Source organism: Anser brachyrhynchus (assembly GCF_964034855.1).
Source record: "Anser brachyrhynchus genome assembly, chromosome: 9".
Classification (NCBI taxonomy): domain Eukaryota; kingdom Metazoa; phylum Chordata; class Aves; order Anseriformes; family Anatidae; genus Anser; species Anser brachyrhynchus.
In genome coordinates this window covers 16,075,826-16,147,326 of record NC_137703.1, presented here as the reverse complement: position 1 = coordinate 16,147,326, position 71,501 = coordinate 16,075,826, and the positions used below count along the sequence as shown (strand labels likewise).

The 71,501-nt window shown below is 47.9% G+C and overlaps 1 protein-coding gene across 3 annotated transcripts; it reads right to left on the bottom strand.

Annotated features, from left to right (window-relative positions):
* Positions 1-45,860: 45,860 nt before the first annotated feature.
* On the bottom strand, positions 45,861-51,553 carry SOX14 (SRY-box transcription factor 14). Of its 3 annotated transcripts, none has more exons than XM_080605436.1 (2): positions 47,416-51,549; positions 45,861-46,864 (listed from the first exon to the last, which is right to left on the bottom strand). In XM_080605436.1, the coding sequence occupies exons 1-2, from the start codon at positions 47,685-47,687 to the stop codon at positions 46,558-46,560; spliced, it is 579 nt and encodes a 192-aa protein (XP_080461562.1). In that variant the 5' UTR covers positions 47,688-51,549; the 3' UTR covers positions 45,861-46,557. The 3 variants fall into 3 exon arrangements, with proteins under 3 accessions (XP_080461562.1, XP_080461563.1, XP_080461561.1); XM_080605437.1 differs by having other exon boundaries at positions 46,724-47,262; positions 47,416-51,553; XM_080605435.1 differs by having other exon boundaries at positions 46,724-51,551.
* Between the last annotated feature and the right edge of the window lie 19,948 nt (positions 51,554-71,501).

Here is a 71,501-nt window from a genome sequence, read left to right as displayed (position 1 = left end):
GACTGGGATGGGGTAGAACTGTATATACCAAATCTCTGAGCATACACAAGAAACAAAAGGTCTTTACTTGTTTTCTTTGTTAGCAATAACCGGGAATGATTCTTAAGATAAATTTAATTTAAAATTAATAAACAGAACAACCTCAGATGCAGGAGAAGCATCTTTTCCCATAACTTGATCAATTTATTTATGTAATTCTGATCTAATTGCTGGCACATGCTGCAAAAGTTAGGAAGTTTCCTGTCATCCTTTGAACAACCAGATTCACCATGAAGAAATACAGAATTTGATGTGTATGGTCTTTGACAGGACAAAGTTACAAGAAATAAATACTCTGGATTTCCTAGGAATTGTACTTTTATGTATACTTGAACAGTAATGTGAAGAGAAGACTATACCTCTTACGGCAGTAGAGGATGCCACTTAGGTGCAGTGGTTTGTTCTGGCTTTCTTGACACCTCCATGTTTGTTCTCTCACAGCAGATTGTCCTTCTAACAGAAAAAGAAACCAGGAAAGCAAAAGGAAGTTTTGCTATTAGGTACCAGAAGTCTGTGTTGCAGGAAATCATCACGTGCTTAGAGAATAGCTGGAGACCCCCTGAACCAGACTTGCCATTCACAGTGCAGGACCAGTTATGTACACCAGGTAACAATGAAGCACATAGGCAGACCCACAGGCATTGGGCAAGAAATGGGTCTATTTCCCATAAAAGCTACAAAAAGAAAAAAGAAAAAAAAAAGTGCATTTAAATGCATTTATTCCAAGAAAAATAACAACTTTTCAGCCTGTGGACTTTCATTAAAAACACAAACGTTTTCAGTACAGTGGAGTCCCTAGGTATCTGTAGTCTACCTTGTAAAAGCTCCCATTCCAAACACCCCGAGATGCCTTTCACTCTTTGGTGTGTGAATTCCTATTAAAAGTGACCCCATCTGCTGTCACTATCAATGCATAAATCTCTGGGCTGACAGCAATTAGCAGAAGACAAACGGTCAAAAAAAGGTAACACTCTCCTTGACCTAGAAATCATCAATTCAGGAAAGCATCTGAAAGCACCCTGGAACCTGTCAGCAGAGCTGGGAGGGGAACAAGTCTCCCGACTCATTTAAATGTTTTAGATGCAAAATGTTTGTCCTACGTGGACAGGTCAAAATGAAAACAAAAATAAGAACATGAAAGCTGACACAAACGGCACCTTCACACACAGCTGCTTTGTTTTCTCATACCAGAAACAAAACATTTAGAGTAAAGAAACCTGACTGAGTTTCTCATTTGCATCCACATACAAATGCAAACCCTGCTTCAAGGAGAAAAGTAGGTGTTTTAAACCGAAAAATACCATTTCAGCCATTGCAGAGAGATTACCATTGTCAGTAGCAGAGGTCAGAGCTAACCCCTTCCGTGGAAACCTTCACAATTAGGCTTTTCTGATCATGCAGAAGATTTCGGCACTAAGGAAGGCTTTGGGAAGGACCAGTCCCCATCAGCAGGGTGCCTGTCACAGCGCTTGGGATGCCTGCTCGCTTTGCAGCAGAGAGGAGGAAGTCTGGCAGAGCCCACGCCGTCTGGAACAGGCGTCTCCAGCCCTTTCTCAGGCTCAGCAAGCCAACCTTTGGCAAAGCCAGGGCACACTTTCCAAAACACATTTCCAGCATTTCTCTCCCTGCCCTTTGTCCCAGCCAGCCCTCATCCACAGACACCAGCACCTCAGCAGCGCTTTTCTTCCCAGCAGCCCAGAAGAGCCCGGTCCTGCTCACCCATGGAGAAGGCAACAGCACTGCAGAAGACCTCGTGCCCTGTGATGTGCCCCACAGTTTGCTGCCAGCTCCCTTGCTGTCATGCGGAGTCACCTTGGCCACATCCCCATGGCATCCCATCCATGAGCAGCAAGCCAGGGACTGTAACACGTGCATCCAACATGGATGTATGCCCAGCGTTGTGCGTCTGGACTGGGTGCGTGTCCAGCTTTGTGCATCCAAAAGGGATGCGTGTCCATCTTTGCTTTCCAGCAGCGGTAGGAGGCCCTCCACTGCATGGAAGCAAGCTGCCCTATGCCACTGCACGGCAGGATCATTCTGGGTGCTGCCTCACTCAGCTCTGGTCCATTTGTAATGGTCACCAAAAGTGCTGTATGACCTCTCAAGAGTCAAAGGTGCCATGTCTTTAGCACCCGACTTATACCTCCCACATCAGACTTCTTCAGAAAAAATTATTAAACCTCGGGAGTTCAGGGCAATGGCATCCTCTGAAAACAGACCGAAGTGCTAGGAGCAGAGATAGGCTAGGTTGTCATTAAATACCTCTCAGGGCTGGGTTTCAGGACAGCAGTGACCACTTTTTAGAGCAAATCTCCCTTTGCCACAAAAGAGGACCAGGAACCAGAATGTCTGGATGTATTTGGATTCACCAGCACCCACAGGTACAAGAAGACTGCCGACAGCTAGCCAAGACTCTCCTTCTTCCTAGCTCAGGATGGACTCAACCGTTTGCACCCAGTCCAGACCCTAGGACAACCCTCTGCACGGCTCCTCCAGCGTGATGTTTAGCCTTTTTATCAGATGGTGAGCCTGAGGAAGATGCCCAAATGGCTGTCCTTAATGAAAGCTTTTGTCTGGTTTCAGAAAGAGCTGGTAAATACATCTGTCTGCTGCTTCTCCTCCTTCCCATATGTGTTTCAGGGCCATTCTGTGTTGCCCACGCTGAGAGCAGACTGAGGATTCAGCTGGTTTTCCCTTCCTCATTTCTTCTTTCTAATAGGGCTCAGAAAAAAAAAGAACTACTGCATTAAGTGCATTTATGTTACACCTGCAGCATCTATAATATGTCGGCATGTTTGCAAAGGGAGAAAGACCTTGATTATTTGGGGACCTGCTGGACAACCCTTTGAGCCTTGTCTAAGCTATTGCTACCTTTATCCTCACTAGACGCTTTGGGACAAATCCAAAACACCAGAGCAGAGCTAGTCTGTGGTGGGAGGGATGAGCATATATAGCATTCATTACACACGAGGCCACCATGTAAAAGCACAAACAAGCAAGCAAACAAACACAAAAAAAAAAAAAAAAAAAAAACCAGCAAATAAGATTCAAGATTACAGGCAATGTTTCTTTTCCAGCTTTCAAATTTCAGAAAACAGATGGCATGCTTAAGGAAAATGTCCTTGGTATATCCTGTCTTGCTCCTTTCTCTTCATTTTTTAAAAATTAAATAAGGAACAATCCAAGGTGTGTTTGTTTTTGTTTTCTTTAAAGATGATATTAAAATGAACATATTTTCACAAAATGCTACCCCTTTGTATGTTTGAATACAGCTTTCATGCTCTGAAAAGCTCAGGAAGAGAAATTTAATTCTGCTCCTTCTGAAAAGATTCTCTGAGCAGAGCTATCTTCAAGCCTGGGACTGCAGGAAGCTGGATGTGAACTTGCTCTCTCTCCTGCTGGGAGTTTCTCAAGTTGATGACATGCTCCATGGGGCAAGATGAGGACAGGAAGATGAAGTTTTTCCCAGAGAGTGATGCTATTAATCGCTCTTTCTTCTCATTTGCTTCATGCAACCGAGCTTGATGCTTTGCAGTAAGTCCTGGCTGAGGCTGGAAACTTGGCTGAAATTTAAGAACAAAGAGGGAGACAGAGCTGGTAACCCTTATATGCAGTCACGTGCTTGCCATATGTCTCTTACATTTGGAGGGCAGTAGAATTGCACTGCTAAATATCAGCTAAATTAGCCATAATCTAGCCAACCCACCAAGTCAGCCAGCAAGATTTTGTGGTTATGGTACCACACCCAGTAATGTGCCTCCCTCCCCTATGTACTCAACCTGGTATCATTCTGCCCAGTGAGCATCTGTGATCCCACCAGTGAAAAGCTTCAGTGTGATGGACTTTGCTGGGATGTTCCCTGGCAGTGCTGCAGTGTCCCCTCTCTGCTCCAGACCAGTCTGCACCTGAATTTGCAATTCTGTTAACCCTGTCTCTAACAGAAATGTATTTAGAGCCCGTAACAAAACAGCATTTTTTTTCTGGTGCTAAGTCACCTCTGGTGTCCTCTTCCAGAAGGGTTTAATTGTCTTCCCTTGCTGCATTTGTCCCACTCCTGGTGGACTCTTGTAAGGGCTGAACCTTTCTCCCCTCCCTCCGGGCCAAGTAAAATCATTTGTTTCTCCAACAGCAAGTCCCAGATTTATCCCACTGCCTCACAAGAGGCTGGGCATTCGATTAAACATGTTTTAACCATAGATTGAGTAAATTAATCTGCAACTTGGCTGTCCTACATTACTGTGGCCTGACCAATTCTCTGCAATGCCCCGATACGTGAGATGCAAAATTTCCCCTGTCCATCTCAGCTGACAGCCAAAGCTCTGACGTTTCCCTCCCTTGTACACACACATGTATTCGCCGTGTCCCTGCTCAGGTAGCCCTGGGCCTTCCTAACTGATCCTAAAGGGACCCCACACACTTCATGCACCAGCCACATAGGGAAGCAGGTCTTCATCCTGCATGTATCAACATGAGCCTGAGATAATAAACGAAGGACTGGGAGAAGAGAGAAATCATCAGGGCTGTTAATTTGACACCGACTCTTTTGATCTCCTCTTTAGATCATAAGGAAAGGGTAAGTGTGCTTCCTTTTAATCTTCGCTCCCGCACTTTAAAGGCCTCAATAATGTTCCCACCAACCAGATCATTTTCATTTGCAACTCTAATTAATCTGTGAATAAATATGCTTCGGAGAGGTGGATTGATTTAAATGAGGGCTGTCTTTTCACCTTTAATCTATAATGCTGCATTTCTCTCTCTTGAGAAAATAGCTTCTAGCTTGCACTCTCTCCCTTTCTCCCCAGGTTCATGCAAGGCTCTTTCTCCTCTTTTTTATTATAAAATAATGGCTTCGGCAGGTGAATAAAAGGTTAGGCAAGTTTGACAAAAATGGGAAGCTATTCACCCTTGCTACCTTTAATCTACTGCATTCTCCTCCTAATGAGTGTAAATTACCCAAGCTATTTCACAGAGTCTTTATATGGTATAATACCAGCTGGCAGGCCATTCTCAGAAGGGCATTTTTATATTATTAGTATTAGTATTATCTTTAATCTTTTGTGGTGTGAAAACTGAGGACAACACAAGGATCCACACAAAGCAGCAGGGAGCCTAGCAGGACCCGCTGGGCTATGTGAAGGAATGGGTTCTCCATAGGAAGGATCTGGCAGCAAAGTGGCATTCTCGTAGGATGGAAAGCCACCAAAAAACCTATCCCTGAGTGCTGATTTGAAGGTGTTTAAGATTTTTCTTCTGGAAGTCTTCAATTCAAATCAGAAACAGCTGCAAGTTAGTTAGAAAGGGGCTACAGCATAAAGGAAAAGTGCAAGGTATCACACCTTGGGGTTAAATATTCTACAGCTCTCACACCCAGTGTGGAACAGAACCTGGAAAGCTACCAAGTGGGCAGGGACTTTGCCTGGTTTAGACCTGTGCTCATGATGGAACAAGAAAACAAGCAGTCACATCATCTTAGGGAATTGCCACCACTAACCCAAGATGCTGTAGTAGACTGGGAAAGCAGTACCAGCCCTTGCTAATTCAGTGTATGCATTAGTTCCCAGCACTTATGGAGAAACCCGGTAGTGGCCTGGGAATGTTGTCACTTTTCAGTTCAGAAGCAGTGAATTTTGAGGTGTGGTTATGCTTTTTGTTTTTTTCTCACATGCACTGGCTTGAAGCCAAAGAGCAGGTGAGTTGTGTGCCCTGCAGAGCTCATGCCTGGGCACACGGCATTGGAACCCATGCCTGCATTTGGAGTGATGCCCACTCAGATCCCTGGCACACGTGATGCAATGACATGCAAAAATCAGACAGCACAGATCCAGCCCTCAGCTCTGAGATGGGGTCCACCCCGGTGGAAGCCCACAGACCCGCTGACCACACCAGATCCAGTGAGTCCTGCGGTGAGCATCATACCCCATCCCTCACCAGCATGAGCTGCTATCACCCCGTGGTACCAACCGGTGTCACCGTCCCTGCCAGCCACCCTGCTGGGACTGGGATGTGCTTTGGGGAGGGAAGAAGGAGGATGGATGGAAAGAGATGGTGGCTGGACAGAAGAACAGAGCTGAGAAACTCCCCTCTCTCCAGTTTGGAAAGCAGTCTGAGAAAGAAGTTTACAAGAAGAATGGACAAATATAATAAATCAGTACAATCCTTCTGGAGCAGAAAATCTTGGCTTTCTTCTTGCTACAAGTAGCACCCAGGCCGCTCGCTAGCCCAGTCTATTGCTACACGCCTTCAGTCATTCCTCTCATCTCAGGTTGGCTCAGGTCCCCATTACTTCTGTTAGATTATACGTCTTCCATTTTTTAAAATTTGCTACTTGTGATTATTATTCTCCGGTATAAGAATGCCTCATATTCAGAGATTCATTTGTTTCACTCTTATTATGCACACTGTATATGTTCAAGGTCGCTAGTTAGTCTATTATTCAAGCGGGCACTTTTTTCCTTTTTAATTCCCCCCTCCCCAAAGAGGCTCAGTTCAAGGTCTCACATTCTCCGCTTTTTTCCCTAAGTTTTGCCATTTCTTTTTCTTATAAAAACATTTTTCCTTGCCTCACATTCTCCAGTAGCTTCCATTCAATTCAATCCCTGCTAATATATCTCCACAAGAAGCCCAGGGCAGACCCCAAGTCAGCTGCTTCTGCTGTTTTAAAAGAACCAAAGAAAGCTCTTTATTTTCTTAGACTCTCCAGCAATTTCTTGAGTTGCAAACTGTTATACAAAGCATTCTTAGAGGTGGCCAGGAGATTTCCATATCATTTGCAGCAGCACTAGCTAAATATCAGGCTGCTGCGTGGGGACTTGGGTGATAACCACCCCAGGAAATGAACACTTACACTCCTATCCACTAGACATGAATTTTAGCAGTGCTGCTGTTGTCTTGCTTGCAAGAAGAGGTAAAACAGCAAGGGATTGCCTAGCAGGCTAGTGTTTAATTTTGGATGAACAAAGGAAGCAAGGCTTTAGCCCACTACAAACCTACTTGTTTGTCAAGTGACAAGATCCTCAACAAACCTGCCTGTATTATCAGGCATCTCTCATTATCCAGATATATTTATGTACATTGTCTGTGCAGGAAGAACACCTACTGCTTTGAGCTCTCCAAGCAGGAGACTCGCGGCACCCACTCCTGAGCTTCCACGTGAGGTGCAGTCATGATTTCACAGCAGGCTTTAAGACACAGCCATACAGCCATCAACACATGGAAATTCAAGCTCAAGCCACTTGAAATCAGAGCCGCTAAGGCACAATGTAAGGTACAGGAGGAGTAAGCCACGTTTTTACATGAAGGTTAAAGCTGCTGCCTTTAGGGAAAGGGAGCTGTATTGGGGAGGAGATGCCTGCAGTGAGACAGATGTTGTCCTCAGTGCTGGACACATTAACCACATAGCCTGGTTGTGCATCACTGCAACATCAGGATCGGCTCCAAAGAGCAGCTGTCAGGAAATAACCTGAGTAAAACCTTGAGCTGAGCTCATGAGGCCCCTGAGAGCAATCCCAGACTGCAGGGTGGGAGCATGGGGAAGATGCACAGAGACACCCTATATTTGTAAGGATTTTATGGGCCTACCCTAGCTTAAGTTTCTTTGGGCTCATCTCTGCATAGTGGTTGTTAAACATGGTTGCAGCACTTGTATACCAGATAGTTGCATTTGATTTTCCGTCAGGTCAGCAGGAGCACGTTCCAAACACAGGTTACTTACCTGAAGCAGTGGAAGCAGCAGAAGAGGTTCCCTGTGCATTCCCATGCCTGCACATAGTTCTGCCTGATGTGGCTGCTGGCACAACACAGCTGATATTCGCATCTTTCACGCACCCAGATGCATTTTCACTTCCAATTGAGAGAGGAAAGAGTCCATCTTCCATCCTTTCCTCCACAATGTTTCCCAAGGCCTACATGCCCTCAGATGCTGTCACCACAAGGAACAGTGCTTTATTTTTAATCTGCTCTTCCTCCTCCTCTTTTCTGCTTTAAGAAAAAAATATTTTATTTTTTTGTTTGCCAGGCTCAGTCGCAGCACAAGGACATGGGGAAAGACATTCTTTCAATTCTTCGGGCATTGTGGCCGTCTGAAATGGGAAACAAGACAAAGGCAGAGAAGAAAAGCTTATTATGGGCAGCCTAGTTGGAAGAAAATGAATCACCCAAACAGATAGGTTTCAATGATCTCAGGCGAACTACACTCTTTATTCCATACACCCGCATCTAATTGTTCAAGAAAATGTTCATCTGCTTCATAATGACAGTCATAATGGAAGTTATGTGAAATAACTAAAAAAGTTTATTCAAGGGTCTGCTTCTGAAAGTACAGCTATAATGCACTTTCTTCTGGGGATTTAATAGAATTTCCTCTCACAGAAATTGGATGGATAACAAGTAATTTTTTTTAATTTGAAAACTATGTTAGATAGAAGGCTTTCCTGACATTAGATAGGACTTGTGGTGTATAGGAGCAGGACAGTCAGATGTTATTAAAAAAAAAGAGAGAACAGAGAGAGCCAGATGGGAAAAGACAACAGCAGTGTTTGCCCTGCTGCCACATCTCAGGGCCCCTCATCATCACCCCAGGTTATATGGCAGGATGAGGAAAACAACAGCCTCTGTTCATCTTTGGGGCCTAAAGCAGCAGAAACCTCTGCTGAGATCCCTTCCCAAGACACATCCCAAGACCAGTGCTCTCCTCCTTCAGTGGAAGGTGGTATGAGTGGAACTTATCTGCACCAGCTCTCGGGGCAGAAACAGTAGGAGAAATTCAGGCTGTGCACTGTTTAATGCACAAGCTTGAGCTGACACCTTAATAGAGACAAGCCCTGTAAGAATAAGAGAAATAATGCAATGCCTGCAAGGAGCAGAATGACCACACTCACCGGGCTTCCTAGAACATGCTCAAGACAAAACAAAACACTGAGAACAGCTACAATTTCCCTTAGGATGTTTAGAGCACTAGAAGGAGGCAACACTTTGAGTGTGTAGGATCAAGTTTATAGTCTGGTGAAAGCCTCCTCCAGGTCTCTTTGACAGCTCTCTGGTGCTGAGGGTGCAGAAGGCAAAACAGGCTCAGCCCAGCGCTGCAGCCCACACTTGGGCATCACAGAGCCCTACTTCTGGTGAAGCCCTTCAGGTTTAACTCATGATGGAAGGTGTCCTTAACTTAACTCAGAATCAAAATTCTCAATATCTCCTTCAGCTGGACAGCAAGAGGTTAGCAAGACACTGAGAAAACTTTTTCTTTTTTTAAACTTAAGAGTTTAAATCATTTTCCCCATGAAATATGATGAAGTACCTGGCATGTCTGTGTACTTCTTGTCAAACAAAACCATAATGCAACTTCCAAAGCAGAACATTTTGACATGAGCTTCAGCAGGAGGCAAGACGGTGAGATGCTGAAGGACCAGCCCTCTGTTTGACACCAACTCAGATTCTTCATCCTTGAGCTGGAGGGAAAAGGAAAGCTCCATTCAATTCAGCGGGATCCTGAAGGACATGACCAACTTAGAAACTCATGAGTCATTTGACCAAAGCCAGGGAGAAAGAAAACCCATGTGATTCAAGTTAGAAATGTGCTGAAGTACTTCACAGAGCTGAGGCCTGAGAAACAGACTGGTAGGTGCAGTTTCCCCTCTGAAGAAATCAGAAACCATTTTTATTTTCCTTTAAAGGAAATAAAGCATTTTTACTCCACATCTGTTCTCCCTAGAAGACTCACTGGGCTCGTCCTTGTCTTATTGTAATGCCAGGGCAGACAAGGGAGAGGACAGAGGAGCTGAAGCAATAGGAGACAGCAGAATTTAGGGGACTCTTTTAGAAGCCAGGGAGAACCAGGCACCAGTAACATCCCGCAGGTACAAGAGCTCACACAGCAGGGCTTCCCAGGCTAGCAGCACAGAGGGATAGGGATATGATCCACCTGCAACCCCAGGCCTCCCAGTATCTCAAAAAAAATGTGGCAGAACTCTCAGCGAGCCTCCCCCAGGCCCTATTTCAGCTTAGTCCTGCACAGGCACCTGGGGGGCTCAGCAACGATGCCTATGAGCTGTTCCCAGCTCTTGATGACAGGAGGCTGGTTCTTGCTGGAAGAGCACTTGAAAGGAATAGAAGGAAGCATTACACCTTTCATTTTATATACAGAAAGCATTGTATGTCAGGCCTTTTGTCTGAGAGCATGCCTCTGTTAGCTATTTTCACATGCAAGCCTTTTGAACAAGACAATAAAGTTTCTTGGAAAAGCTTCAGCTAGGAAGCTAGTTGAAATACATCTGACGTTTATGTTTAAAGTTATAATACTTCAAGATTTATGAAAGTGACAAGCTGAGGTTTCCCAGGGAGCTAATTGCTCAACTTCCAGTGGCATTTCAAAGAAAATTTCAGGAAATAGGCTCCTGATTACCAACACCATTTATAAACAAGCAAAACAAAAGCACTTCTTCCATCACCTATAACATAGCATCATCCAAAAAGGTGTCTTTTGTCTAATTACAGTCCTTTTGATTTAATTGTGCTGGCCAGTCTGCCTTTGGAGGAGTCCTTGAGAGAACCATCCACCAGTAGGAGCATGTTGGAGGCAGGACATCTGGAAGGTGTCCTCAGCAGTTCAGTGAAACCATCCCCTGAATGTGGACACTTCACAGAGATAACCCAAGGGCCAATGAGTCTCTTAAGCCAGTGGAAATTTAAGTTTAAAAAAAGGTTCATTCCCCTTTTATTTTACAGGCAGCAAAAATGAGGAAGCATTTCCACAGCCACTTTGTCTCAGCTTTGCTTTGGAAACCGTGCACACAAGGATGGATGTTCTGCTTATTTATTTTATATCTGCTTTTAAGCTTGGGTAGGTGAAAGGAAATAATTCTGCCATGTCCCAGGATTTTCCCTGTGCAAAACGGCAGACTCATCCCCCATCACCCAGTTCTTCAAAAAACTGCAAACGCACACAAGCGTAGAGAAAGGTGCAAAAGAGCTCAATGACACTATCAGCACTTAAGCAATCCCAGAAGAATTAAAAGGGCTTGAAGATGTGCTGCAAGCAATAGGATCTTGATGCTACACTGCCATCAATGAAGGCTTGAAATTGCTATCAGGACCTTCAGGTGCTGAGGGCTTTCTGTAAAATGGAGAAACAAGCCTAGAATTTGGGACAAGAAAGAGCTTTCTGTAATCTAAAGGCACTTGATAAGAAAATTACTGAGTGAATCCCACCATGCAATCACCATGAGAGTGCTGGGAAGAAGCTGCACTTTGAGTCACTCATGGCAGTCACCAGAAAAGAGCAAGGAAAGAACAATATCTATTTACCTTTGCTATTATGACACCAGAATCCAGGTGCCTGTAGCCAGCCCTGTGCAGCTGAAGAGGAACCCCAAGAGCTCCTCTGAGACACCCACCCCACTTGAGATACAACCCCACCTGCCCAGGGCTGCGAAAGAGGAGTGTGAAGCAGCCTATAACTCTGATATCTGACACCAGAGTACCTAAGCTGTTCACCCAAATGTCCGAGGATTACAGCAACTTCCACCCCCAAAAGTCTCAGGCCTACTTTTGCCACAGATTTATCTATTCATAAAAAGAAGCACACCCCAGCTCAAGCAACTTTTGCCACAGACTTTTCACCCCAATAAGACACTCTCCTCCTGAGGTGCTGACTGCCGGGCCTTCCCTGGAGAAGTTCACCGTGTAGGCCTGACCCTACACAAAGGGAGAGGAATAGAAAACTTGATGCTGGATTGCTAGAGAAAAGAAGTGGCCACTCCAGGGTTGCATAGAGAAACACATGCTACAGCAACCACGACACCCTCAGCCCCAGGAGGGAGAGCCCTGCTGAGACCCTATTTCAGCCCATCAGGCCATTGCTGAACTGCCCCACCTCTGCCGAGGAGGGCTGGCTGCACCCTGCAACCTTAATCAGTCCCTTTGCTCACTTCAAGTTTTTTTCCTCCTAAGATATAAATTCTGTGTGTTTTCCAAAGGGTCTTGAAGTGAAAATGTCAGGCTAGCAAGGTTCACGCAAGCATTTCAAGCCTGCAGTTGGTGCTGCTGACAGTTGTTGGATGAAGCCCCTTGCTGACATGGGACCTGGGTTTGACTTGTGTACACCCTCCAGCTGCCCGCACACCTCTGGGCCAGGGCCCTGCTGGCTGCATGGATCCCACACCACCACAGGTCCCAGGGGATCCCCATCCCCACGGCCACGTCAAAGCCCTTCGCTTCCCACCCCACGGCTGTACAAAGCCCCTCAAGGCCTTTGTTTTTCCCATCTCGTTTCACCAGAGCTGGTGTAGGTATTCAGGGATGGCTTTTCTCGAGGTGGCTCTCATTGTTCCTTCCCCCGCCTTCCCCCGGCCGGCCGAACGCATGGAAGGTCAGTTAGAAATGAAGCTGCTTTTATCTGCAATCTCCCACCAGCCCTAAGCTGGGTCCCCTTTTTCACACTGAGGCCCAACCAAGCATGAAGGAAAATAATTTTACCCAATCTCTCTGCTCTAACGCGCACCAACCCCCGCCCTCCTTTTCCACAACTCCCCACCAACGTAAAGGGGAAGGAATTAAAAAGAAAAAAAAAAAAAAAAAAAAAAAAGCCCTTTCCACAATGAAAGCACAACCAGATAGAAATCTTGGTTAGGCACCACTCTAAACGTGGCTGCAGCTTTCAGCTCATCCTCACTCCAATATCACCATCTCCACTGTTTAGCCTTCTGGTACAAAAATAATAATAATAAAAATAGTAACGTGCTGATTATTCGTGTTCAATATAATTGCAACAGGCAGAAGAAAGAGGACTGATTAACTTGCCTTGTGAATTATGCATTATTTTCCCTGTCTCCCTCCCCTTCCCCCCCCCACGCACCAGCTCCCAAGCACACTTGTCCAAAGCTTTATTATGTATATTTCTTGAATATTGTCACCTGTCCTCTCTTTTTTTGTGAGAGCTGCTGTCAGTAAGTATCGGTTAAGGCTTGGTATTTAATCTGCTATGAACACTTAGCTGAGGAGCCTGGGTTTGATTACCGTGGTCGGCGTGCGAGTGAGAACAGAAAACCCACCAAGCCAACGCAAAGTGCTACTGCATGTAATTCCCTGCTGCCAGCTGCAGGATTTACGGAGCCAGGCAAACTAACTTGCATAAATGAAACAAAGACACTCCAGGCACAACAAGAAAGCCGCTATTCATATTTTCAAACCATAAGTTGAACAGCAGTTTTGCCTCTCAGCTCAGCAAAACACTTAAGTGCATGCTTATGTTCAGTGTCCACTGGAGCATCCCTGTACTGAAGTTACAGTCCACAAGCCTGTTACCTCAAGGAGTGGTATTGTCCTCAAAATGTGGTGTAAGCAGGTGAGGAACGGCCCAGTGGTCATACATCAAGTGTTTGGGGTGCCTTTGTGGCAGGCAGATACAGAATTCAAACTAGTAAAATTCACATCTCTCCTCAGATATACCTTTTTGGTTTGGTGGCACTCCAGGCCAAGCTGCAAGAGGGGTCTGGAGAGCAAACGCCATCACCTGGAGCTGCATTGGGACACCAGAGGGTACACCAGTCCAAGTTGGCCAAGTCAGCAGATGCACTTCTGGAGAGCCTCTATCACCGATACAAAATGTGTATGACAGCACCAGGCCTTAAATCTGCTGGGGTGCCATCTCCTGCAACCTGGCGGCTGGAGATCCCAGTCAAGGAGGCTGATTCAGCCTCCAAGGAAACAATCAGTAGAAAAAAAATGTATGCTCTCGGTTTTAATCCCCAGTGCTACCCACAAAAGTATGTGACAGAGATTCCAGAGCCTGGTACACACACGCACACACACACACACCAAAATGGCACTCTGGGGACAGCAGTGCTTTTTGGATATGTCCTTGTCCCTCTTTTGGAGAGAATGAATGAACAAGGCAAGGAAACAGAGGAAGGCGTAGGTGAACCCCCCACTAGATCTTCCTAAGGAGATTTTAGAAAAGATCACTTGCTAAGGAGAGGATGGCTAGAAACTTTTAGGGTCTCAAAGCTGGTTAAAAGCTCAGATAAGGTCAGATTTTCAAAGGTTGTTGCAAAGCTGCTTTTGAAAAGCCCTCTGGTTTCTCCTGCTTCACCGGGCTTTTCCGCCCCTCTCAACAATCCCTCCCTGGGCTCCTGAAGGTGAAAGGAGCTGAGCCACAGACGCCAAAGGGGGAGGCAGCCGGGGAACTGCTTGGGGGATTTGTTCCTGATGTCGTGTGTAAGCAATGGTGCTGCAGCCCAGACAACTGGCATTTGGGGCCCCGGGCCCCGGGGATGCCACTGACCTTGTGGTGCCATCAGGTGCACATAAAGCCAGGAGCTCTTCTCAGGAGGAGAGTGTGGAAAGCTGAAAGACGATTATAATATTCCAGGGGGAAGTTTTTTGCTTAAAATGAAAATAAACGGAACTGAAGGATTACAAAACCAAACATGGAACATTACATGAAGCAATAATTGCCTCCTATTATTTCTCTGCACTCACCAAAACAGCTATTTAGACAAACAAAAGAGCAAAGAAAGGCAGAGACCAGTGCTGAAAGTTGTTTTATCTCTGCTAATCCCTGCTGCTTTGATAACTCTGTAATAGGATCATTTGGCATCTCCGAAGCGCGGTGTCTGAGGAAAATCATCTTTGCAGGCAGGTTTGGCTCAGGTGTCCGCTTTCACCTCTCGGTGATGTGGCGATCGGTGACTGCTCGGCTCTGGCCATGCAGTACTCAAAATAAACCCCCCCAAATTTTGCATGCATGGAGCCAAAGAATCTTGTGCTCCTTTAGCTGAGATTGCTCTCAGATATTGTTTTATTGTTGTTTTAATAGTCTTTCTTTTATGTTGTTGGCAGCTTAGTTAATTTGAATGCTATTCAGTCCGCTTTGGATGCCGTTATTCATATTTAAAGAGGCTTATTCCACACTGACGTTCAACTCACTTGGACTATGTTAGACGCTGCTCAGCTAATAGCATATGCCAAGCGCCAGAGCTGTGCTCCCCTGCCCCCAAAGGCTTGAAATAGCAGGAATTAGTGCTGGTCAAGCAGGCAGAAGGAACAGGAAATTTAGTATGGGTTAAATGTTGTCCTAGGAGTTGTTCTCAAGAATTGAGATGACACTTAAATTTGTCTTCCAGAAAGATGAATAAATAGCACAAACTCAATTTTCAATATAAAAATAATAATAATAATAATTATTATTATTATTATTTGATCTTTAGCATGGTTCTCATTTCCAAGAGTAGGGACCTAAATATTGGGGTTTATGCTAAGACTATAGGAAGTTCTGCTCAATGCAGTGGTTTGGTATTTCTGGTATTCCCAATGTCTTTTTCCCATTTTCCCTCTCCACATTATCTGGTTTCACACTCAAGACATACATATGGTCTGCTCTTAATATCTTGTAAAAAGTATGAAGTGTTTCCCATGTCCTTCCACCTGCAAAGCTGGGTGCAGCATGAGCCCTGCCATGCCTTTAAAGCAGAGCTGGTCAAATACCACAGACAGACAATTTCTCTCAGTGATGATGGGAGAGCTCATGAGGAAGCTTCTCTGGAGTAAGGGAATATTTTGGTGAGGAAAAACAACGGCCCTGAAGTCACGTCTGATAGAAGAAGGGTGCCCAGGCTGTACCAAGGGCTGGTAGGTGGCTCTGAACACGGTGATGTAGCAGCTTGAGTTGCCTTGTAGGTTCACGTCTCCTTGCACCAGATGGAGAACTACCTGAATGCTTTGTCTCCTTGCTCCCAGCAAGGGCCATGGTGCTGTCACTGGTGCCAATATCCCCCTCTCCTGCTCTTCACCACGTGGCACAAGCAAAAAAAAAAAAAATTAATCTCCTAGCAAAGAGATCTTTTGGATCAAAGGTGAAAACAGCAGAGACACAAAGGTGTCTGGTGGCAACTTCCCAGTTACAGAGGATGACAAATCAGGTGTGTGGTCCTGGTTTTGCTTAGGTGGCTATTCCAAGCAGAGAAAATCCTCAAGGTTATTCTCTGTCATTTTTGTGCTTCCCACCCCCACCCCCCACCCCCAATTAGTTTAGTTAATATGCAGTTCTGGAAACTGACTTTTTTTCCTGGAATTGACCGTCGTCATCCTGTTGTTTTGCTGTTGTAGCAGTAGTTGTTGTCTAATATTTCTCTTTAAAAGAAAAACATGACCTGCCTACACAGAGTTGGTGTAGATGGATACCTGGAGTCGGTTTGGTGGAACGTGGGGGGCTTGGGGATTTTTTTTAATGTTGGATTTAAGATCAATTTTAGCCATTATTTGCCATATCAAAGTTTATGAGCTGTGCACAGAAACTTAATTGCATCAGATTTTTCTGTCAGGAGCTATGCTTTTCTGTCAGATTTTATCTTACAACAAAGAATGGTTCATGCACTGCTGCTGGCACATAAGAATTCATGAGCAGCTGCTGGGGGATAACATTTTCTCCATAAGCTGCTGAACTTTTTACCTGCACAGAGCAGTGCTACCTCTGTGCTGCCACCAGAGATGGGTGGAAAACACCTGGAAATGAACCCACAAAAACTCCGTTGTGCAGAAGTATGATTCCTCTGCAACCCCACTGCTACTTCTCCAAACGCCACAAAAAGGAAGTGAAAATAAGCTTCTTAGTGCCTCATATATCACCAGTACTGCCATGGTGTTACCATTTCTGCAGATCTCCTGGTGCACTACCCCTTACATGGAGAAGACAACCTCCTGCCTTCCTCGCTTCTCCTCTGTACCTTCCTTTCCCCTTGGATGCTAGCAGCTGCTGCACTAAGCCTTCAATATTTATCCAGCCAAGGGAAAATACAGTGAATATTGCATGCAGAAAGCTGTGAGTTAGGGGGGCTGTGCAGAAGATGTGCTGAGTTAGGATGGGCTTCTCAGCAAAACACATTGTGTAAGACACAGTTACTGCTTCCTAAGAGCAGGAGGTGCCATGCCTTCATGCCAGGCACTGCTCTACATGTGTTGCAAACAGCACATCCCACCCCGAAGATCTTTTACTCTCATCTCCTGAGGCTGGAGGAGACCACTTCCAGGGCTCTGGTTTGTATTTACAGGGAGAGACAGGGCTGTTCCCAGGAGCGTATTCCCTTTGGATGGCTCAGAAGATATATACTGGTGAGTGTTCCTATTCATAACAATATGAACTGAAATGAAATATCAGCAACCCATCTTATTCAGCATATCTCTATTTCAGATCTGTATTTTGTAAAGAATATTGAAAGTATAATACAGAGCCTTCAGTAACCTGCTCTGCTTTATTACACAATCCGCACAAGTTTTCCATTTTTTATTGAATTGGTCACTCAGTCATACTAAACATGGCAGAAAAAGAACAGGAAATAAAATGAACCAATAAATAAAGGCAGGGGTTCCAAAGCTCTTCTTACTGAAAAGAAAGCCAGAGCGTTCTTCAGAGTTTATCCAGGAGTAAACCACCTTAGTTAGAATAAAATTGTGCAGTGGAACAGAAAATAAGATGTTACGGCAAATGAAATGTATTCTTCAGCAGCAAAAATTAAAGATGGCTTGGAAGATAGGATTGGCCTGTGCCCATCTCACCCAGCCCTTCCCTGGGAATGATGACAAGATAGAAATGCATGAGTGGTTAAACCCACCCATCAAGGGGCCAGGCAGGGCTGCATGGTCCCTTTGCTGCTCACCCATCTCTACTCACCCCAGAGCTTTTTAGTATGTTGCGAAAGTGAAGATGTTTAGTTTGCCGTGACATCTTATTTTCTGTTCTGCTGCACAGTGTTATTTTAACTAGAGCAGCCTGCTCTCAGATAAACCCAGAGGAACTTAATACCTGCAGAAAATCCTGCATTAAAAAGTGTGTGGGTGTGTGCATGCCAGGGAGACAGGAGAGGGCTGTGACTTGCTGTGGTTCTCTGTGATGTTGCCATGCTTAGGTCTCCCCTGTGTATGCAAGGAGGATTCATGTGCCCTTAATATGCAGTTTAGAGTGGCATGAATATGAGCATCCTTCCCAGCTGCATGTGCTTGGGTAGATATACACATCTCTCAATTAAACCGAGGCGGGCTGTAGGACTCTAAAGCAGTCTGGAAGGAGGGTTGCTTTGTGCAAATCTCCACACGATCTTTGTCTCGTGAGCAAACACAGCAAATATCCCTTTCCTCCCACCTGAGTGCAGTCACCATGGTGGGTCTGAGAAGGTGCTGCTCGATGCACCTTGCCGTGCTGCCTTTCTGAATGCAGCAGCCAGTGCAAAGGTCAGCTTCAGCAGGTGATGCAGGAGGCCCAGCAAACAGCATTCCATTTCCTTCATGCCCAGACCCTGATATCACATCATTGATGTGATATTAAAGGTCTTCAATATTTAGAGGTCAGGACACAGTCATAAATAAGTGCTCACCTTCACCTTTTCGAATCGGTTATTGTCACCAGCTCCGACAGCTTTTAGTGTGCATACAAATGTTGCATCACCTTTCAGATCTTGCTCTTTCCTCAGCCTTGGTAGCTCTCTGTGCAAAGGACTTCCTTGATTCAAGCATCCACTGTATGAAAACTTTTTCTTTTTAATGGTTGCTTGAAGTATACATTTTTCAGATTTCATTGATGCCTCTCTAGTTTTTGCATGACGTTTTTCTGATTCTCTGTTCATTAAGTGATAACTTTTCTGGGACAGTGGGACGACAGAAGCTGTCTACAGCATTTGGAAAAAAAAAAAGAAGTTTCAACGTGTGACTCTTGCAAAAATATCAAGCCCCACTTCACATCAGGAATGAAAAAGACACTAATACTCTCTGGTATTAACATCTCCAGTTTCTTGTGTAGGTAATACTCAGCCTCTAAGTCAGCCCCACAGCAGAAACCAGTGTCTCTCCCTCAGCTTCATCTCCCTGAGTTAATTGTGGATGAACTTGAAAGTGTGGCTGAACAGCCATATGAAGCAGCTTGGAGTCCTCCTCCATGGCCAGCTCTGGACCACGGAGATGTGAGTGTCAAAGCCCCAGGCTGGGGCAGAAGCCCACCATTCATCTCCTGCAGCTAGGGACCTCTCCAGTCCGTGGGCCATACCTCAGTCCATACAGACTGCATCAGGAACATTTCCCTCACTTGTACTCTCAAAGCCAAGTAGGTTTGAATTTTGGTTCTCTGCCCAGGAAAATACAATAGTAACATAGTGATAATGTTACACAGTTTAGAGCAGTCTTCCTCCACTTTCTTTTAAACAAATGATGACAAAGATACTTAAAAACACAAAGAGATAACTAAGGAATGATATAATGAGATTTGTCTCCAGCCCCAAGACAAGTTCTCTAGCCCCTGCACCTTCCCCCTTTCAGCAGCTAGGTTGCATCTATTCAATTGCCTGTAGATTAAAAGCTCCACTAAAACAAACAATTCACCCGAGCACCAGACTCTTGTCTGGGACAATGACATAACAAATAGTCCCCTCCAGGCACACTTTGAAGCCTTACTTTGGATCTTCCTCAAAGTCCGCAAGCCAGATGTAAAAATCTTTCTTAGGCAGTAATTCTTAGCTAACATAACATAAATTGGCTGGCATGTCACCTCCATCCCAGCCTATTCCCAGGCTCTACTTGTAGCAGACTGGCAGAAAATATTTTTTGTTTTTGTTTTAACAGTTTAATATTATTATTATTATTTTTATCTTTAGTTTGTTTTATTTTTTTGGCTGGGTCCAGATTGGAAAAGTTCTGTGTTCCTGCAGAAATGAAGCCTGCTTGCCCAAAATGTTGGTGAAACACTCCATTAGCAGAGACAAGTTTTCTTTCCTTTTGTTGGTAATACCATTTAGGTTTCACTTGATCCTGAGCTAGTGTTTGAAATGTAAATGTGAAACTTTTCATTCTGAAAAGACCAAAAAGAAACATTTAATCTTCCTGCATGTTTTCCCCTGACTTTTGTGGAAACACTGGTGAAAGTTTACGGGTATTTCTGGTCACCCAAATGACCAACAAGAGGTAACACTTTACCACCTGAGGCCATTTTAAAACAAAGTGCTTCATTCAGCCTCATCATCTGCACTTCTTCCTTGAGCAGCAGGGCAAACTGACTGACCAAAGGATGGTTCATTCTCTCCAAAACCCAGTGCCTAAGAATGTGGAGCTCTTGCTCACCTTCCATAGAGTATGGAAGGAGCCTAGAAAACCAGTGTTGTGCTTTACTTTTCAGTGGCATCCCTCTGTGGTGCAATTTACCTTGTAATACCAGGCTCCCTTTCCTTCTTCATCAGCCAACCCACAGGTGCTACAAATCCATCCCCATTCCTCTGAGCAATGCCATCCCACTGCTGAAAAGAGGGTGGATGTGGCTTCCAGCCTTGATGGAGAAGCAGAAAAGAACCCTGGAAATCAGGGATCCATGCTGAGGTGGTTGGGCTCTCTGAGAATAGATCTGCCTTCTGTGTATCCCATTCATGTCCTGATGGATTTCAGGAGATTCCTGCTGTCCTCTCTCTCACCATCCCAGGAGCTTTGGGATGGCTTGTGAATGCAAGGTGGCATATCCTACAGGCTCCATTTCACCTGCTGCCCTTGGGTCTCCCAGGCACCTCTTCTTCGCTCGGGTCTGTGCTTCATTGCAGAAGGAAGTTCTACCTTTGAGAACAACTCCTGGATGGCCTTTATGCTCCTCCAGCAGCAAATGCTGGTGTCTGAGACTCTTAACTTGTGGCACTGAGTGTCCCTCAAAAACTACAATTAATATTAATGGCAAATCAAACGCCGTCAATGAGAATCAGTCTGGTGTGACAGGCTCAATTTCCAGCCTATAGCGTCTTCCCATTCAGCACGTTAATACTGAGCCGACCTTTCCAACCACCGCCGTGAGACCTGGATGAATAATGGAAGAGGCCGAGGGTTACCCAGGTGTCCCCACCGGCCATCTTGAGGAAGGTCTGGCCATGGGTGGCCGAGGCCATGTCCCCTGGGCTCCCTGTTGCTCTGAAGGAGAGCACAGGGGGAAGCTCGAGCCAGCACAGCCCTTCCCAGCTCTGACACTGGGAGCAGCCTCCACCCCGGGTCCCTGCTCACCTGCAAATCTACTCAACACCTCTCCACACGGGGTATTTGTGGGTTTCTGCGGCAGCCTCCCCTCCCCAGGAGTGTAACAAAAGGGAGGTGCAAGCTGCAGTGATGACATTTTTTCCCCTAGGACATAAAGTTTGGGGAAGTTGAAGACTAAAGAAGTGAGGGACTCGCTTGTTAAAACTCCAACATGTGAATAACCCGTCACACACCCTGCCTACACCAGCCACACCGAGCTTCCTCTCCAGCTGTCTGTCTAGGAAGAGGAAGCTCTTCATTATCCTACATGCTCCCTCCCTCCCCACCCCATAGGAGAAGAAACAGAGGAGAGATAATGCTTGAAAAACCACTAGAAGAAAAAAAAAAAAAAAGGAAAAAAAAAACTAATATGGAGCTGTCTCCAAAGAGCTGCTTTCCCTGTGTGGCAGACGCCTCATGGATTAACCTTTTGTATATGCAGAAATAGGAAATGAATAATTGAGCAGCACGCAGACATTGCAGCGTTCCCTGTCCCACACACTGTGCTGCTCAGACTCGATGGCTCACTTTACAAAACCCTCTTCAATAGCACCTTTTAATTGAGATGTATAGAGGATGGGAGGCAAGGGGCAATGAGCACTGCTCATCTCATCACGCCTCGTGATGTGCCTGGGATCATGTGCAGCCAGTGTAATTCTGTCAACAAAATTAAACACAGCAACAAATCCGTTAGCTGTGGCACATCTGCTGGCATTCACAAGTGCACAGGGATGGCTGAGGCAACAGCGAAGCTCCCAGATACCAAGCTACCAGCACAATCCAGGAAGAAGCCAGTTAGTTCCCTCTAAACAGACCCTCATAGTCAGACCCCTCTTCACAGATTCAATTGCAAGATTGTGACCTTGGCCCTTCTTTCCCCCAGCGAAGATTCATCACCAAGGAATGCTGACATAGTCTCCTGGCAGGAACTCATTCCCTTGGGTGCCATCCTGGCCACTCAGAAGTGCCTGCAATGTAGTCCCTGCCAGAGCAGAAAGTCAGCCCTAGGTGAAATCAAATGAGGAGGACCCAGAAGAGGCAAATTAGATGAATGCTGGAAAAAGAGAAGCCTTGCTGAGCTCCTGTTCCACGCGATTTGCCACAATACTCTGGTGTCTTCCATCAGGGACTGCCGTGCCACCCTGCTCAGCCTTTGAGCTAACAAAATGGATGTGGGTATTTTTCACTAACTCATCTGAGCACATTTCTAACATGGTTCTCCACTGGGCTGCTAGGTGATGGCGTTTCACCTGTGACCTTTCTTGCTTTCCTGAAGAGTGGGAAGAAATCATCAGTTGACCCACCAGCTGACGGCAGTGATGGTGGATGTCCCCCACTGCCCTGGTGATCTCAGTGGTACATGTTGCATTGGGCATTGGAGCAGCAATGGGCAGCACTTCCATACATGCACAAACCTTCACAATTTATATACTCCCAATGCTCTGGCACTAGGCTTTGGGTATTGGCTGACTTCCTTATCCCAATAATTGCAAAGGCTATGCCTGAACGAACACATCACAAATATTTAGCAGGAGGTGTCAGGAATGTTGTGTCTTTATGAAGCATCACGGATCTCTGTTTGTTCTAGTTCGATGTCACCACTTTCCAGATGGGCTTGGGAGTAGGGCAAAGAGACCCTGTGCTATCCCTACCCCTATAGCTTTTCCTTTCAGACAGCCTCAGGTATGTGCTGGCAGGATTTCAAGTTGGACGTGTGAGCATGGATCATGCATATTTATAGCATTCCCCGTGCCACAGCAGCTTTTCCTTGTCTCCTTGCTTCCTTTTGGTAACTCATGGCCAGCACTTTCCTGAGGGTGCACAGGTAGGCCCAGCTCTAGCACAAACTCCTGGGTGGCAGGGTTAGCCTTGCTCCGGCAGGTTAAGCAAGAAGAAGGAGCTCTACCAGTACCACCATATACCATCACCACCTTGATAAAGCTGCACGGACAGTGCTGCAGCTTTGCAGCTGAGGTGTCTAATTTCCTTGCTGGCCACCTGTTCCCGGAGACCTACAAGCTCCTGTCACGTTCCTTAGTATGGCAGGAACACATCCATGATAGTATCTTTAGTGCTGAGAGAATATGGTTCCTTCATACCTTAACTAAGCTCCTAGGACTGGCCCCACTTAACTGTCCTTTGCAGAGAATGACCCCAGCATTCCATTGTCTCTACTCCTTCCATTACCTGCCCCTCGGTGAGCCTCTATGAAGCCCATCAGCATGTGGAAGCCTGGTGCTGGTGTACACAGGCTCCCCCAAATCCTCTAGTAGGTCTTCAGAGGGTTGTACAAGCAGAATGGAAGTGTTGCTCTGGGATGTGAATGCGATAAATTACCCAAAAAATATATTTTGGTGCCCAGCTGATGAATGTATAAATGGCAACTGTGAAAGGACCAACAACAAGGAAGAAGAAATTACTGATGAAAGCCAAAATGCTCCTTCTTCTTGCCTATGGACACTTGGCCCAGACAGAAGCCTTGGGAGATCTGGGGACAGATGTTACCCTGACTAGTGGACACGTCCTGAATGCAAACAAGAAGAGGGATGAAGCTTTCCCAACGTTGGCTCCTCACAGACGAGATATGGTGAAGAGAGAGGAAGCTTTACCAGCTGAGAAGGATCTATAACACTGGGCTTACCCAGACAGCCTTCAGCATTCCTGGGGTATCCGCCTTTGGAAGGAGCAAACCTCACGTATTCACACAATTACTGCACATGCTGGCTGTGGTGTAGGTCTGTCGAGTAATTTCTGAAGGCTAGCCAAGTCCTCAAGGCCTCCCTGGTCCTTACAACAAAGGAGATGTGCTCAAGGCAAAGATGTGACACAGACACTTCTCCAAAGGCAGTCCTGACGGCTGGACTCATACCAGCAATGAGAAAAGAGTGGCCATATAAAGCCAGAATTGTTTATCTTTCTTTCCTAATATTTGTCGTTTCCATGGTGACAAGTCCCTCTTCACTAGTGTCAACTCATTAGACCTAGTAATGACAAGTTCTATTTTTCCCTAATGAATTCTGTTAATCTCCATCGTGGTCAGACTCTGTTTACCCTTGAAAATGGTTATTATGGTTTAAAGCACGCCTGGTGTACCTCGGGGCTCTTCTCTCTATATTTGTATTTTTTTAGTCAACATGGTAGAGATTTACTTTCACGTTTTTGTATTTCTAGAATTAGTACAGATATAGAAGAAAGACAGAAAAGTACAAGACAAAGAAGGATTTCCTGCCAAAGATAGCTTGGTGCTCCAGCAAGCTGGTGTCCTTGCTTTCCACCTCTGCTGTTAAGAGCTGATGTGAGTCACAGCTGAAGCAGCTTAGGAGGTCTACATTTAACTCTTCGGACATCTGCTGACTTTCTGGGTCAAATTAGGATGTTGCAAAGAAGCAGTTCAATTTTTCTTTTCCCTCAGTGCATCTACCCACACAGCATAGCAGCAGCAGCCAACCAGTGAGCAAAGAATTTGATGTGACACCTCTGCTTTCCCAGGGGTGGCATCACTGGAGAGAAAGCAGGAGTTTGTTTCTAACATGGTCACAGCATGTGAAAAAGATGCACCAACCTTATAATGGGATGGCTGCAGTAAGGGCGCTGTTACCAGCACTTCCAGACATTGTGGTTAGGTGCCTCCACTCCCTTTCTTCTGCACCAGAATGTGGGACCAGGCCCTCCCCTGTCACCTCCCCTCTGACCAGCATGTTGAGTCAGATGGTCAGAGCCAGTTAGACCTTCCCATCCTAAAGAGTGCTGTGTAAATTCATTACCCCCTGCAATGTCAAGCTGCAGCCCGCTATCATCCATCCTTTTCCTCCTAGGACTGCCCAGCCCCTCCCTTAACAGTGCTGCTAGAGCAAGCTTCCTAAGGTGAATTTACCATATTAAATTTGTCTGTGTTATCTGCACTGCCCTGGTGCTGGTTCAGGCAAGAATGATGGATATGGTCCTAGCCCGACAGAAATTAGGGAAGTTCACACTGTGTTTTAATAGCAAGTGCAGTGATTTGACATTGAATAATGGAGCTGGTCAGGTTCTATTAGTGGCAGATTAGACCATAATTCAATCTCATACCATGCTGTTTTAAGCCTTTCTCACAGACTGTATTAAACCTGACCCAGGCCTGAAGAAGCAGAATGGAAATGCTCTGTGGTACATGGGGATGAATTACTTCTCACAGGGATGAGAAGTACACAGCTGCATTTGGACCCCAAGGGACCACAAGGGCAGCAGCCCTGGCTGAACCCAAGGCATCCAATCCCACTGCTCAAACTCACCCATCTGAGATACAACACATCTGGACAAACTCTTAAGTGGGCATCATTATATAGGGCTGCACCCGCTGGAGAGGGGGCACAGACCCACACAGCTGGCACGCGGGGCTGGAAGGAGCGGGAATGATGCCTGGATATGGGACACATACAGCTGGAGGGGGCAAATCAAAAGGGTGTCCTTTAGGTCCATCCCAGGAACATGCGGGATGGTGATAACAGGGAGCTATGTGTGCCTCAATGCAGGCTGCTATGCTAGGTGTCATCAGCTAAGGAAGGCATCTCTGTGAACGCTGGGGCTCCCCACTCCTCCAGGGAGAGTGCAGGACATGAGGAAGAACCCCAGGGCACAGAGACAAAACCCACGTTTTGTTCAGTGGTGGGGAGCAAGGCAGATGTTTCTAAGAAACAGATGAACACTGCAGCACCTGGCTGTAGCCCATAACTCATTCTGATGCTGTTCTCCCATGGATGTCTTCCCACAGCTCTCGCTTCCCTCATTCCTACCGTCTCTGGCCATGGAGTGTTTCTATCACCTTTTGAAGATCAGCAGCTCCAAATCTGTGTTTTAGACCTGCTTTCAGAGTTTTCTCACCTTGCCTGGGTTTTGTTTACTGAATTAGTGTGTGATTGGTTAGCTGGCATGGTGCTGTGTTTTCTGATTGAGAGGAGAACGCTGAATTACTTTAGCAATCATTTATTGAGTACCTAAGATACAGAAAACCTGAGAGATAACAATGTCCTGGAGATTAAATTCTCCATTACAGAGATCTCAGTAGTTAGGCCAGTAAATACTTTCTCATCAGTTTTCCCTCATCCGCCATCCCCCCATGCTGCAAGCTGATAGAACAAGCAGGAGTTTTGAACATCCTCTCATCTTCACAAAACAGAAGAAGCCTCAAATAAAACCATGAACATCATCACCCTGCCTGCCCGCTGTGCAGAAAGCTTCCGGCTACCAAGCCTCTCCCATAGCCCTTTTGCTGACCACAGGGCTGGAGCAACTTTTGGTCATTGCATGTTCAAGCTGGGAGAGTTTAATCATCAGAAGACATGGGACGTGGGTCATCAGCTCAGAAGAACGCAGCCACAGGAGCCCAAAGGAGATGTTTTGCTTCTCCACTGCTTTTGTGACATCCAGCATCTGTCGTATCCCCTCTGGCCTCCTCAGTGCCTGCAGGAGTATCCCCAGGAACAGCCTTTGAAATTCATTTGCTTGTGGACTTCAGGGCAAACTGGAACTTCTGCAGCAACATGGCAGGTACAGAAAAATATATATATATGAAAATTGTTATAGTAGACAGAGAAATGCAGTCAGTAGGATTTCTTTACATTGAAACACAATTCCTGCTCTTTTAAACTATCAACCTTACATGCTTATTTACACCTTTGTTTTTTGCATCTTCCAGCTCTTGTGTGTAGCAGTCAAATTCCTGCTTGCCATCTGGACAAGGTGGTCTAGGACCACCAACTCACCCAGAAACTAGTGACCTTGGCAAAGAGGGTAATTCTATTTGCCCTGAGCCATCTCAGGGAGATCATGGGAGAGCCAGGACCTCAAGGGAACCCGCTGGCAGACATCAGCTGAGTTTTCAGTACCTTCTGAAAGGGAGGAGGACCTGGGGGGGTGGTCCCATTGAGTGGGAGGCTGGGTTTCTCCTCTCCAGGAGAGCTAGAAGGGCTGCCGAAAACCTCCCAGGAAGCACGGTACTGGTGCCCAGTAGGAGGTCCAGTGCTGGAAATGGCTGCAGTCCTTCACTGCAGTGAAAGTAACAGCAGACAAGTGTAAGACCAGGATGTTCACAGGGCAAACCGCCCCTGGGTGAAGGCAAAGGGGTGGCCAGCTTCCAAGAGAGCTGATGAATGTACTGGTGACCCTCTACTCGTGACCCCAGCCTGTGCAAGGGAAGTACCGCAAGCAGCACTTTATGGAGCACCTTCACTTGTGCAGATGACAAGCATGGTACAAGGGCTGTCTCTCATGAGTAATCTTGGAAAGGTTCTCTGAGGTTCCCCACACTGCGGCTCGTCAGCTTCTGCCTCCTAACTGAACCTCTCCTGGAGTCTTCACAGCACAATGGGCACATGACCAGCACTTCACTGCAATTATTCACTTTATACAGATAGCGACAGTAATGAAAGTGGGTCAGAGCCCTCATACATCTCATGAGACATGGGGTTTCTCACCTATACTTTGTAATGGAGACACAAGGACTGCATTTGTTTTAAGACCACACTATTTCTCTTATAATACTGCATGCAATCTCCCCTCCACAAGCCCCCTGAAGCAGCGTGAATGAATTGCCAGCCTCACACACAGTACACCAGCTCTGCAGGCTTTCCAAAGAAAGATGCTTCTGGTTCCTCATGAAACGGTCACCTCCAAGAGCAATAAATGCACACGTTCAATAAAACACCATGAGAACAGATTATTGCCTCTGAAATATCGGCACAGAACACCTTTGGCTTCAGGCTGATCTCTCTTCCCCACCAGAGTTTCACGCTGGAACAGCCAAAGGCTGTATGAACAAGCCCAGTATGAGGGGGCTGCATTTATGGTGCTTTCTTGACTTAGTAGGCCCACCAGCCCTGGACAATGCTACAAATGTATCTGCAAACCCACAGCCAGAAGCTTGTGTGGGTACAGTCAGTAAACGAGTTTCCACCAATGGTCAAGGGGCTACCACAGATCTGGCCACCCCACGCTACACACTGCATGTGTCCTGCTGTATTTTTATAAGTAGGAATGGTGGGACCTCGTGATGATCCCCTTGGGTGACACCACAGCCCATCACTCCCTGAATGCTCTTCTGAAGTCCTGCCACTTCTGGGATGCTGTTATGGGATCCCTGAGCCAGCTGGGGATCACAATGTTTATTCTATAAAAGTGGTTCTCACGTGCCAAATGCCAAATTAACTAAATTAAGCTCAGAGGTGGCACAAACCATGTAGACATGTAACTGCACTTGTAAATAACGGTGTGCTGAAGGAGAAGCTGGAATTACATCCCTCCAGACAGCCATTTGGTAAGGGAGAGAATAGGACGCACCTGCTGTAATGCTATGCATTAAAAAGCACTTATGCTGCAAAAAACAGCATTAGAATAGCACATAAACATTGCTGTCATGATCTCAATGGGACTCTGGAGTGTAAATGGGAGCTCTGGCAGCCTCCTGGAGACTGCAAAGGTGGGGGTGGGAAAAAGAAACCATTTCATGTATTATACTGATACGTCTCTGGCGTATAAACTCATGCTGATGCACCCATGAAGCTTGCATGGAAACACAGGCAACTGTGCAGCAACAAGGGGAACCAGCTAACACCTCAGTGGCTCCCAGGAGGTCAGACCATGGACAATATAGCACTTAAGTTTCCTCTTAAGCAGAAACTGCTTGAATGGCACAAATCCAGTGGAAACATGAGCAGTTCCCAAAGCCCAATAAGAGGATGATGTTTGCATCATGGCTTTTTCAGCAGCATCTCCAGCCCTGTCTTCTCCAGTAGCAGCTGGTGCCTTGGGGACCTGTAAAAATATGGAAGACACTAAAAATACATTCTCATTCCCATCCATAAACCTGACCAAAATGCTGGTAACCACGACATCAGTGAAGACACCAAGGACAAGTTAAATATTCACAGTTGCAGCTTCAGGGAGGGCAGCTGACATGGAAGAAATTGGTTGTCAACTTTGATCAGAAAGTGTAATGTCCTCACTAGGAGCCTTATAATTTCTGTTGTTATTTCCCCGGCATTGCAGCAAATACCGGGGTGCTGTTGTTTAATCTCCACTAGCAGGGCATTGACATTATAGCTAGGAAAGAGTGGGAGTGAAGTCTAAGCTTCCTGCTGCTGCCTTCTTTGAGTACCTGTTGCATGTGGAATTATACTGGGAAGAAAATGGAAAAGCAGGACTGGTGGGATACAATACAGAGTGTTGGATTTAGGAGGAATGGGCTGGGGAAAAAAAAATCAGAAGCAGGCTTGAAACAGTAACCTTTCAAAGGCAAACTTTGCCTGCTGCAGAACTGTGCCTAAAATCTCTTACTTGTGGATTAGTTCTTAGTTTGAGTTTCAGCTTCTAATTCGTTCAGAAAATGTTGCTGACTATGGGCAAATATGGACTTCACAGCTTCTTCCCCCTCAAAGGAGAGTTTCTTCTGAGTGAGAGAAGAGGGTAACCCCAACCCATCTCTTCATGAAGAACAGGCAGTGCTGGCATCATCATGATTCTTCTAAACTGATGGAAATTTGCAGAAGTCAAGGTTTTTGATTAAAATTCAAGTTTGTTATATGAAAACCTGGGCTTTTTCTCCTGAAAATGTTCATGTTTTCCTATGTGATTTTGCAACTGTGAGCAGAGAATGAATGAGTTCAAGGATGATCTGGTGGACTGAGAGAAAAGGACGATTTCATGAGCTCCAGGTCCACGTGGCTGCTCAGAGTTTGATGGTGACGTTAAATGAGCTTGTATACTCATAAGGAGCAAGCCAGGAATTTAAACCAATCCTGACTTTCTTTGTCTGTGTATAAGGAAGTTAACTGCTATACTGATCTTCACCTACAAGCTTAGAGGCAGCCCTAGATGTCCCTGGCTTAAGGACCACCATGGCCCTGGTAAACACCAGCCACTGCACTGGAACTGGAGCAAGGTGGAGAGCTGTGGGTCCATCAGCAGCCAGCATTTTCTTTTTCAGCATGTTACCTGCAGAGGGTGGAGATCTCTACCCACATCTCCACTCACCTCCTGTCTGCTCACAGCCTGGTCTGGGCCCTGTTTGTTCAGACTGCTCTGTCCCCTCACCACCCCATGCACGTGTACATGTACTGTTACCAGCCTGGTGAAGTGGCTTGCTCACAGGGGTTTGAGGACACCATCTCCCATGCTCGATCAGTGCATAGTTGGGCTGGGTGTGTAACTTTTACTACTGTAAACAACACCTGCAAACACACACTCCTTAAAGGATTTCCACGGCCTCAGGCTCCATCACTGTGGTCAAAACACAGGGACTTGCAAAAGGGAAGCTTCCTCCCACTTCTTCCCATCTCTGCTCTATGGGTGAGCAGGGTCAACTCTGGAAATGTTCACACTCAGGAAACCAGAAGACCTTAGAAACAAAGAAAAGAAGTGATAAATTTACCAGTCTGGACAACAAACATCAGGACACACATGCACATGCATACTTGAGCCATCCTGGCATTGCAAGAGGAACTCAGCAATCCGGAATAGACTTGTACCCACTTCTCAGGATTTCCAGCATCTCTATGCAACACTACACTCCCATCTACAAAATGGGAACAATGATGTTACCTGCACAACTAAATGATTTGAGATGTTCAAAGGGAATAATAATAACTTTGGTGAAAATGAAGCATTTAGTGTCCACAGCCAGTTGTATGTACTAGCAAAGTCCAAAAATCCCTGAAAGACTGAAGGCTTGACAGTATCAAAAGGTTGCTGAGAAATGACCCATTCCTCTACATACAAGTTTGTTCTCAAGAGATTGCTTTCCCTGTCTGCAGAGACAATATTTCATTGAGTGGGAATGCCTGGAGTGAGTTCTCCTGGGACTCGGATCGAGAAAAAAAAATCACATTCAGTGCACTGAAGCATTTTATATCTGAGCTTCAGGGAAAGTCAAAAGGAACCATTTACTAGAAACACGAGTACTCGAAGTGCACCTATGTGGTACAGGCCAGCTGTGCCTGTGGTGCTTCATGGAGTTGATGTATACAGATATTAACTAATCCAAAGGTCTCCGTGCCCAATATCATATGGCAAATAAAAGATGTTGGAGAGGACTCTGATTTTAAACTCAATTACTCCAAGCTGAAAACAACAACAGCGATTTTTATTATAACTATCGAAAAAAAAAATACATCTATAAGACAATATTGAAATAGTTTGAGTCTGTGCATTACACCAACTGTTCAGAAGCAGAAATCTTCCTCTTCACTACAAAATCTTTCCTGCGCCAATTAGACCCCCGTACTGAAACACTGCAAGGGAAAGCTCTCTCCAAAAAACATTTGAGCCAACCATCTTCACTGAAAATATTAATCCTTTGCCCAAGCCCTTCTCCCTTTTCTCTTGATGACACATCCTCTGAGGATCTTTGTGCCCTGCCTGAGTAGAAATCACCTACGGGGAATAGTTACCTAACGTCATCAAGCAAACCTTGCACAGTGAGACAGAGGGGAGGATTCGCAGCACCAAATCTGAAGCCTCAAATAGCAGTGCAATTATACTCTTTACTGGTGCAGTTCCAGGAGTATCCAGACAAACCACGGGCAAGCACAGAGTAATTTTATCCTGATATGCCTGTCTAAACAGCAGATAGCTCCTCAGTAGTGTTCTCCCTTGCTTGTTAATTTAACGCTTGGTATATATGAAAAATTAGAATTAAAATGTACCCAGCTGGTTTCTCCATTCCTGACTCTATTTAGAAATATCTCACATCTCCCCACAAAATGAGCTAACCTGCTTGAGACACTTGAGAGCCTGGATTTTATTTTTTGATAAGCCTGTGTGATTTAGGATCCCAAACTCTTATCAAAGGGCTGGCTTGCACAGCTCTGAAAGCAGCACCCACCACATTCAAATCCCATTCCCAGAGTGGGAGGGGACACAGGTTCCTGCCACTTTGGGTGGACAGACTGGGAAAGACCACAGGGATGTGGGTCTTGATGAACTGGATAAACTTTGGAAGACCTTTGCCTTTGCTCCTTACCAGTGTTGTGGTCATTCAAAAAATGATGCCATCATGGGAGAAGACATCACGGGGTTGAAGGAGACAAAACTCAGCCAAGCACAATAAGCTATTGGACTAGTACTGCAACAGCAGCCCTAAGACCACTTCCCTGAGGAAGCACTGCTGACTTTGTGCTGATCAAACAGAAATAAAGGTGCTTATAGTAGTGCTCACAGGTAGCCAGAGAAACCTCAACTCAGCCCCCCGATAACCAAGCCAAGCACAGGGCAGCATGTAGTACAAGAGCGATGAGATGGCTTGGTTCACAAGTCTTTACTCACAACAGGGTTGGGATCTGGGTTGTCTGAGAAGCACAGTCCCAGCACACTTCCCACAACCGTGGGAGAGCAAAGGACCTTGCTGGGAAAAGCATTCACCATCCCTTAGCCCTCGTGCATAGGTGAAGTGAATTCTTTTTCATCTCCTCATTAGCAACCAAAGACAGAGCCAACCTGTGTGAGGAAATGTGGATTCTCCTTTGGTCCAAAATGATAGAATCATAGAATGGCCTGGGTTGAAAAGGACCTTAAAGATAATCTGGTTTCAACCCCCCAGAATAAGGGAACAAGTTACAGGCAACAGAGAAGATAGGAGGCAACTCATGTAGAAAACATGGGGCAGGAACCAGGGCCTGAGCAACTGGAAAACCCACCTACAGGAGAACTGGTCAAGAGGGGCAAAAAGGGAAGGGTAAGAAGCAGTTTGGTGACACAGGGGATCCACAGACATGAGGACAAACATAAAGCAGACGAGGGCCTAGGAAAAACAAGCAAGGAGGTAGGACTGACTTATAAGAACCAATAGCTGATTTTCTGGAGGCTTTAGGCAGACTAAGTCACACGAAGTGTGCTGTTCTCCAGCCATGGGAGCAACAAGGAAAGGAAATCAGATGCTTGCTTAACACATTGAGAGCCTTTCCTCTCCTTCTCTGAGACTCTCCAAGTAGCAGCCGTGCACACGTGATGGCATGGAGAAGATGCCTGAAGAGGCAAAGGCAGCTCTGAGGCTCTATTGCATGCGTCTTATAAGAGGAGAAGGCAAGGACTACACTGGACCCTCGTTAATCCAAGTAGCTGGAGACCACAGGGACCACGTGAGTGAGTGAAAGCTTGCACATCTGCAACGCGGCAGTGACGCTCATGAGCCCATATCCTTCAGAGACACTTCTGAGTTTTCTTATTAAAAAATGAATTCTTGGGCTGGAGACAAAACAAAAGAAACACTCAGTTTAAAGCATTATGCAGCAGCCACAGAAGTAGCCACAGGTCAATGTTAGTTAACTGCGCTGTCGGAGTACTGGATTCTGGCATACTTATGTCCCTCTCCACTGCTTTGTTTTTTCCAGGGCCTACAAAACGAATGGCGATGTTTCAGCTTAGAGAGCGTGTAGCAGAGATGGTGGGTGAGGAGTGAAATCCAGGCCTTTGAAAACCAACAGAGCTATAGATTTGCCAGCACCTGTCAGGAAGGAAAAGAGATGGAAAAAAAAAAAAAAAAAAAGATGGGAATGTGAAGAGAGACGGTGGGAAAGTTCTGGTTTTAATCAAGACGAGCTGGGTATGCAGAGTGGACCTCTGAACAGAGGTCTTCTGCCTGTCCTGACCCAAACGCAGGGTAGACAGGATGAGGCAGGCATATGTGGAGGTTTGTCTGCTTTTCCAGGACAGCAGGTGAGTGACAGTTATGCAGGAAGATGTCACTCAGTGCCTCCAGGCAATATCCTGAGAGACGTGTGGACAGGCAATGGTTAGAGGACACTTTACTGTGAAATCCTTGCATTTCAAAAAGGAAGGAGCAGTGATAAATTTAGGTTGGGAAGACAAAAGATTATGTTGGGACAGATATGTAAAACTTCTGAGTCAAAGTAAGTCTCAGGAGATGAACAGAAGAGGGGGAAGGACCGTACCAAGGACTGGCAAGAAGAACATGATAAAAAGGAAGTGACAAAGGCTGGGAGGGATCCCTTTAAGAAATAGCAAACTAGTATACAATGCCTTCTCCCAGAAAGACAGTGATACCGGCAAACCTTAAAGCGTTCCCTGGTCATCTTAGGGATGAACCCACAGTGGCCACTTCCCCTGGGAAGGGCTAACTTGTCTGCAAAGTACTCATCTTTAAGACCACAGAAAGTCTTCTGTATCTGTGGAGCAGACCTGAATCTGGAGGAGACCTGAGTATATGCCTTGAGAAGTATCAGAATGGGTACAGCTACAAAAATGTGTTACATTACATTCTCAATCTGGCCAAGCATTTCCTTCTCTGATAATGATTATCAGAGGTAATAAAGAGGTCTGTGGATGGCGATGTTGAAACTGTGGAGCTGGGCATGGCACCACACTGAGGCCTGAGGCCTAGGCCCAGGTACTAGGAACAAGGGGGCTGCCAGGCTCTGCTGTCACAGGGCTGGTGACTCGCCAGCGTGTCACAGGGGGGTGGATGGGGCTCTAAAGGTCTACAGCAGCCGGCAGCACAGGGAAGAGGAACAGAAGATGCTGCAGTGTTGCACCAAGTGATCCCTGTAATGAGGAGCGATTCGTGATTGCCCAGTGATAAAACAGAAATCTACACTTGTTTCTTATTGTGAGCACAAAATGAGGCCAGGTGGTTAAACCCCACTCTCCTGTCTGCATACAGCAAAGCAGCACTCCATCGGGAGTAAAACACCTGAGCAGGAATACCCCCAGTTGCTTGTTTCAAAGTCCAAACTGAAAAAATAGTGAGTGCTTAGAATCCATGTAACTCGTCTTCAGGAGTAGCTGCTCAAGGTGCACTTGCAGGGTCTTCAAAGCCTTCAGCAGATGCCGATGTACCCCTGAGAAGACAAACACCGGGGCTGGTGGCTCCCAATCTATACCTTTGGCCCCTCTCTGGTCTCTGGTAGGGGTCTCAGCAAGCCTGTTCCCATTTAGCACTGGTACGAAGGAGCCTCCCCAGTCACCTGGTGCCACAGCAAGACCAGGCTCACAGACGCTGAGTTCCAAAGCAAAGCAAGGAGGTTTGCAAAAAAATGCTCTACATTTGTAAATACATCCATTCCTTCTACGCAATGAGAAGAAACTGACTCCAGTTAAAAGAAGAGACCCTCAAAACATCTAACCTTTCAAGAGCTAAACACAGTCAACGATCCAACTTGCCCATGATCAACACAGGGTTTCCAACAAGCTCCCCTTGCAACACTAGTACACCCTCAACTACTTCCCCGGCTCTTTCTTGCTGTTCAAACTCAGCTGGTTACCAACACTTTCAATATTTGTACTTTCTTGGGAAAAATGTCTTTTCTTTCTGTTTCTTCTTCTTTCTCTCTCTTTTTTTTGTCCTTTTTTTTTTTTGTCCTTTTTTTTTTTCCTTTTTTTTTTCCAGGTTTTGCTGGTATGGGTATGGAAAGTGTGTTACCATTTCTAAGTAATGAAGGTAAGTGAATAGTAACTTCTGTTACGCTATCAAGACAGGGATGATTAATTTGTAGTTAACATCCGTTTACTTCATTATCCCTTCATTCAAGCTTGACAAATGGGAAAACAACAATGAAAAATAGAAATTAATAAGAGTATTAGCACTGAATGCAACCGACTACAGATTTAATGCTCACAAAAGAGCATTCAGATGTGTTAGATCTTCTTTCTTTGTAACGACCTTTTATCCACCTTCCTGTCCTTGGGCATAAATCTATTTAAATTTAAAGAGATCTATTTATATACACACGTGTGTCTGTGTGCACGTCTATACATATGCATAGGTATGTGTAGAGCAGAAGGTTTTCTCATCAGTTATCAATTAGGGCTGGGAAAACCACTTTGACTAAACTAAAGCACGTGTACAGCTTGACCTTCTGGATGGTTTCTCTCCAGGCAGCAGCTGCTCCCAACATGCCAGCAAAGGAGGTGACCCATGGGGTCTTGTCCCCACGTGGCCCCATGCTGAAGGGGATAAACAGCTCTGCACAGGACGATAGGCAGGGAGCAGAGAGAAGCACCCAGATGCCAATGAGCATCTAGTCATTGTCCCGTCCCCAGGGGAGAGATCATAGGGGCACCTCCACTCCTATGCTTTCATTCCTTGTTAGTGCTCCCACTCCATTGGGGTGCTCTTGCTGTTTTGCTCTTCCTTTGTCATGCTTTTAATCAGTGGCTGTTTGGCACGGAGGTGCTCTTCACAGACATCTCATGCTAAACAGAGTGGCTGCATTTAGGTGGAAGGAGGGTGCTTCCCCAGTTTTAGACAGATGTAGGCATCTCCTCCAGCCCTGCTGCTATATGAACATGCATGCGTGGTATGTAGTGCTGAAAGGTGCTTACAAAATTATGTTAAAGCATGTTCAAGCTGAACCTCCATAGTACCTCAAGTTGGACTGTGTCACAGTAACAAAGTGAAAATCCATAATGGGGAGTAGTCCAGATGCTTGCATATCCTGAAGACACATCTGACGACCCACAGGGAAATAGGGCATTTTGGTCATTGCTACATTGCTCAGTGAAATCCTCTTGAAAGAAGAAACGCTATCAAAAGAGCTACACATCTACCTTCAAGGTGACCTGCAAATGAAGAAAAAATGTCTTGTGCCCTTATTTTTGGCTTAGCTACGAAGGCCCAAAAAGTTGGCAGGGATTTGAAGCAACTCAGGGATTTTATTCTCATTTTTCATTTTTGCAAAAAAAAAAAAAAAGAGAGAGAGAGAGAGGGAGAGAGAGAGAGAGAGATCTGCTAGAAATTCAGTTCTTGTCTTCCCTGGAACTCTATAGCTAAAGAGAGAACAAGCAAAATCATATCACAGAGGACTGACACTGGTATGTCCAGGAGAAGGATGTAAGGTCACATCACCTCCTGGTTTGCCCCCAAAAGGAGAGGAAATGCTTTTGGCTGCAGGAGTTTCATTTCTAGATAGAAAAGTATTTATTGGGCTATTTAACTTACTGATCTAGGGAAAATGTGGGTGAAAGAAAGTCTCTGATAAAGATCTAATTCCCTTTCTCTTTTCACTGCCTGGTGAGGGAGTTCCCATGTAAGTAGGGCTGGATGGAAAACAAGAAGCAAGAGGGAACCTTTGTCTGTGCCAGGAATCAAAATGGTTCATGCTAACGGCTCACGGGGAAGGAAGGAGGTGAACATTAAAAATGCCCGCATGGGAATTTGGAGAAATTATAAGCAGTTAAATATCCACTCTAAATCAGAGGTCTCCGACCTTGCTAAAAAATAATAAATAAATAAATAAAGACTGGAAAAATAGAACTCAGGCAGGTAGGCAGTGTATCCATTATAGTCCTTCTTCATACATGAGGGGTTTGACTTATAAAGCTTTGCTGGGGAACAGTGCTGGGGCAGGGGATGGTGATCCATGAGCCCACCACCACAGAGGACATCACCAATGGGACAGCGAAGGCCCAGCTCAGCCTACCGTGACCGGGAGGTCACCACCACCGCCAGTGATGGACACAGCCCCTTGCCACCGGATGTCCCCAGAGAAAGCAGACTCCCTCGAGCTTCTCTGGCCTCCCGTTCTGCCTCCCTGCCCCTGAACCCTCTGGCACCTATTTCTGATTTGCGTATTTATTTCAAAACTAAAAGAGCTGAAAGCATGTGAACCAGCAGAGACCTGATCCTGCTCTCCCAGGAGGCCTGAAAAGTTTCACCATTCACCTTCACAGGGACGCTCTAGGCTGTGGTGTCATATCCAACCTCTCCAGGCAAAGCACACTGGTCCCAGCCTCCAAGAAAGAGGACAACCACTAGAGCAGCTCCAAAACCCTCTTACACTGCCCTCAAACCACTTTCCCCTACACATACACCACCACAATACAGTACCCGTCACTGGGAATGGAGATACCTGGTTTTCCAGAGGCCAAAAAATTCCTTGTGGGGTAAGAGAGATGGGACACTAAAGCTGACACTGACTGATAAATTTGCATGGGGATAGTTCAAAGGGTTGTCCACAGTCATAGGATAAAGAAACAAACAAAGTAATACATGTGATTTAATTGAGTTTCATTTTTATTTTGCATTTTTTTAATTATTATTGTCAGGAAGATGTGTCCATCGTCTCTTACTCCAAAAGCCCTTGCTAATTTCCATTTTCCAATTTGGTGACACTTTTCACAAATGCCAACTTTTCCTGCTGGAAGTGGTTTGTACAAGCAGGAAGGCTGCTGGGCTGACATGCTGGATAAGCAGTGACAGCACAAGGCAGGACCTCGGTGCTTCCAGGGCTCCCGGAGAAATAGCTCACAGGATGGGAGGCTAAGGAAGAAGGGTTCAGGGGAACATCGAACAGAGCCCACTGTTTCCCATTTAATCCCTAACTCTGCAATTTGCCATGTGGTTCTGCATCATTCACATGGACATAATTTGTTAAAGCAAAGAAAAGTCATTTACTTACCAACCCTGGCAGGTGATGCCACGCAGACCTTCCCTGAGCACGATGGAGGACTTAGGTGACTACTGCTAAGCAAAGAGCTCGGAGCAGCTGAACCCCATTTCAGCGGCTGGGAATTGTTGTACCATCCAGGGTAAGGGAAAAACAAATGAAACGGCACCCTGAAAATTACTCGAATGAGTCATTAGACAAAAGTGCGGGACACCAGCACTTGCTCCAGAAGGGTGAGGTTGGAAAGGTTATTACGAGCAGGGAGGACGTTTGATTTCCAGCTGAAACGAGGTCGTGCGTCCCGACGGGTCGATGGATGTAGGCTGGGCCTCCTCTGGGGACCTTCTCCATAGAGTACCACTGCAGCAACAAGATCCTCCAAAAAGTGCAAGTCCCAAATCAAAAGTCAAGACAGTGCTAAAGGAGAGACATTACAAGATCTAAACCTGTGCTACCCAGAGGTATTAAGATGTTGGAACTAAACCTGCCTTATTCCCGCTAGTGGTTGCATTTTAAGGAAACCTTTTAAAAGGATTATCTTCAGGAACTCTCTTTCAACAGCCTTTCCTTTAAGAGTCCTTCATGGTGATACTCTTATTAATTATGCTATGTGATATGATTATGTATTTATTCAGGTACAGGTTCGAAACGCGAAGCCGGACTAACATCTGCAGGTGTCACTTACAATATGGAGCCTGGTAACTCCAGTCTTTGATCTGGTTCACGTTTTTATAGGGGATGTGTGCAGGGCAGGCTTCCACGAGGTAGCTCATATCTACGCTGTTGCCAGGTTGTTTGATCTCGGGGTGATTGGCTGGTTGCTTTATTTGTACACGGATTTTTTAGAAGAGAGGCGAGGACCCCCCGAGTGCCAGCTGAGGCTCTTTTAACAAGCAGCCACAGGATAAATTATATGTGGATCTATATCAATATCTGGCTGAAGATAAAGATACGTATTTTTATCTGTCTATATAGGTATTTCCATATCTAGCTGTCTCTCTATTTACCTATTTTTCTCAATAAACAACCAACTTCTTACACAGCTTTTGCTGCTACATTTAGACCACAAAGGCAAGTTATTCTACATTCTTACACTTCCAGCCTCTATGAAGGTCTCCGGGAAACAGATGATGGTTTAACAGCCTCTGACTTTGGGCGCACGGCCTCATCCTCCCCATAACTATTCTCTCACATCCAGATCACAGGGAGGAAGAAGCTGCCTCCATATGGGGACGGCCCCACCAAACACACGGCAGGCAGCAGCCCCCGGGAAGAGCTCGCCTTGGGTGGATTTGTTTTAATACTCAAACATATTTCCGACAGAGAGAGAGGTTTGCTCTTTGGTCCCTATTCCTGTAAAGGGAATCGCATCTCAGGTCCAGGTGCAGTCCTAAATGCGAAAAAATACAGATGTGGCCCTTAGACTTGGAAGGTCTGAGGCCACCTGGCTGATTCTTGCCTTTCTGTAGCCCGCTCTCTCTCTATGTGCGCAGAGGAGTGTGCGTCAGTGTGCGGACACAAGCGTGAGCACCTACCCTGTACAGTCGGCTTTGCTTCAACACTCATAAAGACGTGTTAGGAATTTAAGAAATATTTTAAATTTAAATACAAACATTCTGCTCTGGGTCACAGAGATGCTGTCTTTGTATGTGCACAGCGTGCGCATCATATATATTGTGCATATATAGAGCATATGTAGGTTGTATGTATGTTTCAATCTATGTCCATGCACTTAACGATATATGAATGCTGTAAATATCTGTACAATATGTGTATATTTTATTTTATAGGCACGCACATAGAGAGAGACTGAACTATTTGTATAACATAAGCGTAAAGACACAGTACATACATGTTGAGCATATGAGCTCTGCTATATATACATAATATATACACAAGTAGATGCATATATAACATCTATAGTTCATATATTATTTATAGATATACACCGAATTTTTTTTCCAAACTAAAACATAGTTTTTCATATTGCTAATTTACTCAAAGTCTGCAACATTAAATGGGAGCTGGGGGTCGGGGGAGAGGGGAACTTCTCTTTGCCTACTTCGGCTGAATCTCTTATTATTTCTTTTTTTTAAGGAAACTTCATTGTATATTCTAGAAAAGTATATTGGTGGGGTAGGTTTACCAGAGGCAGAGAGAATGTGCAGGGAGTGAGAAAGTGAATTGATGGATGGATGGTTAAATGAATATAAATGAACTGATACCTTTACAGGAAAATAACATTTCTTTTCTTTTTTTTTATTCTATAGATCAGTGGGTTTTGTATCTGTAATTCTTTCATATCAGCAAAGAGGAAATAAACTCCCATGTAAATCATTTTCCCCCCATCTGGAAGCATATTAAAAGCATGCCATTTTTTTTTCTTTTAAGCAGAGCCTTTTTTCCCCCTATTTGCTTATCGGTTCATCCACCATTACATTTTAAATGAAATTGCAAGACCCCCCTCTCCTCCCCCCAAATTCCGGGCTGATGTCGGAAAGAGGGAATCAGCCTCTCCCATGCTTTAGAATAACTGACCTAGATTCAATTACAGATAGACCCGGCGGAGAGGACGGCACCTCGCCGCCTTCTCAGGGGTCTCTTAAAAAAAAAAAAAAATTAAAAAAGGCAAAAAATAAAAAACCCAAAAAGGAGGGAAAAAAAAAAAAAAGAGGGGGGGAGAGCAAATAAAGCGACGGCTCCCACACGGGGCACGGAACCGCTGCAGGTAGCCGGGGACCCGTCTCCGCCGCAGCGCCCGCCCCGACGGGGCGCACCGGGGAGGCGCGTGGGGTTTGCTTTTTTTTTTTTGGGGGGGGGGGGGGGTCGTGGTTCTGGAGCGCTGTCCCCGGGAGGGAGCGGGGACAAGCGGGGGATATCCTCGGGATGGGCCGGGGCCCGATCCGTCTCCCCCCCCCCGGCCCCGGGGGGCTGCGGCGTCGCGGAGCGGGCGGGGGGCGCGGGGCCGGCCAGGCGGCTTGTTTCATTTCCAAGTGGGACCGGGGCCGCTCCAGGACGCGCCGCTCGCAAATATAATCTTCATATTCAGTTCAATGGAGTCTCCTTATAATTTACAGCACCGAGATAAGGCTGGAGGATGCAATGAAAAAAAAAATCTGAAGCCATCCTCTCCCCCCCTGTACTGCGCTGCACCTTGGGCAGCGGAGCAGAATCCAGAATCTCAACTTCTCCCGACATATGTTTCCAGCAGATAAGTAAACAATCTGGACGTGAAATGAAAATTTTAATTAATGCAGTAATGCTATTACACCTCAAGTGTGCAAATCCCATTGCCTTGCACTGTGACAATGGGTGGGGAGGAGGAAAGAAAGCAGACAGACAACAAACCACAAGCAAATTCTAATCTGGGTTTTGCTTTTCACTCGGCTCCAATTGTTTTCATAGTTTGTTTCCTTTGAATTAATCTCATCCTTATATTTCAATAATTACCAGCTACTCATCTCTTCCCCTCTTTCTCTCACACACTCAAAGAGCCGCTTCCCTCTCCCTCGCTCTCCTTTTTAAATTGGGATCAACCGGTATTTAATTTCTGGGCTTTTACGCGTACACATGTTTGCTTGTTGCAGTGCGGACCTGCACAGACCCCGCGCGTTATTTCTTGTGTAGCTTTACAAAAGCGGCGCGCTCGGTAATAATGAAGCATTTCGCTATTTGCCCTAATGAAAAAAGGGAAAAAAAAATAAAATTGGGGGGGAGTGGGGGGGGAAGGCTGGATTGTCCGTTTGATGTTCGTCTAAAACACCCCAACTGGAACAGAGGCTTGTGAAGGGAGAAAAGAGGAGACGGGGAGGCAAAATTAAGGACTGAAGGAAAACGGGTAAATTATAGACACATCAAAAGCCCGGCGGTGGCAGGGGATGCCCGGCTCCCGCGGCGGGCGCAGCGCACAAAACGAAGCCCGCTTCTCCCCCCCGCGACCGCGGCCACCCCGTGGCTCCTGCCCCGCGCCTCCCGTGGGGGCACCGCGCCGGGGGAGAGCCCGGCTAAGCCCAGGGGCTGCAGCTCGCTTTTCCAATTTCGCAGCACTTTGGGTCGTGTTTTCCTTTTTAACGGAGCAGGGCGAGCTGGCAGAGCGCCCTGCCCACGCAGCGTGGGACGTGTCCTCGCCTGCTCGGCCCCACGGCGGCCCTTTGGAGCCGGGGCAGCGGGGGAGCCGCATCCTCCGTGCCCCGCGTGGGGCCCGGGCCGGGCCGGCCGGTCGGGGCTGCGAGCAGCGGAGGAGGAGGAGGAGGAGGAGGACGCCTTTCTGATCACCGCTCACTTTTAAACCCTACAATCAAGGAACGTAGCCAGGAGGTCGGGCCTGGAATAAAACCGTAAAATCAGAATCGCAATCTTTTTGATGTTTCAAAGTCTCTTTGAATGCCTTTGATACACTCAATAGCAAATTTACTGGGCTATTATCACTAATAAGCAGAAATAAGTAATATCTCTCAGAGACTTCTACGGGCTTAATGTGTCCTTTAAAATAAAGTTTTGTAACATCACGTAATTCCCCCTCTGTCTTTGTCTCTCCTGCAGCAGCTCCGTGGCGATTGCACGGCTACACCTGGGCGCCAGCTCGGGCTCTCCCGTTTCCTCCTGCCCACGCCGTCTTTCCTCTTCCTCTCTTATTTGTTATTTTGGTTAAAGGAAGGCCAGGATGGATGCTTTTAACTGCCTAGGTGGTCCTGCGGGCAGCATCCAACCGTAACGGAACCAATTCCCCAGGGAAGGTGAGGGAAAGAGGAGAGGAAGAGAGGAAGAAGAGAGGAAGAGGAGAGGAGAGCAGAGGAAGAGGAGAGGGAGAGGGAGAGGGAGAGGGAGAGGGAGAGGGAGAGGGAGAGGGAGAGGGAGAGGGAGAGGGAGAGGGAGAGGAGAGGAGAGGAGAGGAGAGGAGAGGAGAGGAGAGGAGAGGAGAGGAGAGGAGAGGAGAGGAGAGGAGAGGAGAGGAGAGGAGAGGAGAGGAGAGGAGAGGAGAGGAGAGGAGAGGAGAGGAGAGGAGAGGAGAGGAGAGGAGAGGAGAGGAAAAAGAAAAGAAAAGAAAAGAAAAGAAAAGAAAAGAAAAGAAAAGAAAAGAAAAGAAAAGAAAAGAAAAGAAAAGAAAAGAAAAGAAAAGAAAAGAAAAGAAAAGAAAAGAAAAGAAAAGAAAAGAAAAGAAAAGAAAAGAAAAGAAAAGAAAAAAGAAAAGAAAGAAAAGAAAAGAAAGAAAAGAAAAGAAAAAAAACAGAAAGAGGAGGAGCAAGGGAGCGGAGCGGGGGAGCCGTGCCGGGATGCGGGCCCGGCGGCAGGAAGCGGCGGGGCAGGGCCGCTCCGTCCCGGGGCTGCGCGGGGGGGGGGGGGGGAGCGGGCGAGGCCCCGCGGCGCAGCCCGGCCCGGGACAGCGCCCGGCCGCGCACCCAAGGCGTGGTGCGCACAACCCCGCGGCCTTTGTGTAATGATTTTATTGAAAGAAAGAGACAGTTGTGGGGAAACAGGTTTGACAGGGAGCTGCATTTCCCCCTCGAGGGAATAGCTTTTTTTTTTCCTCTCTCCCTTGGTTGTTTTTTTGGGTTGTATTTTTTTTTTTTTTGGTTTCCCTTTGACATCAAAGTCAGTAATCGGTTCACTGCAGTGTCAAGATCATTATTTAATTTATTTATCTCCACGAGTTAAATAGCTACACACCTGCAGGCGGGCGAGCGCGTTGGAGGAGTAACGCGGCTGGGGGAATGGAAGCGGAGCGCACGGCGAGCGGCGGCCGGGGAGGGGAGGGGAGTCCGGCGGAGCCACCGGCGGTGGGCGAGGACGGGAGAGGGACAAGCAGGGAGAGAGAAGGAGAGAGACGGGCAGGGAGAAAGAAGGGAAGAAAGAGGGAGAACAGAAAGAGGAAGAAAAGAGGAGAGTGAAAATGAGAGACTGAAAGGAAAAGAGAGAGGGAGAGGGAGAAAAAGAAAGAAAGAAAGAAAGAAAGAAAGAAAGAAAGAAAGAAAGAAAGAAAGAAAGAAAGAAAGAAAGAAAGAAAGAAAGAAAGAAAGAAAGAAAGAAAGAAAGAAAGAAAGAAAGAAAGAAAGAAAGAAAGAAAGAAAGAAAGAAAGAAAGAAAGAAGAAAGAAAGAAAGAAAGAAAGAAAGAAAGAAAGAAAGAAAGAAAGAAAGAAAAAGAAAGGGAAAAGAAAGCAAGAAGAAATGGAAAGAAGGGAGAAAAGAAGGAAAGTCGGAAGGAAGATCCCGCTGAAGTTCCCAGCTCGGCCGCTTCGTGCTCGCCCCCCCCCGCCCCGGCTGTGCCCCCAGCACCCTGGGCCCGGGCCCGTTTCTCGCCGGGGCCGCCCCGGGGAGCTCGGCCCCGACGGGCGCCCCGCGGCTCGGCTCGGATCGGATCGGCCCGGCCCTGCCGGGGCACGGAGGGTCCCGGGCGGCCGAGCCGAGGTCGGCAGCGACCCCCGGCCGCCGTGGGAGCGGGGGCGGGCGCGGGGCCCCCCCGGCTGCTGCTGCGGGGCCCGGCGGGCGCGGGCAGGCGCTTCCCTCCCGCTCTACCTCCGCCCATTGTCAAACTAATCTGGGTAGATCTTAAAGGACACTGAGCTATCGGTGTTATCACCGAGACTGACAGCAACTGTCAGCTGGGGTTAAATCAGCGCCCGGCGCTCCCGGCGCCGCTCCGCGCCTCCCTGCCCCACGCCGGGCGCATTGAGCCCCGCGTGTCCCAGCGGATCGGCCCGCTGCTCCCAGGCCCTCCCGCAGCCAGCTCCTTTAATTGTCCTCATTTGTAAGAGCCGTTTTGTCATGCTAAACAAGGCTGGAGCAGCCATTCTAACCTCTCCTTTCAGCTCTTTTCTCCTCTCCCCTTTTGTTTACCTTCGCCTGATCTCTCATTTATTTATCTATCTATTCTTCCTCTGCTTACCCTCCCATTCAAGCCCCATGTATGTTAATTGTGTTATGCCGTTTAATTCTAACAGCGGTCTCCAAAGAGCACTTAATGAGCAAAGCACATCCAAACACGCAGCACCCCGGCTATTCAGCTCCTCCAGACGGACCTTGCGCCTTACTCCTTCCCACCTCTCCCCTCCCTGCACAAAGGGGCCCCGACGGACAGCGCCCCAAACACCGCTAATTGTTCCGGACGAGATGCTAATTCCCCTCACCTCCACCTCCCCCCCCCCCCCCCCCCGCTACTTCCGATGAGAATTAAAAACCGAAAGAAAGAAAGAAAAACCTCCGCTAAAACTTCGACGCCGCCGAGGCAACTTTGCCAAGCCCGACGGGGCGGGGGGCCGGGACGTAGCGGGGGTGGGCACCCCCCCGGCCCTTCCCGCGGGCTCCCCCCGCCGCCGGCAGCCCCGCTCGCCCCGCAGCCGTCGCTTTTCCCCGACGGGCTCCGCTCGGAGCCCGAGCCGGCTGCGGGGCGACGCCGGCCCAGGGCCGGAGCCGGTGCGCCCCGTCGGGGAGAGCGGCGAGCGCCGGGGCTGCGGCCGGCGGCCCCGGTGGGGGGCGCGGGGCTCTTCCGACGGGGAGCCGCACTCACACCACGCAGTGGCCTCGTTTAACGACAGATTGTCTTTATTCAAAACGGCTTTGTTCAACAAATGAAAAGGTTTAACGAGGTAAAATCCTGCCGGATACACGTTTTCTTTTTTCTTCCCAAGACATCGCGAAAACATATTTAAATGACCGTCGCTTCTTATTCGGTTTTTCGTTATTATTATTATTATTAGTAGTAGTATTAAATTTTTTACAATTCTACTGCCTGACTTCATACCTGACGCTCTGTCTAAAGTAAACTTAGATCTAGTCTCACTGGATCACACAAATTTAAGGACTATCTGTTTTAAATTAAGCAAACACTATCATATGTTTTAAATATAAATGTTTCTTCCCCTCTTTTTTTTGTTCTTTTAACTTTGAAGAGCCTTTCTTCTGACATGAAAAGCAATTTTTACCTAGTAGTGCGTGGTGGCAAAATATATATATATTTATATATATAACACAGCTGATCTCGTCTTTCAATGTGCAAAAGGAAAACAAAACAAAACAAAAAATCATAGTAACACCGGGACTTCCCAAAGTCAAGTCCAAGTGACATGAGACCCTGGAGAACTCATAGACATTAAGAGAATAAATAAAAATCGAAACCGCCTCTCTCTCTCTCTAATATTTCCCCGCTTTGTCCCAAAGGGGCAGTTCAAGGTTCGCTTTTCTTTCGCTTTTTTTTTTTCTTTTTTTTCTTTTTTTTTTTTTCTCCGGGATTTTTTTAAACACATTTACAACTCTTACAAGCGCCGGGCTGCCATCCGCCCCCGCGGCTGCAGATCCCCCCCCGAGCCTGGGGACAGCTTTCGGGGCGAGGGCCGGGTTTGGGCGAGAGCATCTCCGGGAGCATCCCCGAGGCAGCGTCCGCGGCTGTCCCGGCGCGGTGGCGGGCGGCAGAGTCCTGTGTTCGGGTGGCCTTTTGCTTCTGCGGGTTTTATGTACATGCACATGAATGAATCCCAGTTCCGGCTGCAACCCAAGCCTCGCTCGGGGCGGGGGGACGCCTGTGGGGGTGTGGGTGGGTGTTACATAGCAGTCGCATGTGCTGAAGAATAGGGGTCTATCCCAGTCTTGGTCATGCCCGGGAATAATATGTAGGCAACTGGAGGCTGCAAACTGGAAGCCGACCAAGCTGTACAGTTACATGGCACGACATAGCCCGGGTTAGTTGGCGAGGGGTGAGTGTGGGTGTGTTGGCTGGGGCAGCTCAAGCTGCCGAACGCCCCGTTCTGGTATCCCAAGGTGGAGGCGTAGGGCAGGGTGCTGGTGGCTAAGGTGTGAGGAACCTCAGTCATCTTCTGAATGGCGCTGGAGCTGAACTGGCTGGGGTCAAGTAAGGAGTAAGGTGCTGAGGTGGGAGGCAGGAAAGCCCTGGCCTTCTCCGGGGAGCTCAGCAGAGAGTCAGTGGCCCCCACGGGAAGCCCGGCGGCCTTTAAGGGATCGGTTTCCCCGAGGTAAGGCAAAGGGAAAACATACCTGTCCTTTTTCAGCAGGTTCTTGGGCTTGCGCCGGGGTCTGTACTTGTAGTCGGGATGCTCCTTCATGTGCTGCGCCCGCAGCCGCTTGGCCTCGTCGATGTAGGGGCGCTTCTCCGCCTCGGAGAGCAGCTTCCACTCCGCGCCCAGCCGCTTGCTAATCTCCGAGTTGTGCATTTTGGGGTTCTCCTGGGCCATCTTGCGCCGCTGGCCGCGGGACCACACCATGAAGGCGTTCATGGGGCGCTTGATGTGGTCGCTGGGCTTGGACATGCTTCGGCCGGGCGGGCGGCTCGGCTCGGCGGGGCGCGGTGCGGGGCGCGCTGGGGGGCACCGGGCGGCGGCACCGGGCGGCGGCGGGAGGAAGAGGCGGAGGAGGAGGAGGAGGAGGAGGAGGAGGCGGCCGGGGCAGCCGGAGGAGCGGGAGGCGCGGGCTCAGCTGATCATCACAGGTCCTCCGCCAACGCCGTCCCCGGCGGGAGCCGTGCCGGGGCGGGGCGCGGAGGGGCGCGGAGGGGCGCGGAGGCCCGCGGAGGCCGGCGGGCGGCGGGGCGGGCGGCGAGCCGGCGGTGGGGACGCGGAGCGGCGCGGGGCAGTTCAAAGGCGAGGGGCTGCGGCGCGCAGGCTGACATAGTGGCAGGGCGTTCACAGCGCGGCGGGCCGCCCAATCAGCGCGGAGGGGGACCAGCTTAAAAAGAGAGGCCGAGAGGAAGGGCGAGAGGAAGAGGAGGGGAGGGGACAGGGGAGGGAGGAGGAGGAAGAAAGGAGGGGAAAGGAGGACCCCCCCCCCCCCTCCACCGGCGAGCGCACGGATTAAAGGGAAGGCTTTTGTGAGTTGCCGCACTAACAGCTGCGGGGGAGGCGAGCGGTGTGATGGGGGGGGGGGCGGGCTCCGAGCCGCTCGGGACCCCCCCGGTGTGCCGGTAGCGGAGCGCACCGGGCCCGGCGCCCTCCGGGCTCCCGCGGCCGCCGTCGGGGCTGCGAGCGCCGCGCTCCGCCGGCTGCGGGGCCGCTGCCCCGCTCCCAATTCCCCCGCTCCGCAGCCCCGCTTAACCCCGGGAGCCGGCCCGCGTCCCGGCTCGCTTTGAATAATTGCCTGCCTCCCGCCAAAGGCCCGCGGGGGAAATATTTATTAAATGGAAACAATTGTCCCCGGTCCCGGCGGGGGCCGCGCTTGTTCGAGGCTTATTGGTTTTTAGCACCTGCTGGGGTAACAAACGGGCTCCGAAAAGCCCCCGCCGGGAAGCCCCTCACCCCGGCTCGGGGCTTTTTGGGCCGTGCAGCAGTTCCCGGGGAGAGAAACGAGATGTCGGCCGGGGGGCGCTCCCCGAGCCGGCCGGGGGGGGCGGCAGCTCCGCTCCCTCCGGGCTCCCCCCGCGGCCCCGACGGCGACTTCGGCTCCCGGCCGGCGGGGAGCTGCCGCCGGCGCCGGCTCCGTGCGGGGGTGTTGCCATCAGCCGTTACCTCCCCCCCAACAATAATAATAATAATAATAGGATAAACTACCCTCGGCACTATTTCCTGCTTTTTTTTTGCCCCCTCCTTCCCCCCCCCCTTTTTTTTCCGCTCTCAATAAATGACTTTAATTTCCCTGTCTGCGTGCGGAGCCGCGGAGGAGGAGGAGGAGGAAGAGGAGGAGGAAGAAGGGGGGCACCATTTAGATTCCGCTCACCTGGACGGGGTCGGCACTGCCGGAGGCTTTGCCTCTGCTGCCTCCAGCGCCGTCCCAGCGGCTTTTTTCGTTGCGCCCGCAACCGCGCCGCGCATTTCTCAGCCGCGCTCCCCCCCCGCCCAAAGATGCGGGCCGGGTGCCCCCCACCCACCCCCGGGACGGCGGCGGGGACCCCCCAAAACCCCTTCCCAAGGGGTTCTTCCCCCACTCCTCAGCAGCATCTCCGTGAATGCGGGACCCTCAACAAAAAAGGGGGCTGCGGCCGGCCCCTTCCCCCTCTGCTGCCCCCCACCCCTTTACGGGTGCCTGCAGCGTTACCCCCCTCGGGGACATCCGCGCCACGCGTGGCCCCGTCGGTGGAGGATGCCCGAGCGCTGCAACCGCTACCTGCGGGCTTGGCCAAGCGACACGCGTGGAAAACTTATTTCTTAGGACCCCCACCCGTGGGAACAGCGATGCCAGCGGCCCCGGCTGCCCGAGCGCTGCCCCGCGGCCAGGAGCTTAAAATCCGCCTGTAGGCGCGTAAACCCGCGCTGGTGCCGCTTCCCCAACACCCCTCACCCCCGTGTATATCTAGGTTTAAAATACAAAACCGCCTTTGTTTTCCTTGCTTATTCTCCGATTCTTCGAGGGGGGTGGAAATATACATATCATTTGTCATCCCGCGCGGAGATTAAGCGAGGGAAACCTGGCGTCGGTTTCAAAAATCCGGATACAAATCGTTTGGAAGGGAGTGATAGCTCGCAGGCTCTGCCTGCTCCCGAAAAGTCTTTCCAATCAGTTAATGTTGCTTCGCAATACTAATGATAAAAAAAAAAAAAATAGGCAGCCCCGCTTTCATTGGCTGGCACCTTCGCCTTGCCGCATCACACACACGCTCCGATCAGAGATCGGGGCATTTCGGGCTGCGTTTTGTTCATTTACATCCTATAGAAGTTAAAAAAAAAAAAAAAAAAAAAAAAAAAAAAAAAAAAAGGAAAGAGAGAGAGGAAAAGAAACATTTCCTTCGAGATGCCAATGCTTCCATCCCCACACGCTTCCATTTCCAGCAGAAGCCGCCTGTCCGGGCAGGACACCTGTTGCACCCCCGGGGAGGGACCGGGGGGGGATTTAGAAACTTCGCACCCGATTTTTAGGCAGCAGCGATTCCCAGGGCGGTGCCTGAAACGCGTTTCTCCTCGCCAGATTGTTTAGACACCAAAAGTAATAGTGCAATTATTATTCCTGAATGACATCACGGTAATGCAGAAAGATAAGAATGGGCTGATACAGAAACATTAAAATTGTGTTCTTGGAGATAGTTCATTTGGAATAACTTCAAATTGCATGAGATCATGTAGCTTGCAATTTAATATCAACATAAATGGAGCTGTGTTTTTGCCTTCATCTTCCTCCTCCTCTCGGGAACCACGGTCGGGCTTTGCAGTGCCGGGATTGCCAAAAGGGACAGGCAAAGAGCTCAGCACCTGCAACCTGAAAATGTCCCTGACCCAAAATTTGCTCTCTGGGGTACAATGGACCTTTAAGGATCTTCACTTATTTATCTATTTATTAACACTCCGGGCATTAGGAAAAGGAGGGGATGTTTAATTGAAGGAAGCAGGTTTGGGAAAGCCTTTCAGGTCCGTGCTGTTGGCAGGCGCTGAGGGCAGTGGTCCTCCCTGCTGCTCCACGTGGCTGCAGGTGCCTTCCCCCGTGTCACAGCCGCCTGGTGACATTCCCACTGGCAGCAGTGCTTTTTGCAAATAGATGGAATTTGCTCAGTGCCTGGGCTGAATATTGAGATATTTTTTCCTTCCTATTCGGTTATTTTACATGCAAATGCATACATACATTTCTTCACGCATATGCCACATATTAAGACAGAGCCATTTAATCACATCATCAGCTAATATTTTTTCAATATTTGTATGTAAAATATATGTACACGCACTCATACAAGCACCGATGCATTCACTGATGCTGTGCAGAACAGAATACGTACTTAGAGGTTATTCTCTGTGCATGTTTACAGTATTTCTTGCTCAGTGTCGTCTCTCTCCCCCCACCCCCACCCCCCCCCCGACCCCGAGAAAAACACTGATGGAAATAGAGCTACTGAAAGTTACACAGCTCTAGCCCTCTGCATGGACGGATTTAATGGGGCAGGTCACTACCCTGCCCACACATGACAGAAGAGGGTAGCAGTGATGGATGTGGCAGACTGGATCAGCCCACGATCTGTTTTCTCACACCGCCCAACAAGAGATGCTTCCTGGGAAGGCAGCACGCACTGCGGGAGGCAGCTGTTGAATAACCTGCTACAAAAATAAAGGTTCCTCTCAGCCCCCATTAATTGGGACCTGGTTTATGCCTTGAAGCTGAAGAGTTTACAGACCTTTCCAAACTTCATTTTCATTCTGCTCATTTAATTAACGAGTGATGCTGACTGATCTCCCATAAATGCCCCCTCCTTTATCACGATGCTGTATGCATTTGCTGAACTCCTCTCTCGCAGGTGATCTGCTCATTATGCTTCTGCAGCGCTTGCTTCCTGCAGTCCGTTGTTAATGAGGAAGGCGATGTACATTTTCGGACGCGGGGGGTTTCTCTCTGGGCCAGGGAACCTCTGGTGCTGGGAAACCTGCCACCACTGGGACAAGCCAACACCACGGGCAGGAGCAGCATGTGTTTCCATCACAGGTCTCCTGACAGGGGGCAGAGGGGGCAAGATCCCAATTAGTAACCCAACGAGCTGCCTTGCAGCATGACTTTGTGCCCTGAGTTATAGCACCCTTCCCGGTGCTAAAACCAAGTACAGCTCGCTGCCCACGCTAGCGTGGGTGTGATGCTCTCAACAATACTGACCACAGCCAGGTTGGCGCCTGTTGGGGTTGGTTTGCTGTGAAGTGCGTGGTGCTGGGGCAGGGAGCACCAAAAATGCCCACGTAGCCTCAGACACCAGATGGTGTCAGCCAGGGCTCCACGGGAGGGCATGAGCCATGCAAACGACTCCTGGGGCTGGGACGTGTCCATGCCTAGTCATTGCAGCCCCCAGGGCTCAAGCACTGCAGCAGTTCAGCATGCCCAGCCACGCTCCCACCTCCTGGCCTTTGGTCAGCAGCTTCAGCTGCTATTTAGTGTGGCTCATCCTTTCCAGGGTGAGAACTGCCCAGTGGAAAGCCAGCAGGACACCTCTGTGGTGCATAGACCCCTGCAGAGGAGCTGGTGCAGCAGCCCATGTGCCCAAGGTAGTGTCTGTGGAGGTCCCACTTTGCTCTCTCTGTGCCAAAAGCAGCAGGTGGGAGAGCCGACGGGCCTCTCCAGTCAATGAGGATGTTCACTGTGGCCATGCATGTAAACCAGGGCTTGGCACCGAACTGACTTCCCAGGTACTGCATGGCTGGGGACCCTCAGTCTTTGTCAGCAGCATGAAGCGAAGGATAAACGACCTAAGCTCAAAAGTGCAGAGCAGGCTCGTAAGGGAAGGTAGTATCTTTTATTAGACCAACTGATACAGTCAGAAAAAAAACAGACAGCCTTTCAGGCACACGAGCTCCAGAATAGAAGCAGCAACTTGCAAGAACAGCGCCAAGGCTGAGCTGTTTATCTCAGGTCCTTACCCACCTCCACTTCTGGGGAGCCTGACGGCTTTGTCGGCTGTAACACAGCTGTCCTCCCTGGTACAGGATGAAGCGCAGAGGTGAGATTATTCTTGGCGACACGCTAGGCATGGAGAAACACAGGAGTCTGTACAAGGCAGAATGAAAAGCTTGCGGTGGGGAGGGAACCCACCTCCAGGGCTTGGCATTTCAAGTGGGCTCTGCAACAGACCTGCTGGGTTATGTGCATGAGTCAAAGCCACACGTGGAAAGCAAGAGATGTTCAGACAAACATGACTGACTGCTGTGTTCTGCAACAAATACTCCAAAGTATTATTTTCCTGTTATTTTGCTGATACAGATAAATAACAGGAAAATTGGAGTTCTGATCATGATGCAAAGACAGAGGAAACACTCCTATGGACGTGAGTGATCCCATCACCTGCTCATGGGCTTGGGGTTCTCTGAGATCTGTGTCTTGTCCCTGTGTATGGCATTTTGCATGTGGGTATCTGAGTGAGATGGATGGTGCTCAAAGGCAGTCACTGCAGAGGTCCTTGCAGGCTGCAGTGCTCCAACATTCAGGAGCATCTGTTATTTCAGTGAAGGGTCATTCAATTTGTGTCCACTCCATTTATTTAGGATATGTCAGTATCACACATACCGATAAGGTGGAATCAGACTCTTTTTTTTTTCCCAGAACTGCCTTTTTTTGGTCAATGTGCCCACTCTTGCTAGAGTTCTGCCCAATAAACTTAGCCAGACCCACAGCATGGTTAAGCTCGTGTTTAGCTTCCCACCTGTATGAACCAAATCACACAAGAACCATATAATTTCCTCTCTGTTCTTCTCACATGCACTGATGTGGCACTTCAGTTAAACATATTCACCAGAAATACAAAGGCTGTGAGAAGGTAGCACTTGAAACCCATGAAGAATCCAAAGAGCAGCCAGTTTATCTTGCTGCAAGGGCTCCAGACCTCTTCTTCGCACTCACACAACTATTCTCAGCGTCTCCAGGTGAAGCTGCAGGTGCTTGTTGGGACATTTTAAGCACTGAAGACCATTTCTTATCCATAACACTTCCCAGCATAAAGGTAGGACTCTAACATCAATGGCCAAACGCTGGCTACCAGATCCCTGCAGAAGCCATCCACTACATAGTCCAAAATAATCTGGATAACCTCCAGAGCAGGCAGGGAGGATTTAAGTGTATTGTTTAGGTCCCGAATTGCTGGAGGTGACCACAGTAGGTAAGAAATGACCAGCTGAAAGAGATATCTTCTGCCTCAAACCCAAGGTCCTTCACTGGCAAACACAGCTTTAGGCTGAAGTGGTGATGCAAAGCCTAAAAAGCCTGTAATTTCTGTCATTTACTGAAAATTCAAGCCTGCCACTGACCTCAGAGAGCAAACTGGCTGCAGGAAAGCCACAAAGCACGTACCCACCCAGGCAGCTTCCCTCCAAACACCAGTCCACAGGGGCCTGGATGCCCCCTATGAACACAGCCCCCTGCAGCCAGCCCAACTTTGGGGGAAGTCTCAGGAAGTGATCTGGGGGGAGGGCACAGATTATATGATCATGGCTTGAGGAAATTATTATATTTTTAATTGAATTTTGTGTGCTATGCTCAGATACTACAGTAGTGGGCCCTTTATCAATTGTTAACACGAATACTAATGAATACTAATGCTAATCATTTGTTTCTGGAAACAAATACAAAGATATTTGATGGAAAAATCTCTCTGAATTTTAACACTAAAAATAATGAAATGCATCAGAGTCCTGTGGTGCCAGCAGACAAAACCCTACAGTTACAATATGGTGACACAAAACGTGAGATATGGAGGAGGCACCGCTCGCATTTAGATATTCTGCCGACTAATGCAGCCACGCCGGGCTCCAGAAAATTATTCTCCTGCTACCCACAAGGAAAAAAAAACTCAAACAACCTTGGCCCCATACTGCAGCAGACGTTCCCCAGGAAGCTATTAGCCACGTGAGGGCAACTGCCTGCTGCTGGGCAAGAAGAGCAGTGGGGGGCTTCTGCAGAGCCCGTCCATGGGGCTGGGACCCCGTGCACCCACCGTGCCGAGGGCCATGCGGTGCGCCCGGTCCTTATTTATTTATGGTGGTGATTTACGAGGTGCCCATCTCTCCAGCAGCAGCTTGCTCTTTACGAGGCTGGGAGATGAAAGCAAACGGTATTTCCCCCCACCTGGCCCCAAATGGGAAGGCACGCTCGCTAACCCTTTCCTAACCCTCCAGACAGGGATTTTGCAGGGAATAATTTCGCCGGCAGGAGATTCCAGAAACTGCAATTAATGAAAGCCTTGGATTCAGCATGCCTTATATCTCGTTCCAGATACGGCCGTAGAGGTTTATACCGAGGTGGGGGAGGCAAATGTGAAAGGGAGGGCCTGCTCTGGAGCACACCCAGTCTGCAGCACCTGCAAATTTCACCCCCAGGATAAATAACTAAGATATCTCCGTCACTTGGGGCTGCTCAAATTATTCATAGCAAATAAATTACCAGGTGTATTCAGTCTGTTGTTCCCCCCCCCCCCCCCCTTCCTTTTCCTGCGTGCTCATGAATCACTTGGAAATAGATTCTGATTTCTGCAAGTGTGTCTATTAGTCATAATAAAGGGACGTGGCATGGCTCATGCGAACACATGTGGCCAATGGACTGTGGGCAAAGAGTTGTTATGGGTCTGGGACCTGCATCTGACTGGTGATCCTGGTCGTTTGCCGCTGCTGCCAAGCCCAGATTGGTGATGGGGCTCTTTTTTCATCTTTTTTTAGCAAAGAGGGAGGACCGTGGAGGAGCCGAGCACAAGCCTACTGTACCCTGCAGGAACCCGCCTTGCTGAGGCCGTTCCCAAATGGCCCCAAATGCAGCGGGCAGGCGCGAGAGCACTGGTGCCCACATAAAAGTCCAGCAGCTGAGCTCTCAGAGCAGCCCACCCGTGCCACCTGCCAGCCACCACGACTTGAGGCACCAAAACCGGAGCTGGGCAGGGCAGCGAGGCGAGGGGATGCGGGTGGGAGGAGAGGAGGAGGAGGAGGACGCTCTGTGTCTGGCCTTCCTCCCACGGTCAGGTTGCAGGGGCCAGGAGACTTGTCTGATTACTGGCCAAACAATAATGAGCAGCGCTATTCAAACACATCCAATTACTGTTGTTATTCAGTGGGCAGAGGCCGACGCGAGAATGAAAACACAGAAGGAGCAGAGAGGTCTGCGCCGGGGAAAGCGTGCAGGGGCCTTGAAACGCTCCGCTCTGAAAAGGGATTTAATCAGCAGCGACAAATTTGCAGGGCGAGCAGGAAGAATGAGTGCATTGTGCACAGCGCTGACTTTTCACGCTTCCTCCAACGCGGGGCTCCCCGATAGCCCCCTAATCGCCACCAGCTCCCCCAGGAAGGACTGCTTGGGATCAGGCTGCTAGACACAGCCCAGGGCACACGTCCAACAGAAACACCTTTGTTTCCCTCTGGTGCTCTGGTTCTGTTGTGATCTGATGGCTCGTGATGGTCAAACTGTCACCCAGACCTACAAACGTGGGTCGGGGAGGCCATTCTGCTGTGGTACCAAACCAACAGGGCCTCTTCCCCCCCAGCCCTGTTTTTTCACATGGGTAGCTCTTCCTGGAGGAGATCACAGGACCACAGAATGGTTTAGCCTGGAACGGACCTGCAGATGTTGTCTGATCCAATCCCAAAGGTCAGGTTTTTAGCCCAAAGGAGCAATTGTTGCACACCGTTACAAGGGTAAAGATAACTTGGCACCACATGTGCTGAGTGCTTCCCTTGAGGCTGTGGTGGTATGAGCAACCATGTAACTACACATCACATCCTCAGCTGGGGGCTTGTTCTGCCGTGTCTCTGCAGGGATTACTCATTTCCCCATCCCTGGAGTCCCCAAGTCTACTGCAGCAGCAGAAGGAAGGGCCCTGGCTCAGCCCTCAACATCCAGCCTCTCAGCACGGAGGACATCCGCTGCGGATGAGTCTTGGGGCCCCACACTCTCCCCACAGTGATGAATCTCCCCATTTTCTAGGATTAGCTTGCTCACCAGGACCACAGGTGGTTATTGCTCCCCTCTGTGTTTTCACATGGCTCGCAACAACACTCTGGGGAGTCATAACAATTAACAGACCTCGGCATCTCAAGCTGTCGTCAGTCAGCAACACAGCGAGAGATAGCCCCCAAAATGAATCAAAGCACAAGAAATACATAGCTTAACCCCTTTCTCTGCTATTACTCCCCTGTTAACACCGGAATCTTCCCCTGTGGGATGACAAGGTGTTTCTACTAGAACAGCACTGCTGAGATGGAGAGACGTTTTATTTCTGCACATATGATGCTCTTCCGAGCCATGTCCCTAAAACTGACTCCAAATATGAAAAAAGAAAATGGAGAAGGAATTTTTCCTTCTTTTGTGGCATCTTCTCACTGGCTGCTGGCTTTGCTTGTGGCTCCCCCCGGGGCTGGAGGCGTGCTCGAGTCCTGGCCGTGCCAGGCCCGATCCCCATCGCTGCCCTGACACGCGTGGTGAGTGCAGTGTTTTCATCAGTTTACAGACCAGGATTCTTTTCCAATTAATCAGTACTGGTTGTGCACTTAATCTCTTGCCGACAGAAATTGCAGCCCAAAGCCTTTCTCTGACTCACGCGATGCCTTTAATTGTTACCTGCGAGGTATGTGCCTGGGCGCCTGGGCCACAGGCAGGATCAGGACCAGAAACTGAGATGGGAAGAGAATTTCAGGGAATTCAACATCCTGACCCCATTTTTTTGCTCCCAAGGGCTGATCCCTCTGAACTGACTGAAAGGACAAGCAGAGCCTGTGTGAAATGAAAGGGCTTGTGGGCAGGTCGACCTGGCGGCTGCAGCTTGAAGGCTTACAGTCTCTTTGGGCATAGTAAAGGTGGGCAGAGTGGCTTTCAATGCACTTGTTCTTCCTTTAAAGCCTGGGGTTGATTTTTGTAGCCCTGGATACATACTACGATTGTATCCTGAATTTTGTTTATTTGTTTGTTTTTTGTTTTTTCCTTGAAAACTTGCCTGATTTCTAAGGCAAGAGAGCAGAAAGCTGTTTGCAAAAATGCTGCCCCTTCTGTTTTTTCTGTTGCTGTCACACAATATTTGTGTTTCAAGCCCTATTCCCTTGGAAGGGCTTTTTATTCCAATGCAGAAAATTTCAAGGATGCAAATGCATTTTCTGTTTCCCTTGCAAAACAGGAACGTTTCTCCTCTGGAAATTTTCCATTAAAAAAACAAACAAAAAAAAAAAACAAAAAAAAACTTTGTGGAATCTAAAACAAATCTATGCCTTAGGAAAAGGAGGAAAGGAAAACAGGAATGCTACAAATTCTGCAGGGCTGACAGCATGAGCAACCCCGCTCCCATGGGGGCAAGTGAAACACCGTGAGTAGCGTGGGCAGGTCCTGGCCGCTCCGAAATATCTCTTTGCCACTGGAGTGAACGGATCAGATTGCAGCCTGCACCAGATCCCAGACGATCCCAGCCACACGGGACGGGCAGCCTGCAAAGAAACTCCCAGCCCTACAGAGGGAGAGAGTTTGGGATGTTCTGCCTGGGAATTTAGCCCTCGGACTGCCATCCAATGGAAGTAGGGCTGATAAATCTGTGAAATCTCCCCTATTAGTTCTCGGTGGTGCAGGAGGCGAGGCGAAAGCCCTCTGCTCCCTCCGCTTACATGCGAGCAATGCTAAAACGAGGAGAGGGGGCTGCACCAGGGCTGGGCATCTTTTCTTTGAAGTTGAGCAAAATCCCAAGCTTTCATTCAGAGAGTGTAAATCACTGCTAAAAGCTCTCCCCCCTCTGACCCCCATCTAGGAAACTCTAATCCTGCCTAGCTGGCTTCACCACAAGGCTGGGCGTTGGTTTTCTTTCCTTTTTTTTTTTTTTTTTTTTTTTGCCAAATTCAATCTTTGCATTTAAGCGTGGCTGACTCCAGCTGGAAACAGGACAGCTTCCCCCTTGAACCAGGAGATTTTTACTGTTTTCTGTTTTCTTTTTTCATTGTTTTCCTTATATCTGCATGATCAACATTGCTTTCAAAGCCCCCTGTGCTGGCAACTGGTCTGGAATAGCTAGGACAGGCTCTCCAAAGCATTACTGGGGTGAACATTATTTTGGAGCTGAGAATGAGGGTGCTGACAACCAGGGCATTCATCTGCCCCTATTAATGAAATTGCTTGATTGCTGCTGTGTTCATGCAGCCCTGGATCAAGCCAAATGGGGAGGGCGCAGATCCTGTCTCCAGCAGTGCTATGGGGTGGTCTGTGGCCAGCAGGAGGAGGTGAACATTTTCAACAGTGGCCTGCAAAACGGACTGAGATGCGCAGAAGAGACATAGGGATCATGCATTTTCCTTGGCTGCAGGAGCAAATCCAGAAATTCCTGAATTTTCCATGGATGCTGGACTTTCCAAGAGGGGGTGAAGTTGCCAAATTGCAGTTTTTGAGGTGTTAATCTTGGAAACAAGCAGTCATTGAGGAGTAGTCTGGTACCTCTCTGGAAAAAGGACTACTCACAGCTGGAGAGGTCATCCATGGGCCTGGGAAAGAATTCATGGGAGATAAAACATGGGCTTGCCTCAGTGGTCCCAAATTCCCAAGAGACAGTCCAAGTCTGTACATTAAGACTGTCAAGCAAGGATGTCCCATTGTGCTGGGATGTCTCCAGTGTCTTCTCCTGCCCTGGAGCATTCACAGGGCTGCTCTTTCCCTGGTCTTCTTGCTTGAGCCCCAGTCCCTGCTGGCCTTGAGCCTCCTCCTTCCCCCCCTTTTCATCAAGGTGGCCACTGGAGTTAGGCTGCTTCCCTTTTATCCCACTGCTCCATCAGGTTCCTGGCTTCCAGCTCCTTCCCTTGGCTGTCGCCTCCATAAAACACAACAGCACCGCTTCCAAAGCTGGACGTGTGAGCTGCACACGGTCTTCTGGAGACCTACAAAAGGCAGGGGTGGACAGAACACTGTTCCTCTGTGGGGCAGAGTGATCCACAGCTCCATCCTGGAGAGGAACAGACCCCACGGCCCTGCGGTGGGCAGGTGCTGTGTGCTGGGAGCCAACCCTGCAAGAGCAGGCCTGGGAAAAGGAGAACTTCCCTCACCCCAAAACCCAACTCACCCCGCATTGTGAGTCCTCTTCTGCTTTATTTGCAGCTGGGTGACATGGCTGATGTCCTGCTGCACTTAAGTCTGTTCTCCACATCCTTTTTAGAGACTCTTTAACACTTTGTATTGTTCATTTTTATTTCGTCTTTATTTCCTGCTAACGCCGACCTTCTTCCATCTCCCTCAGGCTTCCCCCTCCCTCTGTCCCTGACCGAGGCTCCCTTTGCCTTATTTCCCCCCTCTCTCCTCGGCTGCCGTCGCAGCAGGGCAGCGCAGGACTGGGTGCTTTGGTGCCAGCCTTGCAGGTAGCGCTGGCACCGAGCGCTCCTTCCCACCCCAGCGCCTCCGCTGCGCTGTGCAGCGAGACTCTGCCCAGGAGAGGGCACTGGCGCAGCAGCCCAGCTCATCTTATTGCTGTCTCCATCTATTTTATTTTTTTTTTGCTCCTCCCCGAGGATAAGCATTCTCCTTTCCCCCTCCCCTTTTCTTATTTTTTCCCCAAAAATATTTTTCTCCATTTTTTTTTCTCCAATATTTTTTTCTCTATTTTTTTTTCTCCAATTTTTTTCTCCATTTTTTTTTTTTCTCCAACTCATTTGCTGCTGGTCCCCTCTCCAGGCCTGATCTCATACCCAGCATTTCAGGTGCTCAGCATGGTGCTGGTCCCCCGTAGTGCATGGGACAGGGGACAGCAGGCGGGTTTCCCTGCCCTTGGCCACCATAGGGAGCCATGGGGAGTCCCACCTGGGTGCAGCACTAGCAGAAAATCGTCCTGCCTGTGCCGGTTTCCTATGGTGAGAGCAGCATGCAGGTGGCTGGTGAGGCCCCTGTCCTCCTGAAGAAGGCAAGAGCTCAGTCCCTGCCCTCTCCGTGCCCAAACCCTCGTGTTCTGGGGAGCAGCTCTACCACCCGCCTCCTGCTGCTGCACCCAAAGGCGTTTCCCCTGCACTCAGGGATCGCATCCTTTGGGGTCGGTGGGAAGGGAGGCAGCCCCAGTGCAGCTGCTAAGTAAAGCACTGCACGGAGCCTAAAAATAGCTGCCCTGCGTCTGGTCTGCGTCAGCTGAGCTAAATTGTCAAGTGCAGTTGTGCTCTGGGGAAGAGCCACCCTGGCTTGGCTGTTTGTCGACTCCTGCCTTCGGATATTGCCGGTTTGGGATCCCTCCATGATTCCCGCATCCCTAGCTGCCTGCTTGGCAGATTCATCAGGGGGGTGATGTAGGAGGTGATCCAGGTTTCCTCAGATATAACATTCTTTGGCAAATTTTGCTTTGTCAATAGTTCTTTTTGTTTTGTTTTGTTTTGTTTTGTTTTGTTTTGTTTTGTTTTGTTATGCTTTGGTTTGTTGCATTTCATTTCCCTGCGATGAACTGGCCATCATACTGCCCCTTGGACAGGCAGCAAGTGATGGTTTAGAAGTATTTCTGATTCAGGCTCTTGAGAGGGATCCAAGGACAGCCAAGTCAGGCTGGCAGTCGTGCAGACAAGCTCTCCACTAGCTCCGTGACCCTCCTTCCATCTCCTATGCTCTTAATTGTACCGCTGCTCACTCAGATCAGCACAAACTCTGCTAGCACCAAGGGCACATTTGCAGTTACTTTTAGGAGCACAGGTTTTCCAAACTACCTAAATAATCCATATCCATGGACTTCTGAAACTCTTAAGAGGTGCTGCTTTTTACTTCCAGAAATCCTGAGTTCCCCATAAAACTTGCCCCAGAAAGCTGCTGACTCCATTCTCCCTCTTTTTCAGGAGGAAAGTGTTTCAGCTCTGAAGTTCACCCTAACATGTTGCTCATGGCCATCGGAAATCATTGCCGTTGGAAATCATTGCTCTTAGAAATAAGGAGCTGCAGATGGGAGCTTCGGGCGAGTGCTGCCTGTGCTGACGCCTGGCTCTCGTGTCACGGGAGGTCACGTACTTTTCAGGAAGGTACCTGGCCCTTCCCAGCCCACAAGCTGAGGTTTGGATGGCATTCAGGTCCAGACTCCTATGGGCTGTCTTTGCCACGTGCAGGAGGAGTTCTGGGGACACTGCTGTCCTCGTCCCTGTGGTGTCCCCAGGGGCTGTGGCAGAGGAGAAGCTCTCCAGGTGCTGGTGGCGCTGGACATCAAGCTTTGAATGTCGGGGAGACTCCACCTGTAGCTCTCTCCTCCATGCACTGAATCTTCTACCCAAGAAAAATTGATCCCATGGGGCTTTCTCTAGAAGCAGCCCAAAGCCCCTCTGCAGGGACACCGCAGGCATTTCTACCGGTGTGTGGCACTTTCTCCCCCAAATGCCACAGCTGCCCCCATGGCTGGTGGCAGCGGGATGGAGACAGGGGAACAGTCCAGGTCTCCCCTTCTCCCTGTGCTCCGTCCCAGCCCCGTGGTGTTGGCAGCGGGAGGAGAGGTCCTCGTGTGAGTGCACGAAGCCCCAGTTACTGCCGTCGGGACTGAGGGCAGGAAGCCAAAATCACATCTTCCCTTTTTTTATTTTTTTTTTCCCAGAGTGTATCACTGGCTATTGTCCTTATCAAACAAAGCCCTTTCATCAGAGGTTCTTTAACACACTTTATTTCTCTTTTATTTTGCTTTGAAATAAGCCGGGCAACAATTAATTTCAGAGAGAGAGAGAGAGAAAGAGAATTCAACAAGGATCTATTACTACTCTCAGCTTCTATTGCTGTAATGAAAATCTATTTCCTTTCCCTTTTGTGTCCCATATAATTTAATGCCCATTTTATTAATGGTCTGAAATAATTACGGAACCTTTTGTGATTCTCAAGTATGTTTCATTTAATTGTGCAATAAACGCCTAATCTCTTCCTCCATCTGAAGCTATTATGGCATTAAAATTAACAATTATGCAGCAATGCGCCCGGGTCCATAGAAATCACTCCAGATAACTAGACATATATAAATCATTCATGAGAACAATTTCTGAAAAGAGACGAAGGGAGAGAAGAAAAAAATTGTGTTGAGAATGACATTGGGAAGCCAAGGGCTTGGTCTCTAAGAAGATAGCAACACCTTAAAAAAATCTTTTTTCTTCTTCTTTTCTCCCCTTTTTTGTTATTATTATTTTACTAATTGTGTTCAATGGCACAGCCCTCCCCCCCCCCCCCATTAGCCTGACAGATATTTTCAGAATTAATTAACTGTTAGCTCAGAGGATAAATTGTTCATTATCAATTTTTCCCCCCTTCCTTCTTTCTTTCCTTTTATAGTTTTTCCTTTTTTTTTTTTTTCTTTTCCTCTTTCAGGCCAGCAATTACACTCTCCGCCTTTCACTGGCAGGTCCTGTTCTGTAGGAGGTAATCCAAATGGGGAAAGTGCTTTTTCTTTCAACCCTATTCACTTCTGCTCTTCTTCCTTTTGTGGGATTTAATAACCATGGCTGATAGGCACACTGTGGACAGAGAGGTTAAGTTTGTTGTCTCAGCACTTTGCCGACGGAGGATGGCTCAGGCATCCTGCCGCCTCGGCCAGCACTCCTCTCGCGCCGCACCGCGGTTTAATTGCGATTGCTTTAATTGAGATTCGAGCCCCGGGATGGCCCAGGCTGCTTGGCCGGAGGCTCCCAGTCTGTGCAGGGCCTGATTGTGGCTGCGCAGCAAAGGGGGCCCAGGACATCTCCGGCGTGCTTCTCCCAGAGGGGCTGGAGGTTGGGGCAATAACCCTGTCTGGGCTGGGCATGGAAGGAGACGTTGATGTTTCCAGAGCACTGATGGAAGGAAGGTCCTTGTGCTGTGGCCAGCAAGCTGTGAGAGAGCCCAGGCTCCAGCAGCATCTCCCTGCCTGGACAGCAGGTCGTAGGACGGGGATGGGGACAGCACCCAACCCCTGGCTGCCGCACTGCTATAGTATGGGCTGCAGGTCCCTGTCACCTTCTTTTAGGTCATCCCAATGTTATCACTAGTCCCTGATGCCACAGCGTCCCCCATCAGTTCTGCTAGAAAAGGGACACCCAGCCGGCTCCTGCCCTGCGAGTGGAGCTATCCTATCAGCATTCCCAAGGATCAAAGGGGAGCAAATTGGACCTGCAATACTTTTTTTTTTTTTTTTTTAATGATTCGCTTGGGAGCTTCTTTCAGTAGAAGAGAGTTCATCAGCTTGAGCAGCCAGTGCCCACCAGGACGATTTGGGGTCAGCCCCTCCTGACCTAGGAAACCAGCAGATGCTTTTATCCCTCATGGTGCCATCCTCCTCCAGGTTTGACAAGTCCATCACTGACAGTTTTCTTATCCACCACATTCACTTGATTTTTTTGTATCACCTGTCTTTGTTCACCCTCCCCCACAACCTAACCTAAACTGAATGAAATATAACAACTAAAAGGCTTCTTTCCAGCTGCTTTCTCCCCAGAAGTCTACAAACAACTCTTGCGCAACATCTTCCCCAATGTGTCCCAAGGCAGATCTAGAAAAAAGTTGGGATGATCATCCCAGTGACTAAGAGGCATTGAAAACCACAAGCGTAAAACTGCATGGGCAGCTTTTAGAGAAGGAAAGATAAGCAACATTGCCAGGTTTAGTAGCTCAGTACACAGGAGGCCAGGTTCACCCGTGGGGACCGTGTGTGGTTATTCATCCAGCATCCAGCTGTTGTCCCACTAGAAAAGTGGCTGGTGGTATGGAGTGACAAGCACTGGGCTGGGCAGCAGTGAATGGGAAGACTCTGGGTCAGAAAACAGCATTAGGAGCGACCTTGAGTCTGAAACGTAGTGAATGATCTCCAAGAGTAGCATTGCATCTGTTTGGTTTTGTCTCTTATTGTACTCCCTGTTGTAGTAATATAATCACCTGAGGCTCTAAAATGTCTGATGGTGCCCTCTGCCCAAGAAAGTACAGATCAAGGATGTGAGTTCAGTGTGGCACACATATGGTTAATGGTGATATCCAGATACAGATCTGACCAAAGACTTCAATTAGTCACTTTGAATAATAGTAGCATATTAGAAATGAGAGATACCATTTAGGAGAAAATATATAATCAGCACAGATCATGAGAGAAACAGACTCTATCAACCACTACAATGAGCATAGTTCAAAAGATGATTCATAAAATTAAAATCCCAAATTCACCCAGTGACCTGCCTCTTTTCAGATCAATGGAGAGAGTCACACATCATCTTTGATATATTTTCTGTGTTAAGGATCCCTTTTCTGATCAGGTCAAAAAGCCCAGCCCTCCTGGCAGATGATAATCAGGACCTGTTTGGCAGTGTCATGAATTCACCATTTAGAAACTGCATTTTGCTCTATAATGAATAAGACTGGAGAGGAAAATGCTGCTGTATCACAGACTTGAGCAACACAGCATCAAAAGTAAGCCACCTACTCATTCTGTTGCCAAATGGGTGTGCAAAGTTGGCCTGGTTCATTGACAGCATCTTCTGCTCACTCCTCCCTTGGTGGACCGCTGAGGATGCCCGGCAGTCCCCGGGCACTAAGTGCCCAGCTGTGACAGATGGTGTCGGAACTGATGCAATGAATTCCCCCAAATCATGCAGAGAGTGCAGGATTGCAGAGGAGCTTCTCTCAGTTGTCACTACCATTGCCTTAACCCCTCAGCCATCATTCCTCACGTTGTGTTTTTAAAGAAAAGGTTGGGTAAGGGCAGCAAGAAAGTCCTACTGGCATGTGTAGTACCCATGGCTGAATGGGGAATGAGCTGAAGTTTGCCTGCAGAAAATGAGGGACCTGTCCTTGGAGCTGTCTAAAGGATGGAGGATATGGAGTTGTTCTATGCAAGTTAAGAGTGGTATTTTCAAAACTGGGCCCATAAGGAGAAAAAGCTTTTGATGAAGTGGCAGAGGCAATAAAAATCCCATTTTTTACACCCTCGTTGTACAACCATCCCAGCAGACTACAGTGGGTGGACTATGCTTCATCCCTGGCTTTCACCAAAGAGTTCGTCTGAGCTCTGCCACTCGCTGGGGTCACATATTCACAGGTCAGTGCACCTTGAGGTTGACACCTCCATCTGCTCATCTGAGTGGCTTTCTGAACGCCACCAGTTGCTGATGACATGTCCCGTAATGGTAATGGAGGTGCCTGCCTCATGTAGACACCTAGCTGAATCCTGTCCTGGCTGCGTAACTCGGCTGGTCAGAGGTGTTGTCTCCAGTCAGCTTTATGAGATGAGCACTTCCCATCTGCCTGAGTAGCACAAAGCGAGCAACCTGTCGCAGCATTTTGTTGGTTGATGATTTCTGCAGTGATGGCCATTGGATTTAAGACCTCAGCAGTGAGTAGTGTGGCACGTAGGGCTGGCCAAGACCAAGGGGAGGCTGATCAGCTGGCCAGGATACTCTCCACCTTTATGCTTTATTCTTCTGTGTTAGCATCATGTGTGTGTGTTCATAAAAGTACAGGAGAGAGAGAAGATTAAAATATGTCCTTCCAATTAAGACGTTATTTCCACCTCATTTAGATTTTCCTGTTCTTAATGCACTTCATCATTTTAGTTCATTTTATCCAAGTGTTTTAAAAAGCTCTCCTCTTCTATTTCCCCCGGTGAGGATGATTAAGATAGAACAGAATGATCTGCATGTTTCCAAACTTTTCTGCCTGCCTGGAATTAAATCACAGCTGCAACGAGGAGAGGAAAGAGAGGAACGGAGAGGTGTGTGCTTGTGGCCAGATGAAGAGATCATGTCACCAAATGTTGCAGCCAACAATTTCAGTGAACAGCCCACCTCTGGCCTTTGGTAGGTGACCAAAGTCCAAGCTACTACAGAGAGTAGGTGGCAGTCAGTGTCGTGCCCTCACCTTTAATGCTGTTATTCCCCATGCCAGTTTGGTAGTTGCTGCAGCTTGTTATGGAGATGCTATCAGTGACACAGAAACACAATCCCTGTCCGTGATGGCAATTTTCTGCCCCATGATTGCAATATGAGGCATTTGCCAGGGTGCTGGGAAGCCAGCAGTACCGGTGTGTTCAGCAGCAGGTGCAGAGTTTTATCCAGCCATGAAGACTTTGTGTAAGTCGTCTTTGGGAGGTAGTGCAGAGGAGAGACCCACCTAGCCTCCAGACCCAGCCAGACACTGGGCCAGCTCTGATAATCATGTCCAAGAGGTGAAAGCGCCAGCTCTTGGAGGTGGAGAACAAAGCCACTCGTCTTGCTGTTGCATGGCAGTTCCCAGCCCGGATTTGCAACAACGATCTGGAGAGGAACATCAGTTTAGCTTAAACCCAACCACCTCCAGCACCCCAGTGCCTTATTTTGAACAGACTCAGGAAGTCATGACAGCCTGAGGGCTGCCAAACACAGTTCCTGGCTTACTACTAAAGCCATTTCAGCTTTTCATGCAGTGTTTCTGCTTGAAAACCCAAAGCCACATAAGCTGGGTTGCCTTGCTGGCTTAAATATTACTGCAGGAATTGGGATCGTGCATGTTATAACGCTGATATTGCTTGATGTTTCTACAGCTATGATGGTCAAAAACACCCAGTTCTCCTGTTGTACAGGCATCCTGCTGAGGTGGGTGTACCAGACAGCCCTCTGTTCCCCAGTGTGTCCTGTTGTGCAGATGTGCTGTACGCAGTGGGTGAGAATATTGTGTTAGCAAAGCCCATTTTATTTAAATGACTGTTTTCATATCACTGACTGGTATTTATTTACTTCATAGAGCATGTTTGAGGTTGTAATGAAAAACGACCCAACCTCACCACAGAGACTGCCCCATACTTAAGACGATTAAGATAAAGTCCCACATAAGTGGTCCTAATAAAAGGAATTTATCACAAGACATGGAGACGAAGGTATCTTTATTCACGAGGTGAATAGCATTAGGGGTTGTCATTGCAGATTTTCACTTCAGGAAATTATCATTCATTCTCCAAATTACTGACTGCACAAAAATTACTAAATGGTGCGTTATCACTCCCTCTCAGCACGAGAATGTCTTTGTTGTACGTTTGATTACAAATGGCTTGCCCCATGATTATCATCAATAAATCACAGGTAAGCATAGCACATGCCATGAGGAGGCTTGGCTGAGAGGCTCCTGGAGCTGGCGTGAAAGGAAAGACAAAAGCACCCTCCGGTGTGGAGCTGTGGTCTCTCAGTTTGGTAATAACTCACCTCGCCGTGTTGTTTATGCACAAGGACAGCCGTGGACTCACATGGTCACGGCGAGAATTCATAGACATTGGAAATGCATTTCCTTGCCTCGTCATAAATCCGTGCAAGTCAGAAATACCTGGGCGTCTTTTTTTTTTTTTTTTTTTAACTTCTACATCCTGCCAGGAGGACAGAGACTTCTGCAGCTCTGCAGCACATTTGCTAAGCATGATGTCCCCATCAAGAGCAAGCCATACTTAAAGGGATGAGACAAGGCAGGGTGGTTTTTGAGTCAGAACCATCTGCAAGGAGCCTTTGGGATCCTCCTCCTTCAAAGATGCCTGAATTTAGAACAAGTCTGTTGGTTTCCTCTTGGGCTTACACAAAACATTTTATTGAGGAAAGATAGCCTTGTATCCACCAGCCCTTTTCTAACAGAAGGAAGAGATGATACTCTGCAAGATGGAAGGATTTTGCCAGCATCCTAGCATCTGAATATGCATTAGGTGTGTTACAAGGAAGATTCACAACCTGAAGCTGAAGAGCTGTTTATTTTCCTCTTACTGAGCCCGAAGTAGGGGTCTTAGTCAACTTAATGATACCCTGCAAAGGCCAGTTTGCATTTATTTAAGAGGAAAAACATACAGATTTTTACTGACAAAATGGTGAGATCTTTCCACACATCATGAAATAACTCTGGGGAACCAAGAGACAGTGGATGGCACTTCAGGCTTGTCCCAGCAGAAGCAGGATGTGTTTCTGTTTTATCGCTCATTGCTCCTGACAGAGGGCAAAATCCTTCATCATAGTTTGTGGGTAAAAATGCCAGCCTTTGATGGGTATGCTCATCTCCTGAGTCAGGAGACACTCCTGAAGTTGGCAGACTTGATTCAGTCACGGACCTTGACCTATGTCAAAGCTCCTTTTTGCTGCACACTTGTGTCACTCTGTAAAATTGTCTCCTTAAGCTTTCATAAGAAGACAACTCCTGAGAGATGGACAGAAACTCTTCCAGGAAGGCTGTCTTGAAGAGCAGGAAGGAACATACAAGGAACCAAGGTGATACAGCTGGTGATCATGCATCTGTTATTGTAGGCAGAAGACGTCCAGCCTGGTGAGCAGACAGTGCTTGCTGCCTGTTTCAGATGTCAAGTCTGAAGAATTCCCCAAGCAACACAATACTGTTTTTTTTTCTCCCACATCAGTTTCCTCTTGCCTCCTCACCTTTATTTGGTTCATAAGCAAAAGATGGGGCTATTTTAAAAACCTTTGGGTGCCTAGAGCCCATTTACTGAGTGCTGAGGGCCAGGGGAAGGAGCAGATATGCTCATTGCAGTGTGAAAGGGACGGAGCAGAGAGATTAAGATCTCTATCAGAGCTTGTGGCTCCAGCGATTACAGTGTATTAAGGCTCTGACAGTGTTGACAAACACTGCCCCAATTAGGAATTAGTTTGGCATGGCATCTGATAGCAGTGCTTGCCGCTGACCTGCTAAATGGGCTGCCCTTCCCTCCCCCCTACTCATTTAATGGGGCAGAAGGCATCAAACAAAACTGGAGACCTCTTTGCACCATCCTCTCTCCTCCTTTTTTTCACCTTAATCGATGCATATCCACTGACAACTCTGGGCCCGACACATCGATATTAATGCTAGTTATCCAGAAATGCCTGCCCTCCCACACCCACTCCAGCATTTCCTGGCACAGCTGGTGATGCTCCAGTTGTTCAGGTCTTCCTTCAGTATTGATGGACTCGTGTTCATCAAATTCTTAGGAAAGGAAGTATCTTTATCTCTTGGAGGCAGTGTCCATCTAATGTAAAACTTATGCATGCCTCCAAGACCTCCCAAACTGAACCTGCCTTCTTGGCACTTAGCATCACAGCATATAAACACATCAGTCATCAACACAGCTGCAACCAGTAGGCCCAGTACAAGGGGAGAAGATCTAAACTTCTCAAGGGAAAATGCAGGAAGACTAGACATACCCACAGTCATGAGTAATTTACCATGGTAAATTGGGGTCAGAGAACGGTAGTAAATTGGAAGTGCTTATCCATAGCCTTCTCCAAGTCTTTTTCTTTTGGCTTCAGGGGGAGGCACGCCAACTGGATGTCTAGAAAGAGTAGCCATTTACAAATAGTTGCCAAGTAGATATTTAAAAGCAACAGAAATGTGGACAGGACAGAAGGCTGGCTGGGATCACAGCTGGTGGCTACTGGGGACCATGAAGATGATTCATACAGAATGGATGGAGCAGCTGTGTAGGCATGTTGGAGACTGGAGAGCTTTAATGCCAGCTGTGAGTCAACATTTTATTTGGACATGGAGAAGATACAGGGAAGGGACTTTCTCCTACTCTTCTTTGGGCCATGACTAGTACACAAGACCCCTGAACAAAGGATCTCATGACTGCTCTTGCACATATAGCATAGACCCAGGGGCTGGGGAGCAGCTTCCTTGATATTTCAGACCTGATTTCTGAGTGACCCCACACCCAACCCAGCTTCCAGGGAACACCATGCCAATGTAGGACTCCCATCAAGCATTCCTAATATAGCACCAATGTTTTATATTGTGCCATTCCTTTTCCAGCTCCAGAATGTCCTTTTCATGTCATAACTGTCTTTGCCAGTCTTTGCTTGCAATTTGCAGCAGGAAATTCTCAACAATTGGCAAAGAAAAGTCAGCAAGGAAATGCTCAAGGATTTAAGCTATTCTGAGATGAGTACAAAGTGATTCATCCCACATCACTTGCTTAGTGTAGATGCCTAATTTAGGCAGCAAAACTTAGCCAGAAGGATTTTGTTCCCTGCTTAGTTTTTTTATGGGAGCTAACATGGTTAAAGCTCTTGCTGTTGGAGGAAGCATCACCCTTCATTATAGCTAAAAATAACAAAGGGAGCAGTACCAGCACCATCACTGAGCACCCAGGGCACAGAGAATAACTCCCATTTCGTAAAGGCATACACAGGAGTGTGTGGCCATGGAACCCCATAGATCAACCCACCCATAGATGTGCACAGCCTGGCAGCTAACATCAACTGACAGCTGTGGCAGTGAAGCCAATTGATTGTAAACTATCTCCATGTAAAGAAGGGAGGAAGGGAGGAAGGGAGGAAGGGAGGGAGGAAGGGAGGAAGGGAGGGAGGAAGGGAGGGAGGGAGGGAGGGAGGGAGGGAGGGAGGGAGGGAGGAAGGAAGGAAGGAAGGAAGGAAGGAAGGAAGGAAGGAAGGAAGGAAGGAAGGAAGGAAGGAAGGAAGGAAGGAAGGAAGGAAGGAAGGAAGGAAGGAAGGAAGGAAGGAAGGAAGGAAGGAAGGAAGGAAGGAAGGAAGGAAGGAAGGAAGGAAGGAAGGAAGGAAGGGAGTTTGCCTTTCCAAGTCCTCTCTTGGAGGAAGAGATGCCAGGAGGAAAGTGTCCACCATGTCTTGCAGTTTGATAGGAGATGAGAGTTGGGCTGTGCCTGCATGAGGGTCTCCCAGCTTCAGCAGCCAAGAACTTAGCAAATAAGGCTGTATGAAGTTGTTTTAAGTGTTTTTTGTTGTTTTTAGAGTTAAGCGTTGCTTGAAGTTGCAGTGATGTATAAATCAAGGCTGTCCTGACATCCCTGACTGTACTGACAATGGGATTGCATTGATGCT

Coding starts and splice junctions, on each gene's coding strand:
- SOX14 (XM_080605435.1), bottom strand. CDS start 47,687: ATGTCCAAGCCCAGCGACCACATCAAGCGCCCCATGAACGCCTTCATG.